Here is a 60,715-nt window from a genome sequence, read left to right as displayed (position 1 = left end):
CACTTTAAGCCTAGTTTGTATAAAATGGTATAATATAAAGTACTGGCAGAAGGTAAAATAAAAAATATATCTGGACGTTGAAACAAGTCTATTTTTATTTTTTTTATTACCCAGGAAAATCTGCATTTTTCAGTAATCCAGGGGCTACAATAAGTTTATATTCATCATTGCCCAAAGAGGCGTTTTTATCATACAGATGTTTAAACAGCAATTGGATATATACCTGCAAAAACATACAGTGATATAATTTCTAATTAGTGGGGTAATAGCTGCTTGATCCAAGGAGACATCTTACTGCTATTTTGGGGTCAAGAATTAATTTTTTCCTAGTTTGCTGCAAAATTGGAAGCGCTTTAGACTGGGTTTTTTGCCTTCTTTTGGATCAACAACAAAAACATATGTGAGGAAGGCTGAACTTGATGGACGCAATTCTCTTTTCAGCTATGTTACTATGTAACTATGTATGTGTGTTTTTCTGGTATTTATTCCATAAATAATCTTACAGCTCTATCCTTTTTCTTCTTGACTTTAGGTTTCAGTTTTGCTTTGCATTATCTGCCATAAAAGTCTTGTAGTAAACTATTCTTTGCTCCTACTCTACACTCCCTCCTTTAGCATATTATGGTGCTTTTCAAATTTTGTAACCCTTTCTACATTCAGCAAAACATTCTTACTTTCTGTCACTCTAAGCTGTTTGCCACAAAATTCAATATAATGAGACAGACAAAATTAAACCTAATGGTTAACTGTGCATTATTGGAAAACAAGAGCCAGACTAAGTGGTTTATGAATATCTGCAGAATCCAGAGACAGCTTTAGTTTCCCCTAATACATACTTCACTATTATGATATATATATATATATATATATATATATATTTACGTTGAGAACATGACCTTGCCACAGGCTCCTAGAGGAGCCTGCTTGCCAGCCTCCTGCCTCAGGTCTACGGGCCATGCTGAAAGGCTTATAAAAGACTTGGTTCGTGGGATTCCCTTGGACTGTTCGGGAACCGAACCAACCCATGAACTGCAGACCACCTCTGAGCTTATTGACCCTTGTTAGCCTCTCCTGACACTTCAATCAGTGTGGGCTCTAATTATGCAGCTGGGTGGGCGTCGTTTGTATGCACAAACGTGTGGGAACTGTATTGGCGGCCATCTTGTTCGCGAGAATGCAGGCAGCGGTGTTTGGGCGTCGATCGCATGGAACTAAAATTGGACAGGTTTACTCCGGAACACCGTTGAACTTTGACGAACGCCTGCTTCTTCCCCATCCATGTCAGGAGAGCGCCATTCTGTAGGTTTGTTCGTATGAACCATACAAACAAACGCTACATATAAGCTAGAATGTGCATTCGATATTTCTTTCGCATTGAACTGTTTTGGGCATAGGACCATGTGTGCGGCCGGTCAGAACTTCCACACAGTGGCGTTTCCCCTACACTGCATGGATCTGTGCGCTATTTTGTCAACTTGGGCGCTCAGATCCAGGCTATCCGAGGGATGTATAGACTGTGGGGGTTCCTATGTTGGGAAATATGTGTTTTTATGTATTTTTATATTTCATATTTTATGCTGAGTCACAGTGACACTGTATTTTTTGGGAATGTTGTGGGTGTGTTTATGGGTGTGTTTTGGGCGTGTCACTGTGCTCAGATTTTGTATATATGTGAGCCATTTGGCTGGAATAAATAGACTACTCCCAGCATTAAGCCTTGGCTCATGTTTGGGGGAACAGCTATACTGCTATAATCACTGTTATACCTTCTATACTCTCTTGGAGGAGAGGTCTTTCCACTGGAAGCTGGATCCAGGTGTCGGCCCAGGGTGGGAAGGGATAGCGAGAACCCAGCCAAGCTGCAGCAGCTAAGAGGGTCAACAGTGCTTATGGTGTCCGGTGCAGTGCTTATGGTACTTGGCGACTACTGAAGGGAAGCGGGGGGCGGGGAAAGCTTGGGTTAATTATAGGACTAGAGCAAGGAATTCTGCTTTAGTGCTAGAGTTAGTGTGGGATGCCATCTTGAAGTAAAAAAGGCTTACTTGAGTTTGTGGCCTGTACAAGCATAGGGCCTCATTCTCTCGCTACATATTTCCACCTTGTGTCTCTCTGCATGTATTCCCCCTAGTCTCCCTTTTCCAGGGCCGTATTAACATAGGGGCTGATGGAGTTTAGAGAAAAGGCAGTGTTTACATTGCCCCTAGGAACATCTCCAAGTGGCCACTCCTCTGATGACCACTGGAGGTGCTTCCTGGCTCAGTGCTGCACAGTAGGCAGCACTGACGTTCAGCATCTCCACGCACTGCATGGGGACACTTAATTTTCCTCATAGAGATACATTGATTCAATGCATCTCTATGAAGAAGTGCTGATTGGCCAAAATGGTGTTTGGCCCCGTCCCCATCCCGCTTCCTTGCCGATTTTAGCTAATCCAATGCTTTCCCAAAAATCGGCAATTCTGATTATGTCACCAAGGATTGGGAGTGGGGCCAGCGCCGGCGGACCTGTGCTGGAAATAAGGTAAGTTGTATTACCTTTTAAGGGCGCTGGGGTGGGGTGGGGGAAGCCACCTAAATGGTGGGTTTAGCACTATAGGGTCAAGAAGAATACATGTGTGTGTTCCTGGCCCTATAGTGTTCCTTTAAGTACATAAATTTGAAAAACAAAAATGAAGTGTAGGTTCACTAAAATCAGAAATGGGTGTGTTGGCAAATGAATTATAGTAGCATTCTGTTATTTACAATAATACTTTTTCTTCAGTATATATCAAGAAGGAAACCTAGAAGAAATATTTTGACTTGATGACTCAAGGCAAGCTGCTGTAGCAACTAAAGGAAGTTCATGTATAAAAAAGCTCAAGGGCTAAATGTTATTCACCCTCAAGTACTTACAGAGCTTAGTGTGAAAATAAGTGAATCTCTGTTTTTAATCTTCATTTCTTACTGGAAGGTTGTTGGAGGATTGGAAACAGAAAGGTTTCTACCTAGATAATATAGACCCGTGAGCTTAACTTTCATGGCCATTGAAATATTTGAAGGGTTAGGAATAAGCTCATTAGCAGGAGTCATCAAGGGTTTATGAATCTTAGATCATGTTAAACTGATATAATTGCATTCTATGAAGAAGTAAGCAAACGTAGAGATCAGAGGAATTTGCAAAGTTGTTTGATACCGTTCCCCATAATAGGCTGGTGTTCAAATTAAAAGAAATTGGTCTAGATGAAGATTCTTGCTCTTGGAAAAAACATTGGCTTAACGATAGAGAACAGAGTTGTCAATAATATTTCAAGCTGAACAAGAGTGGTAAGTGGTGTCCCTAAGGGTCTGTTCTGGTACTACTTCTACACAACCTATTTAAAGTTATATTGAAATAGGCATTGAAAGTTAGGTGTCAGTGTTTGCAAATGACACAAAACTAGGTATTAGATACAATGTGAACAGGATATTACTTTCCTGCAGAAGGATTTAGAAAGATTTGACAGTTATCACTTTAGGTGAAGAATGCAGAAACTTCTTATATTTAGACCCTCGATAGTAGTAAATTAGGGATAACAACACATGAGATGTTGGAATTGTTATAGACAATAAACGAGGCAAAAATGTCCAATATCAATCAGCAGTTGCTAAAGACAGTATGGTATTGTCATATATAAAATGCATTAATTCTCTGGATGAAAATACAATTTTGCCATTTTTTTTTTATAAATCAATGGTAAGACCTTGAATTAAAAAAAAGTTTTTTTGGTATTCTTTATTTTTGTTGTGCAGATGGGTACATACACGCTTGTGATGCAGGACAAGCAAAAGTAAAACATACAGTGCTAGAGTATAACAAGGCGTTCAGAGCAACTGCACACATTTTATTGGATGCTGTTGGGAGGTGCCACTCATCATGATGCCATTCTCTGGACTTTCTTGCCTTGTGAACCAGCGGCCTGTGGTGGCGGCGTGGTTGCACCGGTGTAGGTAAGGGGTCACTCGACTTTGGTATTTCAACCTGTAGCATCTTGAGCTCCAATTTCCTCCAGAAGATAGCAAAGATGTGGTCCAGCTCTGACATGTCGTCAGGCTGCTGATAGCCACGGTCAGGTAAGCACATGGCTTCCGCCATGTTGATTGTCTCACCCCCATCAGTCCAAATGGGCAGGAAACAGGACACTGCTTGTAGTTGCTAGGGCTCAGGATGCACCAGGCCAGGAGATCGGCCGCCTCTCCCATCCAGTTTGCATCCCAGGTCGCACTGCTGAAGGCATCGAGACATCCAAAATTGTAACGGTCAGCGCCTCGACGTTGGAGCAGCTTGGTCAGGGTGAGTGGGGTTTAAGGAAAATTCACTTTTAGAGGGGTGTGTAGTGAATTATCCCATTTCAATTGTGGTCGTACGAGGAGCTCACATAAAACTCGACCAGCTCGCATGGAGGTCAAGCCCAGCCCTGGACCACACCTTTAATATGCTGAGCAATTTTAAACACCTGAAAGAAAAAGTACACAGAAAGACTTCAAAATGAATAAAGGGGAAAGATTTTTAGTTATGATGGAATATTAACACATTTAAATATATTTAGTTTAGAAAAATGGTGCCTCAGAGGGGATATGATAACATTATACTACAAATATATTCTGGGCCAATACAGACCATTGTCTGGAAATCTATTCAAAAATATTATTATGCATCAGACACGAGTTCACCAATTTAGAACAGAAGAAAGGGGTTTCAGTCTAAGGTAGAGTAAAGTGTTCTTTGCATAAAGTAAGTAAGAATAAAGGTGTGGGAATATCTGCATACAAAGGTTTTTTATCAGAGTCTGTACAGATTTTTAAACAGCAACTCTATGAATTATTGAAAAACCTTGAGTTAACAGCTTCTTGATCCAAGGAGAGATCCGTCTGACATTCTGGTGTCAAGGAGTAGTTTACTTGATGGACGAATTGAATTAACTTTTTCAGCCTCTGCTACAATGTACAGTTGCAAGAAAAAGTATGTAAACCCTTTGGGATGATATGGATTTCTGCACAAATTGGTCATAAAATGTGATCTGATCATCATCTAAGTCACAACAATAGACAATCACAGTCTGCTTAAACTAATAACACACAAAGAATGAAATGTTGCCATGTTTTTATTGAACACACCATGTAAACATTCACAGTGCAGGTGGAAAAAGTATGTGAACCCCTAGACTAATGACATCTCCAAGAGCTAATTGGAGTGAGATGTCAGCCAACTGGAGTCCAATCAATGAGATGAGATTGGAGGTGTTGGTTACAGCTGCCCTATAAAAAACACACACCAGTTCTGGGTTTGCTTTTCACAAGAAACATTGCCTGATGTGAATGATGCCTCGCACAAAAGAGCTCTCAGAAGACCTACGAATAAGAATTGTTGACTTGCATAAAGCTGGAAAGGGTTATAAAAGTATCTCCAAAAGCCTTGCTGTTCATCAGTCCACGGTAAGACAAATTGTCTATAAATTGAGAAAGTTCAGCACTGCTGCTACTCTCCCTAGGACTGGCCGTCCTGTAAAGATGACTGCAAGAGCACAGCGTAGACTGCTCAATGAGGTGAAGAAGAATCCTAGAGTGTCAGCTAAAGACTTACAAAAGTCACTGGCAAATGCTAACATCCCTGTTAGCGAATCTACAATACGTAAAACTCGAAACAAGAATGGATTTCATGGGAGGATTCCACAGAGGAAACCACTGCTGTCCAAACAAAACATTGCTGCACGTTTACAGTTTGCACAAGAGCACCTGGATGTTCCACAGCAGTACTGGCAAAATATTCTGTGGACAGATGAAACCAAAGTTGAGTTGTTTGGAAGAAACACACAACACTATGTGTGGTGAAAAAGAGGCACAGCACACCAACATCAAAACCTCATCCCAACTGTGAAGTATGGTGGTGGGGGCATCATGGTTTGGGGCTGCTTTGCTGCGTCAGGGCCTGGACGGATTGCCATCATCGAAGGAAAAATGAAATCCCAAGTTTATCAAGACATTTTGCAGGAGAACTTAAGGCCATCTGTCTACCAGCTGAAGCTCAACAGAAGATTGGTGTTGCAACAGGACAATGACCGAAGGCATAGAAGTAAATCAACAACAGAAGAAAATACGCCTTCTGAAGTGGCCCAGTCAAAGTCCTGACCTCAACCGATTGAGATGCTGTGGCATGACCTCAAGAAAGCGATTCACACCAGAAATCCCAAGAATATTGCTGAACTGAAACAGTTCTGTAAAGAGGAATGGTCAAGAATTACTCCTGACCGTTGTGCACGTCTGATCTGCAACTACAGGAAACGTTTGGTTGAAGTTATTGCTGCCAAAGGAGGTTCAACCAGTTATTAAATCCAAGGGTTCACATACTTTTTCCACCTGCACTGTGAATGTTTACATGGTGTGTTCAATAAATACATGGCAACATTTCATTCTTTGTGTGTTATTAGTTTAAGCAGACTGTGATTGTCTATTGTTGTGACTTAGATGATGATCAGATCATATTTTATGACCAATTTGTGCAGAAATCCATATCATTCCAAAGGGTTCACATACTTTTTCTTGCAACTGTAACTATGCTTTTGATTCTTCAAATGGTTAACAAAATTACCTCTCCCTCACTAAGAAACCATTTCCACCTCTTTCTAAAGAAAGAGATTTGTTCTCATAAGTGTTAGTTGAATGATTCGAGTAATTGTATACTTATTAATGGTATGTATTTAGCAGCTGGGTGTTTTATGAACAAGTAAGGAACAAAATGACACACATCCATTTTCTGACACTGCACATACAAAGACACTTCCACACTCAAACATGCATAGAGACATTGGAAATTGAATGCACTCACTGACTCTGCAAAGGGGCATAGATATGTGCTCAATGACTCTGCATGCAGAGAAACACATGCACTTATACTGTACACAAGAAACACATACAACCACACTGACAATCCGCACACAGAATGTCATGAGCTCACAATGACATACACTAATACTTTACATAAACACAGCCACACAGGCTGAAATTGCACATCAGGAAACATTTCCACTTACAAAGACACTCACATTACTAAGAAGTAATAACATTTTTATGCCTAATTCAGTTTTTTTTTTATAATTCTTTCTTATTGTTGTGCTGAGCAATAACAAGGGTACCATATCATAAAATTTAAGTCAGTATTAAGGATCATATTTAGCAGACAATGTAGCTATAGGGAAACAGCATTAATAAATCAAGACAAAATGAACACAGTGCTAGGCATGAGAACAAGACACAAATCGGTAGACATGTGCAATTCGTTTCGGTCCGAATATGAGTATGGGTACTTCCGAATGTCCGAATTGCCGAGGTCCCGAAGTTCCGAAATTACCGAATTTACGAAGTTGCCGAAGTGTCAAAGTGCCGAAGCACAGTATTGCCTAAGTACTAATATTATATACTTACCCAGTGAAAGAAGAAGAATGTTACATTGTATGCCATTTTAAATAAAAAGAATACAAACATAGCCAGGATTCAGCTGTAAGCATTGCAACACTTACAACAATCAAGTAACATACATTCATATAAAATGCAAGTTACTTAGCCTGTCAATGTAATGACAGGAATGAATAAGTAGATAACTCCCTAATTCCCACGGTTGAAAGACCTAAATTGGTTTACTTAGTATTAATAAATTATGCCCCTACTCGCTATACCGCGTGGCTGCTCACTGTTAAAAAAAAAAAAAAAAGCGAGTGGGGGCCCTAAATACCAATAGGGTATACTTAATCCACCAATCAGAGAGTTATGAGTTAAATTACACAGCATGGGAAAATTCCAAAGAACTTTCCCACGCTGTGTAAAATGACACAGAGCACTCTGATTGGTGGATTTCAAACCAACCAATCAGAGTGCTGTGACAGGTAAATGTAGAGACTTACCTGTCAGTCTCTTCATTTACCTGTCAGAGCACTCTGATTGCATGGCTTAAACCCACCAATCAGAGTGCTCTGAGTCTAATTGCAGGGCGGGGCAAGACTCTATAAGCCTTCCCCCACCCTGCAGAGCTCAGTCTGCGCGGAGCCTTCCATGGGTGAAGATGGATTATTATTTTTTGCGCTCAGTTTTTTTTTTTTTTATTATTGCGTCGGTTATTATGGATTTTTATTTGGCCTTTTTTGGGGCTGAAAAAATAAGATTTTAGAAGAAAGAAAACATCGAATGGTAAGTTTTATTTTATTTACAGGTACTTAGTTAAAGGTCCCCCCTCATTTTTATTAGGGTGAGGGGGGTAGATAGGGGGTTCATTTTTATGGGGGGGAGGGGGTGAATATGGGTTTGGGGACCCCTAGTCACCTGGGGGGATGGATAAAAAATTTTTTAGGGCCCCCACCCGCCACTCAGGGGTGGGGGCCGGGAGGGAGGAGAATAGGTCCCCCCCATTGGTATTTAGAGCCCCCACCCACCACTCAGGGGTGGGCGCCAGGGGGGAGGACATTAGGTTCCCCCCTTATTAGTATTTAGGGCCCCCACCCAACGCTCAGGGGTGGGTGCCAGGGGGGAGGACGTTAGGCCCCCCCCTAATTAGTATTTAGGACCCCCACCCGCCGCTCAGGGGTGGGGGCCAGGGGGGAGGACATTAGGCCCCCCCTTATTATAATTTAGGGCCCCCACCCGCCGCTCAGGGGTGGGGGCCAGGGGGGAGGACATTAGGTCCCCCCCTTATTTTACTGTAGGGCCCCCACCCGCCGCTCAAGGGTGGGGGCCAGTAAGTCCCCCCTTTAGTTTAAAAGCCCCCACTCACGCGGGTAGGTCCTCGGGAGGGGGGGACCCTATTTTTATTTATTTTTTAACAGAAATTCCTAAATTACGAAGTTCCGATGTGTCGAAGTTGCCGAAGTTCCGAAGTGCCAAAGTTCCGAAGTGTTGAAGTGCCGAATTGCGAAAGTCACGAATTTCGGAATGCCTAACCGAACTGAACCAAACTTTTTTCCTATGCACATGCCTACAAATTGGTTAACAGAACTTATGCACTGAGAATGAATGCTGATTATGTAATTTTATAACATGTCAGGTAGCTTAGTCAAAGAGTGAAACCCCCAGGAGGCCCCCATTTAAGCATCAAGTGTATGCCCTGCATGTAGATAAAGAGAAATAAAGCAGTAGCTCAGTGGGTAGTGACACCAGCACTAGGAAAGAGAGAGAGTGTCCCATGCTTTTCAATGATAGCAGTCGAGGCTTGTGGTTTCTCACAGAGTCCACTTTCATGTGGGTCCAGACAATTAAGGGTTTCCCGCCTTCCGCTCAGCCTTGCACCTCGAAATTCTCAGGTACGCTGCTAGATGTTTCACTCGGTGCCATGGGTCCCAGCCAGTTCAGTTGGCACAGAGCTGCAGGACATCTTCTGCAGGGATTGAGAGAGCACACCGCACCCGCCATCTTGAATGTTTCGGCGTGAGTGTTGCCTATGGTGCAGTAGCGCCCTGTGCCCTCAGCTTGTTGGACACACAGGAATAGAGGGGTTGAGGGCCCTGCTCAATGGGCTTACATGCTAGAGGGAGTGGGGTAAAATGACACAAAAGGTAAGGATAGTATTAAACCAATGACAGTTGCAAGAGAGGAATCAGTCGGGAGCTATTAGCAGTTTAATTGATACGCTTTTATGAAGAAGTGGGTTTTTTTTTTTTTTTTTTATTAATTCTTTATTTTTGTAGTGCACATAAAGGGTTACAGGCAGGCATGAGGTGCCCCGAGAGCAGTCCCCAAGCATTCACTCCGCTTAACATGCGGGACAATAGAATAACAGGCACATTTTCATATATATGATTGGTAGAGCTTGACAATAGTGAGACGTGAGTGTAAACTGCAAAGTTTTAAATAGAATTCCATTGCTTATCTAGGGGTTGTTCTAAGTTGTTGCATATGGAAGGTAGGTTACAAGATTAAACGGTTAAAGGTTAAACATGGCAGGGTGGTATATGTCTATTGCCGTGGAGTAAGGCGTAAGAGTATAGAGCCACCGAGTATTAAAGCATAGAAACATAAATCTCTGAGTAGCTTAGTAGAAAAATAGTAACATGACTCAGGAGAAATGAGTGTTCTAAGAGCAGTAAGCATGTGTGCTTTTCTAGATAGGAGCACATTCATTACAGTAGGATGCTAATATGTTGTATAGTGGTGGTGATGGTAGCTAGTGTATAGTGTGGCAATACATTTCATAAAGTCCCAATAGGTAGAAGCAAGCTCATGCATCTGTTTAGTAGTTTAGTCCCACTGAGTAAAGCTCCTTCACCAAACTGCAACTGCATCCCCATCCAGGCTTGTCATCCGATTCCTGAGCGTCGCTGAATGTGGGATCGTTCAGGGGAGTACCGAGGTGCTGCCGCTCCGGCGGGGGTGGGGGTGTCCCTTCTGCCCCAGGCAGGTGAGTAGGCCTGCGTCTTCTGGCCCGAGACTCGGTGGCATATTTTGCCCGAGTGTCTCCCCCTCTTGAGGGTGGCGGGAGGTCCGCATGTTGGCTGCCGCTTGTGTTTCCGCCCATGTGGCCGACGCTTGTGGGTTGTAGCCCTCTTGGCCTTCCGCCCGGGTGGGCTGGGGTAGGTGAGTGTCAACTTTTGGTCCGGTGCTGCGCCCAAGGGAGTTCCCCTCTCGCCCGGCTGCCCATAGTTCTCCCTGCGTTTTGCCTCGTCGCGCTGTGCGCGTTGCTGGAGCTTCTCCCAGAAGTTATGGAACAGGGCATCCAGACGCTGCCCAAGGTCTGTGCCATAGTTGGGACCCTGCTCAGTAGCTGCAGGCTGAGTTTGCAGTTGCCGCAAATATTCCGCCGCCATGTTTGATGGGCCATGTGTCGCCGGACCCGATGCCCTCACGCTGTGTAGAGGCTCGGTCTGGGTTCGCGGCGAGGACCGGGATGACCCCCACCGGTCCCGGAGGGGGGGGGTAGGATGATTGAGCGTCGAGGTGGTCGTGGAGCAGGTAGGAGGAAAGGAGAGCGGCCGTCTCCCCCTTGCCAGCCATTCTGTAGGCCTCGGTCACCGCAACTTGGGGTCTCGGGGGGGTAGGTCGTCGATTAGGGTGTCCAGAGGTGCACCCCGAGAATCCCGGTTCAATTATGCTTCTTTAGAGTGGGTCTGTGCCAGGTTTATGGGGTATTTTGCCCAAAATCAGGCAGAAATTGCAGGAGCTGAGTTTTGGCACGTCCACTCTGCTTAGCAGCTAGGCTCCGCCCCCCTGAAGAAGTGGGTTTTTAATGATTATTTGAAGTAGTGGAGACTGGGTGAGCATCTAACGGAGGAGGGAAGTGAGTTCCACATGAATGGTGCAGCCCTGGAGAAGTCTTGAAGGCGAGCATCAGAGGTGGGAATATGGACAGAAGATAGACGCAAGTCTTCAGCAGAGCGTAAGGGCCTAGATGGGACATACTTGTGTATTAGTGAGGATATATAGATGGGAGCAGCATTATGTAGAGATTAAAAAAAAAAAAAAGCAAGAACCAGAATTTTAAATTGAGCCCTATACCTTATAGGAAACCAATGTAGGGACTGACAGAAAGGTGACTCGTGGGAGGTGCGGGCGCACAGGAAGATGAGCCTTGCTGACGCATTCATTATGGACTGTAACGGCGCAATTTGGGAGCACGTAAGACCACTGAGAAGCAGATTACAGTAGTCAAGGCGAGAAAGGACAATGGAATGGACCAGCACCTTAGTCGCATCTGGCATTAAGTAGGGTTGGATGCGTGCAATGTTTTTGAGATGGAAACGACAGGATTTGGCAATAGACTGAACATGAGGTGTGAAGGAGAGGTCGGAGTCAAAGAGAACACCTAGGCAGCGAGCCTGTGTGGTGGAGCTGATGGTAGCACTGTTGACTTGGAGGGAGACAGACACAGGAGTAGCAACACTTGAGGGAGGAAAGACTAGAATTTCAATTTTGGTCAAGTTGAGTTTAAGGAAGTGGGCAGCCATCCAGTTAGAAATAGCAGAGAGGCAGTCAGAGATACTAATCAAGAGAGACAGGGAGAGATCAGGAGAGGACAGGTAGATGCACTTAGAAGCTTCCTAACATCATGATCTCTATATTACAGGAATCATGGAAACGAACACATTTCTATGCATAATTGTTGATAAGCAAAGGTTTGCCCTCTGGGACTTGACTGGGGTCATGCATATGTTCTGTATATAACAGTGAGAATTTCACCTAATATTGAGTTTTCAATAAACAGATTTTAGAATTAACAAATTCATAATCAGCCAGGCACCAGTACCTTAACTTCTTTACATAACCATTAATGAGATTGTCTAGCCTGGCTAATCAGCCTGCAAAATTTACCTTGGGAAACTAGAACTCAGAAAAAAAAAAGATTACTTTATCACACAAAGCTCAGCTGACTCAAAGTCCTGGCGATCCAAGACCCATATAAAAACATTACTTGAGAAGTTCTACTTAACATAGGCTCCCGTCTCAAGGGACAGGCACATGCCGAAAAGCAAACATCTGCAAAAGGATAACAGTAACTGCACTCATTCAAATAAGCAAGAAAAGCTAACTTCTGACCTTGCCAAACAATGAACCTGGGGCGTTCATGGCTCCTTAAAATTAGATCTTGATTAACGTACTTACTCAGAAACGGAGACAGCCATAATGCCACTTCTGATTTTCTCAGTACTTCACAGACGATGCCTCTCAGAGAATAGACTGTTTCGATAATGGAACAGTTATTTGTTAGTGTGACTTAAAAAAAAATAGTTTTTGCACAGTGTTCCTTTAATTTTTTTTTTTTTTTTTTTTTTACATAGGGAGATGCAGCTTTAAACTTCAGTTACCAAAATATAACAAAAAACACGGCTTCCTTTGAGACAAGTCTATTTTTTATGTCTTGAGGTCCAGTGTTTCCATAGGGTGAATTAAACAGTCAGCTGGAATGTTGGCTCTACTACCAATGTCCCAGTGGGAGTATAAAGTCTGCTACCATGGCATGTGCAGACCACTGTAAGTGCTCCCTTGCTCTGTCAGCACTCCTAAATGAGAGTGCTGCGAAAACAAAAACACTACATTTTAATTACCATAACTCATTTTTTATTATTTTTAGTTGGCATTTTCACTTGTTGGGGGTGGGAGTCCCTTAACGTTTAGGAATACTATCTTTAAGGCCATATTGAATAGGATTAGCAAGCGGAAGATTTCGGTCTTATACGTCGCTAATATCAGGCCTGGATATTTATATGGTGAACAAGGTGAGGGCAGTAGAGCGCAGTCGCTTGGTGTCTCTCCAGCCTTGTGGAATAAAAAGAGTTAATGAAATTCTAACATTAAACAAATAAAGTATATACAGAAACAAATATGATGGCTTGGTCTTACTCGTTGCCAGAGCAACTGGGTGGTGAGCGCCCTCCTTGTAGGGTGAACATGTGGTAACCAGTCAGGGATAGCAAACCACCACTCCAGTCCACTATGTGTCAACGCGTATACCTCATAACAATTCCCTATTGTATTTTTGCTTTCGTACAGCAGAGCATGGTGCATCAGCACTATTGCAAGAGAACTCTTTTCTGCTCCTTGAATTAGCATATTAAAGATGAGAGCACAACCTGTATAAGTCTTATATATTTTGGGAACACTAAGTGCCATCTATGGAAAACAACAGATATGCTGTGTTGAGAATTGTGGGGCTGTGTCGGTTAGGACAGTGCTGCAGAGGATAATTTTTGATGGTGAAGCATGGTAGGACTGCCATTATTGTGAAGCGGGCCCACAGGCCGGAAGATGATAGTCCGAGGCAGAGGGCCCCGGGCGCTCTGTATTTTGCTCTAATTCAAGCGTGCCTCCAGGGCAATAAGACAGATATACAAGAAATTGGGCCTATCCATGAACACCGGTAGCTATAGGCATACATAAAATGATAGATAAAAGGTAACTTTACAATATGAAAGTATAAAAAAGGGCCATGCCTGATCGCTTAATCGGGGTAGTGTATTAAGGAGCTCATTGGGCATCTGGGAGCACTTGCTCTTATTATTTGGGCAAATAGATTCCACCAGGTGGAATAAGGGCCCCATGTGGTTGGCCATTAGTTCCTAACTTAGCATGCGTTTGGGATTAGGATTGGTATCTACTGGACTTCGCGTCTGTTATGGCTACCAGGTACCTATGTGCATACTCATTATAAAGTAAGCCAAAAAGGTAACTATTTACAGGATGAAATTACACGAAAAGAGTGCGTCAAGGAGCCTATCGGGCAGCTGGGAGCATTTGCTCCTGTTATTTTGACACCTGGATACCACCAGGTTGAACAAGGGACCTACGAGTTTGATAGGAAGCCCGGTACTGAGCTAGAATTTGGGTTTAGAATATGTGTCTGCGAGACACTGAGTCTAGTTAGGTACTCAGATAGCTATGTGCATACACACTATATAATAAGCCAAAAAGGTAACTATTTACAGAAGGAAAATATAAGAAAAGGTTGTCTCTAGCTGGGTAATCGGGGTAGTAGCTCTGGGAGCATTCGCCCCATACTATTTGGACCTATAGATACCGCCAGGTTGAACAAGGGCACCAAGTGTTTGGCATTTAACTGAGCATGCCTTTGTGTGCAAGGTAAGTGTCTGCGAGACTTAAGGCTAGAATGGCACCCAGGTAGCTATGCGCATACATGATCTAACAAACAAAAAAGGTAACTATTTACATGATGAAATTATAAGAAAGGATTGCGCCTGGCTGGGTAACCGGAGTAATATTTGAAGGAGCCCATTGGGCATCTGAGAGCTCTTGCCTCTGTTATTTGGGCAGAGATATACTGGTGGGCTGAGTTAACGGGGTGACAGTTTGTTTCTTATACTGTGATTTAGCAGTTCAGTAGAGAGAATGCTTTGTAAAGCTGATTTTCCTGCAGATCTCTTCTTTGAGGTATGTCGATCAGAGGGCTTGTCTGCCTCATACCAAATCTCTGGACAAGGTGGTGAGCGTAGGATGGCTCTGTTGGGGTAAGGCAAAGTCTGACAAGGAGGTTGATGTCTAGGTTGTGGAGGAAAGGCGCTGGATCAGTCCCCGGGAGTAAGGAACAGGCTTTTCCCGCCCTGAAGGCCACGAGTGGGATATTCATGAGGAAGATTTGAAACTGTTTATTCTGTACACGGTTTCATAAAGCAAAGTATGCTAGTATACATAGTAACTTATCCATACTAAAACAAACATGTAACAAACATGCGCCTTGCATTTAAAACCCAAAATATTTGTTTTTTGAATTTTTTTTTTATTCACAATATTATTTCAAAAATGTTAAATTTTAGACAAATCATATAAATGTGTTTTATATAAAGTAATTTCTTCATAATGCTTAGTATAAAGTATTTATGCAAGCTACAAAGAGAATTTACCAGTGGACATAATGTGCAAAAAAAAAATTACAAACAAACAAAGCACATAGAATGACAATATGCAGCAAAATATTTTTTTTAGTAACAGATTCACGCTAATAGGCAAACAAACTGTTTTCTCTTAAGAGGATTTGTATGAAGTGCAGCAGATCTGGTTTACATATATTGTGAAAATAAGGAGATTCCTGCTTCCTCTGTGAGAATTAATCAGTTCCAAATACATAAAGGCAACTAACCCTTAAAATGCATTGATCCCTTCACAGGGTGAGATAGAAAAAGGGTAGATTTTAGTAAGCCATTTATTAAAATTAAGATATTTAGAAGTCAAACATCTTGAGATGACTTTGGCTCATGATACACGATACCAATCTCTCCAGCCTCAGCTCAAAAAGTAACATGTAGAGATTAGTAAATTATTACATTAAGAGCAGGAGGCCAAACATATTACATTTGGATGTCAACAATAAAAAAAAAAATCAGCTAAAGGGGAAACCAACAGTGGAAATGCGTTGCAGCTACACAAAAACTGTTGCTAGATTATTACAGGCGAATTTATGATGTACAGGCATGCCAAAAGGGTTATACACTATAAACCCACTCAGCCACTTACTATGAGAGTTTGGGGTTATAAAACGTAAGATCCCAACACATCTATCCTTTCCTGGAAGCCCATAAGAGCTAATGATTATAACTCCGTCAAAAATGTAGTTTTTAACTCATTATTAACACTGACACTCCACAAAAGCATTTTGGAATAAACAAGCTACTGTCAGCCATGGTCTTCAATTTGTAACCCAGTGAGGAGTCACATGACTTCATAACAGTGCTTACAATATTGTATGGACAGGCTCGCATTTGGTAAAGAGCATCAGGAAAACATATGACACATCAGCAGCGAGAAACCCTTGGTCTCAAATGAAGAAGAAAAAAAAAAAAATCAACCCATCACATCCAGCCCAGGTCTGTAGCCACAAAGCGCCATGGTTTTGGCTTTATGAAGATAATCAAAATGAATGGTGGAATAAAATGAAAAACATAAAAGTAATAAAATGGAGGTTAGTAGGTTACATTTATTACAGCAGATTGTAATATGCTGAGGATATGTTCAAATGTAAAAAAACAAATGTTTTACAGTCATTGTTATTCACTTTATTCTTTGCTCTAAGCATGTCTTATTTTGGACGGCGTGTAGCTTTTATCTATTATCTCATCTTGTAAAAACATGTGCAGGCATCGTTCATTCTGCGCCAATGGGTGCCCAGCAACTCTGTGAATAAAATACATAAGTGTTAGAAATCGTAGGGCTAACCATATTTGAATTTTGTATTTTATTTTTTAAAAGCAAACATCGGATAAAAACGTGCACACAAAATTTGAATGTAATCGGGTAGACAGATTTATTTAAAATTATTTTACAGTGATTCATTTAAAACACAGATACTTCAATGTCATACTTCACATCCAAATTGTCCAGAACAAACTTTTTGTAAAGATAGAAATCAATGTTTCAGCTAGTCAGGTTTATACATGCTCTTATTTTCACAATTCCAGTGCAGACAGACATTCCTTAAAAAGACATAACCAATTCACTGCACTATGCCCTACACCAAGCATAGGCAACCTTTGGCCATCCGGATGTTAAGGACTACATTTCCCCTGATGCTTTGCCAGCATTAGGCTGCGGAGCATTATGGGAGATGAAGCGCACAACACATGGAGTGCGGAAGGCTGGCTACCCCTAGTAGGATAATTTTTAATTTCAGCTCCTGCTCCCCTTTATCCCCCATTTATTAACTCTCATTATTACCAATGTAGCAGCACATGTCAGAAGGCTATCCATAAAAAACTACCTCTCTCAAGCTATTGTCCTTAGAGACAGATGAATTTTGCATTTCAGACTGCAGTGCTAGCCAGGGCCGTTCTGGCTTACCGGGATACTGGGAGATTTCCCGGTAAGCCGCCTGCCCAGGGAACCGCTGTGTGCTGCGATCAGCCTGCGCTCCCGCGGGCTGGGGCCAGTCGTTTGCTTTTGTGACCAGCCACGGCCACAAGAGCATAAGGTATTTGTCCACGCCGGCCACCGGATATGAACAGTGTATGATGTCATACCCATCGGCTGCGGCGCTTTAGTAAGCAGAGTGGCTGGCTATCTGCAGACCAGGCCAGCCACTCACTCACTTCTTCCCTCCTGCTTGAGCAGAGAAGAGATTGTGCGGTCCGGGCTGGAACTTGTGGACAGCTCATCTTGAGGTAAGGGAAGATGAGCTATAGTCCAGTATAATTAATTGTGGGGAGGTTGTGAGGGGGAGCAGTGTATTCGAATAGGGAGGAGGAAGGGCAGTGTATTCGAATAGGGAGGAGGAAGGGCAGTGTATTCAAAAGGGAGGAGGAAGGACAGTGTATTGAATTGGGGGAGGACAGTTTATTAAATTGGGAGGAGGGGGCAGTGTATTATATTTAAATTGTGGGGAGAGAGGTCAGTGTATTGAATAGGGCGGAGGGGGGGCAGGGTGTTGTATAGGGAGGGCAGTGTATTAAATTGTGGGGAGGGAGGACGGGAGAGAGGGACAGCGTATTAAATTGTATGGTGTTGGGCTGGTATGCAATTATTTCCAGGGCTGGTTTTCATTCCCAGTCCAGCCCTGATGCTAATTCAGGTGGAAAGGCTGTAAGTGGGGATGTAATATCACATCACTCATTCTTCCATAAACATCTCTCAAATGGTGCAAAAACTAACACTAAATGGGAAACAATGGTAGACAATCAATGAAGAGAGCTTGGTGGGCCACATCAGACCATTCTGATATTAACTCATTTTAATCACAATAACTTAAGTTCTATTCAGGAATTTTAAAAAAAGCAAATTTTGAAGGGGTTACTTGACAAACTGTTCATTTTTTCTTTTTACACATGTATAAAATGAAGCCAAAACACATGAATATATCAAGACATTTCAGGTGCAACAAAGACCTATTCAGAATCTTCTGTAAAGAAATAAGTTGACTATTAAATATTTGTACAAGCAAGCAGATCGCACAAACTGCAATGATTACGCTTGTGTTGTAAGTTGCCTTGTCTGAGACAAGGCATATGTTGAAACCAGGCAGAATCTGTTATACCATCCATTTCATTCAGTACGATCAATTTCAGCAGCAATCTGCATACATTAACCATGTGAAAAAATAGAAGGTCAACAATAAGAAGGGCTTGTTTAACTGATTCAGTGCATGGAGGGAGCGGAATACCACTTTCTTTCAAGACTGTAAAAAGGTAATTGACAAAAGCAGTTTATACTAGATTGTCACAGCATAATTTACGGACACCTGAGACAACACAAATCATCCACACTCACTTGTTTATAAATTGTTCAAGTCCTTGCTTCCTTTCCTCAATGAACGAGTCATCAAAGATTCCTTCATCTCCTCTGAAAGGAAGCTGACGGAAAATAGCTTTCCCAGGTAAAGGGGGGACCACAACCTATAAGGAACAAACAAAACAGGAGTGATTAAAAAGAAACTATTGCCGCTACCTTTGTTGTACAGAAATTCAAATGTTATGACAAATAAAACTAGCAATTTTGTATTTATTAAGAGGACTGGGTGAACTGTGAATCTAGCTTACATGCTCCTTTCAGAGTTCTTCCATAATTGGCATTAACCAGCTTTAGTAATTCACATATAACAACTCAGGATTTCAACTTCGCAGTTGTAAAAACCGCAACAACTAAGCAGTGAGTTTCAAAACACAAGAGATAAAAATAAATAAAAAATATTTGAATTACAATACAACTTTTTTAAATTAACAGAGATCAATATTTGCACTTGTCCATCAGTGACAAGTAAATATGCATGTGTGCAATACCAGTATATGTGCCAATGCATGTGTGCGGCAACAGCATGTGTGTCCGGGTGAGTTCAGGCATTTTAATCGGAGAAGTAAGAATAATGTGCAACAGCTCAGTGGACCACTTGCTAAAGGGCAGCGAGTAGTCCGTACTGAGGTTGACCTGTTTTGTTAAATGTAACTTTCTTTTTTAAATTTGATACCATTGATGATTCTAGCTTTCCATACAAGGTCTACACTCTGTTTTGATATGTACTCAAATTCAATATGAAGTATAACTATTTGTGCAAGGATTTGGTAGCTCAAGGCAAAATAAAGCAATACAGATCGTTCCCAATAATCAGTAATGGCCAGGAAGTACAAATATTTCTCTTGTGGAGGTTTTACATACCTTGCTTTCCCGTTCAAGCTCGCTTCTTAGCCACTCAAAGTCACTGTATCTTCTTCTGACACAAGACTCTTTTAGTTTAAAAATGGGTAGATTGGTCTGTAAAAAAAATAAAATAAAAAATGAAATATGTTGATTATATATACACTCACATAGGCCAATACAAATATTCACGCACACTTCGACTATAAATACACATACATACACTAGTGAATTGGCATGGATACAGATATAAAACTAATAACCCAGAAGCATGAAGCTGATGAAGCTCAGCAATGGCGCTGGTTTTGTTCATGGCTGGACACTTCTTAACAGCATCAAGTTAAAGGAACACTTTAGTAATAGGAATAAAAATTATATATAAAATAAAAAAAATATATAGACGTATTCCAAACATTATAGTGTCCCTCCAGTGCCAATGTCCCTCAGCACTGGGGCACACTTCTCCTCCATGATCAACTGTTGGTGTGGCACCTAATGAACATGAGCAGCAAGTGCCGCATGCTCAATAAGCCTTCCCCATAGGAAATCATTGATCCTATGGTATTTTGCATGATGTTGGATGTCCTCATGCAAGGCATGACGACGTCCAGCATCGTCTCACAGAGTCAAAGGCTATGAAACTGCAGGAAGAACCTCTAGCGTCTGTCTAACATGTTTTACATTTCATTGATAATGAAACGGACAGTGACCACTTAATAAGATGAAGTGATCTGGGTGCATATACTGTCCCTTTAATTATTAAGTTGTGAGAATACATCTTCCACAATCTGTGTATATAAGAAAACAACAAAAAAAAAAAGTGCAACACACTAAGCTACAAGCCAGGGCGGCTAGTACTAGTTCACGTTAACAAAATCAAATCTTGGGTTCAACAACCGTCCCTTGAAATCCCTTCTAAAAACAAACTAGCATTATTTTACAGATTTTAAATATTTCAACTTCTCTGTCATAATATATCATACGTGCCCCACTTCACACCAGAGGCAAAAAAATAAAATAATACATCTTTGAGATTTCAATACAGCACCAACATGGTGAAATTTAAGAAGAAAATAATCAAATAGAGGCAGTAAATCTGGCTACACAAATTCCCTGTAGTTTCTTTCTGTTGTGCTATGTTCAATAAATCTTCACTGATTGTTCCCATAGCTAGCTCCTAGATTTTACATACATGTACATCTCGAAAGAGTTGAACACTTGGGTTAAATGCTTTAAATAGATGTGATCTAGTGAGATTCTACCTAAAAACTTGCCATTACAAAATGCTCCTATATCCAATGCAAAAAAGTATTCTACTTCTACTTAATTTTGCATGGGTATGTATATACATGTATAAATAGATAAAATACACACACCCTTTTTGTGAGAAGAAGAAGCCAACTGGTTGAAGACTGTGAATCAGAGACTGAAGTATCAGGTCTCTCCTATTAAACATACATTGGCTTTTTACCCGACTTAAACTCTTTACATTCACTGTAGGAGGAGTGCTCAAAACTTATAATTCTTTACAGCTCTGGTTTTCTCTGCAGGTGATATTTTGCATTTTAAATTCCCTCCTCTCAAATTACTTTACAAAAAGGGATTAGCTGCTCTCTTCTGGTGACCTTGTAAAGATCAAGATTGTGAGAAGTGTTTATATACTTCCGTATTCTGTGTATGAAAATTCTTCTAAAGTTAATCTCTGAAATAACATATCAAATTTACAATGCCTAGGCTACATGTGCCAATTTCTCTCCTTTTACCACCCATTCCCATTCTGAACACTTGACCTAATCAGATGAAAAGAATACAGTACTCTAGCCTGTTCTAAAAACCATAAGGAACAATGCCAAAATGCAAATATTCTTAAATGAAACTGGCATAATGCATAGAAACTGCCAGGTTCTTCCTATTTGTTGTCTGAAAGGTTGATTTCATATACCTGAAAATAGATATGATCGTGGAGGCTAAGCACCTAAGCACCAAACAACTTTAGCTTATTAAAGTGGTTTTTGAGTACATGATCCTGCAGTCACACTGCCATTTACGAGTTAATTCCCTTTATACAGCCCTGCATACACACCTGTCCTGACTCGTATAGCCTCCCTAAATAGGCGGTTTAACTTAGAAACTTCCCATATTGCAGTATGTTTTAACCCCTTAAGGACACATGACATGTGTGACATGTCATGATTCCCTTTTATTCCAGCAGTTTGGTCCTTAAGGGGTTTATTTAAATGCATCTCCTGCTTTGGAACTGCTTGCCATTGATTTTATGTGATTAAAGTTCAGTTAACAGACCAGGAGATAAGGGCTTAAAAAGTAAATAAGATGCTCCTGTTGTGCTGAATTCTCTGGGAGGAAGTCTCGCACCCAGTCAGACTTTCTCCATTATAGATTCATATTATGTTCATACAGCGCAGCCTTGCCAAACAGTCATACTTTTCCTCTCTCATTAGTTCATGCTCTCGCAATCCCAGGCGTCTCTTTGACACCTTTAACACTCTTCTTTGCCCTGCTGTGGCCAGCCCTCAAAGTAACAGTCGATGGCTTTGCATGCTACTTTACCGACAAGATTGAACAGCTAAGGAAAGAATTCTCCCCACCCTGCCTCTTTCTCAACCACACGTAGATCATGCCTTTCCTACCCATCAGACTTTCTCCCCGGCTTCTGAACAAGAGGTGGCTGCTCTTCTCCTTTCCTCTCGCCCCACCACTTGACTGCTTGATCCAGTCCCATCTCACCTTATCAGATCTCTCTCCCCCTCTCTTTTGCCTTCCTTATCACACATCTTCAACTGCTCACTCTCCTCTGGCATTGCCCCTGCTGACTTTAAACATGCCACTGTAGTACCCATCCTGAAAAAAAAAAAATTTTTATAGGCCCCTCTAACTATCGTCCCATATCCCTGGTCCCTTTTTCCTCAAAGCTTCTGGAAAGACTTGTCTTCACCTGTATGTCTCACTTCCTCAATTCCAACTCTCTTCTTAACCCTCTTCAGTCTGCATTCCGCCTCCTCCACTCTACTGAGATTACTCTTATAAAAGTTACTAACTACCTAATCGCAGCTAAATCTAAAGGTCACTAGTCCATACTAATTCTTCTTAACCTTCGTGCTACCTTTCACACCATTGATCATGCTCTCCTTCAAACTCTTCAAGCACTCGTTCTCTGTGACTCTGTCCTCTCATGGTTTTCCTCTTTTCTCTCCCAACACTCATTCAGTGTCTCCTTTTCTAATGATACCTCCACCCTTCGTCCTGTCTCGGCTGGAGTCCCCAAGGCGCTGTCCTTGGTCCCCTGCTATTTTCTCTTTATACTGCCTCACTTGGCAAACGTATTGCCTCTTTTGGATTCCACTACGACCTGTGCGCTGATGACACACATAGAAACATAGAATGTGACACCAGATAAGAACCATTCGGCCCATCTAGTCTGCCCAATTTTCTAAATACTTTTATTAGTCCCTTGCCTTATCTTATGGTTAGGATAGTCTTATGCCTTTCCCACGCATGCTTAAACTCCTTTACTGTGTTAACCTCTACCACTTCAGCTGGAAGGCTATGCCATGCATCCACTACCCTCTCAGTAAAGTAATACTTCCTGATATTTTTAAACCTTTGCCCCTCTTAGTTAAGACTATGTCCTCTTGTTGTGGTCGTTTTTCTTCTTTTAAATATGGTCTCCTCCTTTACTGTGTTGATTCCCTTTATGTGTTTAAATGTTTATATCATATTCCCCCGTCTCGTCTTTCCTCCAAGCTATACATGTTAAGATCCTTTAACCTTTCCTAGTAAGTTTTATCCTGCAACCCATGAAACAGTTTAGTAGCCCTTAGATCTCGCTAGGGTATCAATATCCTTATGGAGATTTGGTCTCCAGTACTGCGTACAATACTCCAAGTGAGATCTCACCAGTGTTCTGTACAATAGCATAAACACTTCCCTCTTTCTACTGCTAATACCTCTCCCTATACAAGCAAGCATTCTGCTAGCATTTCCTGCTGCTCTATTACATTGTCTGCCTACCTTTAAGTCATCAGAAATAATCACCCCTAAATCCCTTTTCTCAGATGTTGAGGTTAGGACTATCAAATATTCTGTCCTCTGCCCTTGGGTTTTTACATCCAAGATGCATTATCTTGCACTTATCCACATTAAATGTCAGTTGCCACAACTGACAATTTTTCTAGTTTTCCTAAATCATTTGCCATTTGGCTTATCCCTCCTGGAACATCAGCCCTGTTACATATCTTCGTATCATCAGCAAAAAGACATACCTTACCATCAAGACCTCCTGCAATATCACTAATAAAAAATAATAAAGAGAATGGGTCCAAGTACAGATCCCAGAGGTACCCCACTGGTGACAAGCCCACGCTTTGAATATACTCCATTGACTACAACCCTCTGTTGTCTGTCACTCAGCCACTGCCTTACCCATTCAACAATATTGGAATCCAAACTTAAAAGATTGCAATTTATTGATAAGCCTTCTATGTGCAACAGTGTCAAAAGCCTTACTGAAATCTAGTTAAGCAATGTCTACTGCACCACCCTGATCTATTATTTTAGTTACCCAATCAAAAAAATCAATAAGATTAGTTTGGCATGATCTTCCTGAAGTAAACCCATGTTGTCTCTGATCTTGAAATACATGTGTTTTTAGATGTTCAACAATCCTATCCTTTAACATGGTTTCCATTACTTTCCCCACTACTGAAGTAAGGCTTACTGACCTATAGTTGCCCAAACTCCTCCCTACTACCTTTTTTTGTGAATGGGCACAACATTCACTAACACTCAGATATACCACTCCTCCCCAGACCTCTCCCCTGCCGTCCTGCCACTGCTTGCCTTTCTTCCATCTCTGACTGGATGTCCTCCCGCTTTCTGAAACCAAATCTCTCTAAAACTGAGCTCCTGGTCTTTCCTCCTCCTCTTTCACTCTCCCTTCAAGTTAGTGGTATTCACATCAGTCCATCCTTGCAAGCGTGCGGTCTTGGTGTCATTTTTGATTCTGGTATCACCTTTGAGCCTCACATCCGGCATGTTACCAAGTCCTGTAGATTCCATCTTAAAAAACATAGCCCGCACCCGCCTCTTTCTTACGCAAGATGCTACTAAGGAGCTTATCCATGCTCTAGTAATTTCCTGCATGGATTGTCTTCCCAAAAAACGTATTTGCCCCACTACAGTCTGTAATGAATGCTGCCGCCAGACTAATTTTCCTCTCTAGTCGGTCCTCTCACACCTCACCCCTTATTTGACTGCTATTTCCTGTCCTATTGTGTTTTATACCCCACCTCCTATAGACTGCAAACTCGTTTGAGCAGAGTCCTCTCCAACCTATCGTTCCTGTAAGTTTCCTTGTAATTGTCCTATTTATAGTTAAATCCCCCCGCTTATAATATTGTAAAGAACTACGGAATCTGTTACATAGTTACATAGCTGAAAAGAGACTTGCGTCCATCAAGTTCAGCCTTCCTCACATGTGTTTTTTGCTGTTGATCCAAAAAAAGGCAAAAAAAAAACCAGTTTGAAGCACTTCCAATTTTGCAACAAGCTAGGAAAAAAATTCCTTCTTGACCCCAGAATGGCAGTCAGATTTATCCTTGGATCAAGCAGTTATTACCCTACATTGAAAGATTATATCCTTGAATATTCTGTTTTGCAAGTATGCATCCAGTAGCTGTTTGAACATCTGTATGGACTCTGATAAAACCACTTCTTCAGGCAGAGAATTCCACATCCTGATTGTTCTTACAGTAAAAAAAACCTTTCCTTTGCCTTAGACGAAATCTTCTCTAAGGCATTATGTTGGTGCAACATAAATGGCAATAATAATAATAAGTTGTTACGAAAGCTGTGTGAGTCACAGACAGGAGAAAAGTGATTTAACTCCCAAAACAGCAGAGAATTGACACTGCAAAGACATCTACATCAGCGGTTCTCAGCCTGTGGTATGTGTTGTGTACAAATGGTACAATGTCGCACAGGTTGGGAATCGCAAGCTTAGGGGTCCATCAGTTGGCCAATACACTTAGGGCCACCCGATGTACATGAACCATTAAGGGCCCAGTCACTTCTTATCTGCAGGGAGTGCTGGGAGGAAGTGAGAGCAGGTCACTTCCTCCCAGCTCATTAAATAAGCAAAACACCCAAATCAGATCCACTTAGAAACCTTTTGATGCCAAATTGATTGACAAAGAACTACACATCATGCTCTTAAATATGCACTCTTTGGTGAAATCGTCTTTAGGTTTCAGCCTTAAATTAGAGCAAAGGTTTTAAAATATCAGGAAGTATTACTTTACTGAGAGGGTAGTGGATGCATGGAATAGCCTTCCAGCTTAAGTGGTAGAGGTTAACACAGAAAATGAGTTTAAGCATGCGTGGTATAGGCATAAGGCTATCCTAAGATAAGGTCAGGGACTAATGAAAGTATTTAGAAAATTGGGCAGACTAGATGGGCCGAATGGTTTTTATCTGCCGTCACATTCTATGTTTCTATAAGGTTAAAGGGTTACTCCAAGCACCATGACCCTTTCAGGGATTTGAAATAGTTTGGGTGCTTGGAGTCTGTAAGAGTATTGTTTTACTATAAAGAGCTGCAAATGCAGAGTCGAAGAAATTCACTGTAACTCAAAGGCAGTGTTCTATAGCACATCGGAATGAGAATGAGAGTTTTAGACCGGCTAATGTTAAATCTGTACGTAAGAGGCGTCTGTCGACAATACGCATAGCATTCAGGTGACAGACAACCGATTAGGGCACGCATCAGCCAGGCCATCGCAACGTCCCTCCCCTTTGCAGCAAGTAACTCTTTGGATAGAGTGGATGCCAAACCTTATAGTTCAGTACTGCTGTTATCTGTATGAGAAACATACCATCGACTCCTCTCATAGCAGTCTGATAAGAGGTTATAAGATTTTATTTCTCCCATTGGCAGTCACTTTCTTGTATAGTTTAGTTAACCATGTATAAAAACCATAAAGGTGCATTTGTACAAGTCAAAAAAGAAATAACATGCTGCAGGTTATTAAGCTACTTGGTAGCCGAGCCAAATTTCTGAAGCCCTCTTAAGATTAATAGCAAGGGTATTCTTCGTTGTGTTATAGAGTCACAAGTTCTGCTCCAAATAATATAAACAATAAATAAAAGCTTTATTCAATCGAGTCCTATATTTATTACTTCTACATTCGCAATACATTTGATCATAACAAAAGGAAAAAAATCTGTGGAACATAGTATCTCAATACATTTAGATTTGTGGGAAATCTACTTATTGAGCATTTCACTCAAACCCTCGCCTCCCAACCTCTTTACATAAAGGAAAACAGGGTAAAGACACTGGAAATTAGAAGAGAGTCAAGTGCCACTTTACGTTGTCGCTAGATGCTGTTTAGATGAACATAATGAATAATAGTGCGGGACGTCTTTCATCCTGCCTTACTAGTCATAGACATAGCATAAAGCTGCCCTGTTGCCATGACACCTACTTTTATGCTGCCATTTCAAGTAGGCCAAGGTAGCCTTGATACAGCTGGGTTTACATTTCCATTAAAATAGTTGTTTGAAAGTTTAAAAAGAATCCATTCACTTTGGCTTACTGTTTATTGCTTATGTTAATATCCAATTAACTTTCAAAAGGGCATCTCAATGCTGTGAGCATCAGAAGTGAGCTTTGGAAAACAAACAGAAGAGGTGGAGTATGTGAACCAAGTAGCACACTGTTACACAGCTGCAGTACACCCTAGTAATATTCAGTGGAAATGCACAAAGGTGAAAGAATCTGACCATGTAACCTCTATCGATGCACATTGTTACAACAATGGAACTTACTTTTGGCTCTGAAGCACAAGTTCTATAGAACGGTCAGCATAATATTAAAATGTGTCAATTTAAAAGAAAAGTCATGGAATTTAAGACAGAGAGCTTGTGTGTAAAAATACAATTTGTTTTGCATGTTTCTCATGAATGGTTTTTCTTTTGCAAAATAAATAAGTGAACCATAGTTCCACCTTTTGTTTTCACTCTTCTAAAATTTTAAGATGTACTTTGCTGCAGGGTGGGTTTGATTTGCATGAAGTTGATTTAACTTACAATTTAAATCACTAGTCAGTAAGACTTCAAATCATGTATTTTAAAACGTAAAGACTCATTCTTACCGCTTGTTATAATTTTACAATTTTCAACCGTATGAAGAGTTCATATTTAGAATACGACTTTGATTAGTCTAACAGTTATTTTAGAACCAATTTCGTTATATACCATTAGAAATACATGATAAAATAATTTATTTAAAAAAACTATGATTATAAAAAAACATTAATTTGCTTAAATTTCAAAGTTTGTTAACTGAGAAAATATAAAAAAAAAACAAAAAAAACCCCAACTTAAACTGCAATGGTTTACCCTCTTACCCGTTTCCCCTCGCAAAGCATTTTCTGATGTTGAATGATATGCATTTTGGCTCCTACAGAAGTTGAAGGTCGTTCCCAACAGTCATTCATTGGCTGCGAACGTCAGCTGAGCACTCACAGCCAATCAATGAGCCAGTGTGCAAAGAAAATGCACAGATTCGACATTAGCCAGCCTGGATCTCTTGTTCTGGTGGAGTTACACCTCTGACACCAATATTGTGACAAACTCACTATTTATCCTGTTCTCAGAACATTGCACTCCTAGTTCGTGTTATAACTTTCTCCAAACTATGGTAGCCCAGGAATAAGAATTACCCCATGATGGCATACCATTTGCAAAAGTAGACAACCCAAGGTATGTCCAAAGTTAGCATTCATATTAGTTTTTTGCATTTTGCGCACACACACACGCTAAATTTGGCCAGTGTTTGTGACTAAGTGGCTACTACAAAATACCCCATTTTGAATACCCTGGGCTGTCTACTTTTTCAAATGTTATGCCATGGTGGGGTTTTATTTTCATTACTGGGCTGCCATACCGTCTCAAAGGCAACATAGCCAATCTGGCAAACGGCAATTTACAAAAACAAAAATTGGCAAATCTTATGTTTGACCCTGTAACTTTCTAAATCACCATAAACCCTGTACTTGAGGGGTACTATTGTACTCTCATGAGACATTACTCTACACAAATGAGTTTTAGAGCATTCAAATTTATTATACTGAGATCATCGGTGAAATGGCAGTTTGTGTAAAAAATGCAAAAAACAAATATAAATGCTAATTTTGGCCAGGGTTTGTGACTAAGTGGCTACTAGAAAAAAAAGTGGACATACCCCATTTTGAATACCGTGGGTTGTCTACTTAAAAAAAATAAAAAATAAAAATATGGTTTGATGGGGGTAAATTACATTGGCAAGCTTCAAAAATGTCCCAAATAGGACATGGGTGCATGATGACCAGCTGTGAAAATCCCAAGTTGGAAAACTTGAATGTGCACCCTCCAAACAAGGTATTTTAGCCCCAAAAGACCCCAACACATCTATACATGGGTGGTATCACTGTACTCAGGAAATGTTGCTGAGCACATATTGGGGTGTTCTTTGGCAGTAACCCTTAAAGTGCTCAGTACATGTATTCTTACATTGCTATGTTTGTAAAAAAAAAAAATCACCAATTATTTTATTCTTTTTAAATTTGGCATAGATTGGTGGTAAAATGGTTGCATGAAAAAATACCCAAAGTTTAATACCTTTGGTTGTCTCCTTTTAAGAAGTATATACATGTGAAGGTTTATTCAGGGATTCCTAACCGATATCAGTGTTACAATGTAACTTGCGTTAAAAATGTAAACAGGTTTTTTTTTTTTTAATGGTTTGGAAATAGCAAAGTGATACATGTACTTATTGCCCTATAACTTTCCAAAAAAGCAAATAACATGTTAACATTGGATATTTCTAAACTCAGGACAAAATTTATAAACTATTTAGCATGGGTGTTTTTTTGGCGGTTGTAGATGCGTAACAGATTTTGGGGTCAAAGTTAGAAAAGTGTTTAAACATTTTTCATCTTTTTTATAGTAAATTATATAATATGATGAAAATAATGGTATCTTTAGAAAAAACATTTAATGGCGATACAAACGGTGTATAATACGTGTGGTTACAGTAAATGAGTAAGAGGAAAATTACAGCTAAACACAAACACAGCAGAAATGTAAAAACAGCCCTTGACCCAAACGGTAAGAAAATTATAAAAAGCCGTCTGGTCACTAAGGAGTTAAATATTCTGGTAAATGTGATGTTAAAAAAAAAAAAAGGTTTGAAGACATATTATTCAAATCTCAAATGCATAAAAAAATAAATTTAAAAAAATTTAATTTAAAGAAACTAAAAAAATAAAAAAAATAAAGCCACACCACCACCTACAGGCAATGTAATGAATCTTTATGGGAGTCATTAAATACATGCAAAGAGAAGGGTTAAAACACAAGAAATAAAGGTAGGACAAATAAAGATACATAAATATGCTTGCATATTGTAAAGGGCTAAGGAATCTGTTGGCGCTATATAAATGGCAATAATAATAATCATAGGCATACTAAAATAACCAATGCACCCCAGATTATAAATATTGCTTAATGATAAATGGATACATCCCACTAGGAGAAAACCTAAGGATAATGTTGCAATAATACAATCTACTGTGATCTATGTTTCTATAATAATAAAGTATTTAACCAGGAAAGGCACATTCAAATTGCTCTGGTTTCCAAGTACGTCCTGGGGATGTTACTTTTGCCCAACATCCAGGGGATGTTACTATTACCCAATTTAATTGTACTTGTTTTATCTAGATGAAGAACCGAGTCAACCCCCAAGTGTTGAAAAGATTCAACTGATGATGCATTAGCCCATTGAGCTCTCTCATCTGCATGTTTCTATGACCTGGAAAGCTAAATTTTAATGATTCGAAGGAGGACATCTTGTATTTAGTTGGAATATACAAAGGTCCTGCCTTGTTCAGAATATATTCAATATTAACTGCATTTTTTGGTACAAAATACCTCTATATTTGAAACGAAAAGTAGGAAATATTCTACTTACTACTTGCCTCAAAATGATGACTAACAGAAGAACTAATATTCTTCTTGGAAGTATTCAAACTATGTGCACTATTCACTTTTGACCCAACAACTGGATTTTACATTTTAAGTGCCTAATGAGATAAATGACACACCTATTCCTACAATTAATAAAAATGGGAAGTCTCATAAGGCTTTTTTTTTTGTTGTTCTGTGCAATTCTGGGTTTCTTGCTTCCCCAAATAAAGGAAAGGAATAATTTATTAAGCTTTTCTATGATGGACCCCGGAACTCGAAGTGGAATCATTCTAAACAGATATAGTATCTTAGGGACCAAATAGGCTTTAACCAGATTGCTTCTTCCCATCCACAAGACCTCTACTCCCTTCAGTTTAATCATTTGCTGATTACGTTCTTGCAATAAAAACTCAATTTTCTGGAATAACTTGTTCTAAGTCTAGCATTAACTTAATGCCAAGGTAGTCTAACCGATCTTTGATCCAAATAAATTGGAATTTACATTGTAAGGATTGTTTTTGAAATAATGTTAAATTTCTACTCACAATTTGGGTCTTAGATTCAACTTAGAATTTGAGTAATGTGCAAATTCATTAATAACCGAAATTCCTGCCGGAATAGAAATCCCAGGAGTGATCAGTGTGAGCAGAATGTCGTCTGCGTAGAGTGTTACTTTAAACTTTTGTCTATTTACTTTGATGCCCTTTATCTACTCTGCTGATCTTATCACTGCTAAAGGTTCAATAGATAAAGCATATAGCAGAGGAGATAAAGGGCAGCTCTGCTGTGTACCGTTTTGGATACTGAAAAAAGAACTTAAAAATGGACCAGTTACTTTGGCGCTCGGGTTACTGTAAAGTGCCATAGAGCGCTTCTTAAATAAACCATTGATCCTAAAAGTATCCAATGTCTCAAAAAGAAAGGCCCAATTGACCCTATCAAATGTTTTCTTGGCAACAAGTGCCAAGAAGGCTGTTGGCATAGGCTTTTGTTGGATCTCTGAAATCAGATCTATTAATTTCCAGGTATTATCCTCCCCTGACCTACGTGGAATAAACCCAGCCTGGTCAGGATGTACTAAATCTGACATTACTGTTTTAAGGCTGTCTGACAAAAATGTTTAAAATAATTTCACATCTATATTTATAAGTGAAATGGGCCTGTAGTTTGTTATTAAGCTTGGATCTTTCCCCACTTTTGGAATTGGACAAATAGAGGCTTGGAGCATCTCTTGAGGTATGTTCTTTTCCCCAAAATAATTGAACATTCTGACTAGCAGCAGGAAAATCACAGGGTCTGCTATCTTATAGAACAGTGCTGTAAATCCATCGGGACCCAGCCATTTTTCCCGCTTTCAATCCCAATATTCCCTTTTTCAACTCTCCTATAGTAAAGGGTTGGTTTAACATCTCTTGCTTCTCTTCTGAGATTCTTGGCAAGTTTAAACTAGAAATTTCTCAACGATGTTTTGGATATTTCTTTACTGTTTATATTATAAAGGGATCTATAAAAAATCCTAAATGTCTCAGCTATTTGTGAGGGGTCCAATAAGATTTTATTGTTGACTACCAGTCTTTGAATCCTAGATCTTTCTAGCTTGTTTTAATTTGTTAGTTATTATTCTATTTGCTCTGTTGTTACTGTAGTACAATTTTTGTTTGCAATTAAAAATTGCTTTCTCTAATCTATCATCCAGTCTGGTTTTTATTTCTTTTTGGACTTTATTTGTTCTACAAAAGTCTTATTAGGACTTGACTTATTTTGTCTAAATTAGCTAAAAAAAAATTTATAAATCTGCAAGAGGTTTCCCTTTTATTTTCTGCAGTTACATAATTTTTAATTAAATAACCCTTTATAGTGCATTTCAGAGCATTCCATAGAGTTGGGTACGATACCTCCCGATTATCATTAAAACTTACAAATTGTTGGATTTTATCTACTAATTTTTGCTTAGCTTCTGCAGAACATAAATTGTAATCATTCATTTTCCACTCCGCTCTACCAATAAATTTGCAGGTTGTTCTTCAGTTCACAGTAGACCGGGGCATGGTCAGACCAACTTATGTTACCAATAGAGTAGGAAGTACAAAATTTCAGACAATCAAACTTAAAAAAAAAAATAAAATATTTCTATCCTTGATTACGATAGATGTCAACTAGAGAAAAAAGTGTAATCACTTTCCGGTGGATGCTGCGTTCTCCACAAATCTTAGAGATTATTCTTTATCATACATCTAGTTTTTCTGCGTACTCTTTAGTTTTATAATCCATCTTATTCCCTTTCATTACTTTTTTTTTTATCCAGATTGGCATCCGCAGTGCAATTCATGTCGCCCCCAATTATTAAAACTCCTTTGGAGAATCTACTTTTTCCATTAAGGAATTCAGAAATTTCACGGGGAAATCATTGGGAGCGTAGTAGTTTACAAGAGTATACAATTTTTTATTTACTTTACAAACCAATATTATGCATCTCCCATTACTATCTGCCTCGTGAAAAATATATTCGAATTGTAATTCCTTCAATATTATTATGGCTACTCCTTTTTTCTTCTCATCCCTTAAAGCTGCTTCATAAACTATTGGGAATTTTTTATACCTCCAAAAAGAAGAGCCCTGACAATCCCAGTGCGTCTCTTGTGCAAAGCAGATATCTATCCCTTCTTTATTCAATAAATCATAGAAATATGCTCTTTTCTGGGGAGAGTTTAATCCCTTGGTATTGATTGATACTAATTTAACCTTCATTGACTATGATACCTATCCCCAAAGTGCCCAACTTTTCCCACTTCCTTGCCACCAATTTCTTTATTCCAAACATCCATCCATTCCAAATCCAATTATAGATAATGCCTATACAGATACCCTTGTATCCCACTAGGCTAATCCTCTGAACAACTCCAAAACAGAGTACAATCACGTGCAGGTGTTGAGTTTACCTTATTTTTCTATTTTTACTGAGAGATCATATTCACAAGAAGTATAAACCTCCAAGGGAAAGAAAGGGAAAAAAAAAAAATAAGAAAAAAATAACAGGAACAAATTGGATAAAACCCCCTTAAATCCTTACAGAATATCTATTCCCTTTATTCTATATTAACATAGCAGTATAAACTACTAATATCATGCTCCTTTTAAGCCTTATCAGAAATACATTGTCCCTATTTAATTCCTGGGTATAACCCTACTGAGGCTGTGAAGCGGAGACTAGCTCTACCCTAGAGCTTATGTCCTAAATAAAATTTAGATAATTTAGATATAGTACGTCAAAAATAAATTCCAATCCTTCCTATAACCGTTTGTTCCAAAAATTATCCTACATTATTGTCGAATAGATATGTGCATCTTTAAATCCCTAATCGTAGTGCATATTGCCTATTTTGTGGTTATTTGTTATGCTCAAAAAAAATAAAAAACATAATCAGAGCATTTACCATTATTTCTGATTTTCCAGCTTTCTTATTTCATTATATTAAAGTGATATATACGTTTTTATATTTCAATACTTATTTGTGGTACTTGCTACCTATTTTTTATCTCTTCTTGTGATCTTCTAGAATACCTGCTTATTACCGTACATTGAACAGAGTTAAAAAATAATGTTTCATATCCTTATATAACACATTAGAAGTACCAACTTTTTTATTACTTAATACTAATCAGTGAAATAGAAAATTCCATGTTTCATATCCTTATGTGTAGTGCTTATACTCTACTTTCAATATATTAAACTATGCTTGTGCAGCAAATAATGCGATAGAGGAAAAAAAAAAAAATTTTATATATATATATATAGCCAAAAGTACAAGATAGCACTCCAGGGACTTCCAAGTTGAATGAATAAACAGATCCTGATGAAAGTCTGTAATACAGACTGAAACGTCGATTTTTATTTTGAGCTAATAAAAGCTAAGTTTTATTCATTCAACTTGGAAGTCCCTGGAGTGCTATCTTGTACTTTTGGCTGTATCTGTTTGCTGATAAGCACCGGGCAAGTACATCAAGGAAGGTGGAGTGCATTACTATTTTTGTTTATATATATATATATATATATATCCCTACAGCTGAAACAAAAGATTTCGCCCTTCTTTTCCTGTGCCCCAAGTGCCAGGCTTCTTATTGCCTTATTTTAAAACTATTAAAACTATGCAGCAGTGCATTTAACCTTTCCACATTTCATAACCCTATGTATAATGCTTTAGTTGGTGCTTATTCTTTATGTTACCATTTCAACTCGTGCCGCGGAAAAACCGGAAGTAGATGGATAGAGAGATAGATTTTTGAAAAATATTCTATTTTCTAGTTATAGTATACTCTCCTTATGTACCCTATATTAAAGAGGGGAAAAGATAGAAGGAAGAGAAAAGATAACTAAATTCTCTCCTCCCTCCTTCCCGCCCATCCTCCTCCAGCTTCCTTATACAAAAAAAAGGGGAAAAGGAATAGTTTTCATCCTTGATCCTTCATAAGCTCTATTTTGCCACATCATTTTACTACTAGGCCGATTTTCATCCACTATTTTTTTGCTTTGCTGGGTCTTCAAAGATAAAATGATTGATTGTCCCAATTAAATGTTATTCTTGTCGGGTAAAGCCATCTGTACACAATTTTTGTTTCTCAAACATTGGGTAATTTCACTAAAAATTTTCAGGTTTAGCCTCGTTGCCAACGAAAGGTCTGTGAAGAAAGTGATGTTTATGTCTATTTCTGGAGAGGTTGTTGTCTTGAATTCTCTTGTATCTCGTGGTTTATCTGCAAATGCCGATGATTTTGGTTTTGGAGAGTCTATGAATACCCCTTAATCTCAGATTTCTTCTTTTAGACCGATCTTCAAGGTCTGCTAATTTAGATTCGGTTTTCGACCATATTTTTTTTGTTGTAACTTTTCTTTATCTTTTTTTTTGGGAGCCATATGGTCTTTCCGTATGAAAATGACAATTCCTTCCCCTGTGTTTGCACACTTTTATATTGCTTACATTTATTTTTTTTATTGCTTAACAAAAAGGGCTTAAACCTTATTACAGACTGAATGGAGTATTGGGGGGGGGGGGGGAGAACGCAGAAGAGAAGAAGAGAAAAAAAATTTAAAAAAAATTATGTTCTTCCATCTTTATTTGTTAACGTCCAATTTTTCTTTCCCTTTATTCAGGTTTGCAGCTTAATTGCCTTTCATCTTCTTTTTACTTATGAAGTTAAAGATCTTGGTCTAGCAGAAGGACTTATTATGGAGGCAGGTTGCTTTACCTTTCTTAACTGTGGTGCAGCATTAAAAATAAGTGCAATTTTAAGCCTGTGCAGAAATTTGGGATTTTTTTCTTCTTTTCCCCATCTCTCCCCTCAGTGGCCAGGGAGCCTTCCTCTCGCGTTACATAGTTACATAGATGAAAAGAGACTTGCGTCCATCAAGTTCAGTCTTCCTTTTGCTCTTGATCCAAAAGAAGGCAAAAAACCCAGTCTGAAGCGCTTCCAATTTTGCAACAAACTAGGAAAAAATTCCTTCTTGACCCCAAAATAGCAGCCAGATGTCTCCTTGGATCAAGCAGCTATTACCCCACTAATTAGAAATTATATCCCTGTATGTTATGTTTTTGCAAGTATTTATCCAATTGCAATTTAAACATCTGTATAGACTCCTCTTCAGGCAAAGAATTCCATATCCTTATTGCTCTTACTGTAAAAAAAAACTTTTCTTTGCCTTAGATGAAATCTCCTTTCTTTAAGCCTAAATGTGTGACCTCGTGTCCTATGTATAGCCCTGTTTATGAATAGATTAAAAATGCCCGCCCTTCAGCACTTTCACTGTAGCAGCTATGTTTGCGTTCCACTCTGTTGTATCCGCTCAAATAATGCACTCTTTGCCCTAACAATTAATGGTTATGTTGCGGCAGAGTTTGGGAGTGCCACCTTACAGCAAAGGGGGCTGGTATTCTGTAACAGCACAGCTCCCTGCTCTCCCCACTCCGATACCTCTCCCTCCAGGTCTTCTTGTGACCACTATCTGTGCCCTCAGGCTTGCTCCCTGCTCCTTAACATGGCTGCCCCCATCTTCCTCCCAGTCTCTTACTTTATTGCGGTTTCACCGCACCGTATCCAGATCACCAACGTCTTTATTCCTTCCAGCTTGCAAAAGCTCGCAGTCTCCCTGCTCAGCTACGTCTGCAACCTCCTCCCCTCATTCAGTCATCACGCCGACACTCCCACCTCATGTCATGAAATTTAAACTATTTAGGTCCCTGGACCCTTTCGCGTCGCTTGGAAAATGTGATTTTATTCACCTTATTTTCACACGCCACTAGCTCCGTCTCAATAGCTGAGATTATTAAACTTGACGACCTCAGCCAATCCAACATTTTCCCATAGAAAAGCATTAAGAGGCAATTGCATGGCAAATTGCTGCGCTGCACCATTCAGCATCTCCTCATTGAATCAGTGCATCTCTATAGGGGGATTCAGAGTCTACATGCAGAGAGGTGAGAAGTTGAACCTAGGTGCTGCACACATATAGAAAGTACCTCTAGTGGCTGTCTGAGTTTACACTGAAAAGCCTGCAGGCACAAGTTAAGACACCAGAACCACTACATAAGCTGAAGTGGTTCTGGTGACTATAGTGTCACTTTCATTCATAAATAGTGGTCTTCATAGGGCCAAGATTGCAGTCAGTTCAAGTATCAAGCTATGTAAAAATAAATCCTGGATTAGGTCTAGTTTACAAAAATATTTTGATATCCTGTTCGCACATTATTTCTTTTAAATCACATAAGGGTTGGTTATATAATATGTATATTTTCAGATTGGCTAATAAAACACGTAAGAGAAGTTATTTAGGTACTTTTGGAATGGCTTGTGGAAGTTTGTGAGGAGGAAACTATAAATAATTAAGAGAAAGCCTGGGATGAGAAAAAGAACAGGCAAATACTACTCATTTCATGAGTTAAGAGATATATCCAAAGGCAATTTTTCTTTGTTTAGGTTTAGATTTTTTATTTTTATTTTATTTTTAAATAATGCATAAAACACAGACAAGCAGGTTCCAGCATTCAGGAGTCTCTTGGTCTTGGCTAGAGGGTCTTATCTATTCTGATAATTTAAAGGCCCAGCAGTGGTTTATGGTATAAAGTCTACCATCTGCAGCATTTACACTTATCACGAGTGGTAATGCTCCATATATTGATAGCCATATTTTGGCTGCACTAGACTGATCAGCCACAACATTAAAACCACCTGCCCAATAACGTGTAGGTCTCCCTTGTGCTGCCATAACAGCTCAGATGCGTCGAATCATGGACTCTGCAAGACCTCTGAATGTGTTCTGTAGTATATGGCACCAAGACATTAGCAGCAGATCCTGCAAGTTGTGAGATGGCGCCTCCATGGATCAGATCTGTTGTTCCAGCACATCTCACAGGTGCTTAAATCAGATTGAGATCTGGAGAATTTGGAGGCCAAGGCAAAACCTTCAACTCTTTATCACGTTCCTCAAACCATTCCTGAACAATTGTTTGCAGTGTAGCAGGATGCATAACACCATTGCCACAAAGGGTGTACGTGGGAAGCAACAATCGTTAGGTAGATGGTACATGTCAAAGTAACATCTACATGAAAGTCGGGTGCCAAGGTTTCCCAGCAGAATATTGCCCAGAGCATAACACTGCCTCCGCTGACCTGCCTTCTTGCAATAGTGCATCCTACTGGAATCATTTTTCGAAGTAATCAATGCATGTGCACCTGGACATCCACCTGATCTAAATGAAAATGTGATTCATCAGATGAGGCAACCATCTTAAATGCTCCAGTTCTGATGCTCACTTCCCCCACGGAAGGCGCTTTTAGCAGTGGACAAGTGTCGTCATGGGCTATGACTGGTCTGCAGCAAATTGAGATGCACTAGGACACCTTTCTATCATGGCTACCATTAGATATTACAGCAATTTGAGATACAGTAGCTACTCTGTGTAATCGGACTAGACAGGCTAGCCTTTGCTCTCCATGTGCATCAATGAGCCCACAAGACTTGCCATTTTGGAGATGCCCTAACCCGTCATCTAACCATCCTATTTGTCCCTTGTCAAAGTCACTCAAGATCTTTTCTCTTTCCCACTTTTCCTGCTTTGAACAGATGAAATTTGAGAACTTGCTGCCTCATATATTCCACCCTTTGACAGGTGCTATTGTAACAATATAATCACTTCACCTGTCAGTGATTATAATGTGGCTCATCAGTGTGTTTACTCCAAGCCTCAACTCAAAATAACTTACACAGCTTAAATTGCTTGAGTAACATCTTATGGGCATGCCTATAGCTGCAGTAATTTATACAGATTGCTTAAGTTCGAAAACACTCTAAGCGAGAGTGGATGCCAAAGTTCTCTCTAGTCTAAACCATCAAGTAGTAGTATTGTAAAGTTGTTTTAAAGCTTATTTGGATTACTAATCACACAAAGCGCGATCCACACCTATAGAGCACTTTAGCTTGCTTAAGTGCTTTATATGTGATTAGTATTCTATCTAAATTGCACATTATAAAAGTACCCATGTACTTTTATAAAACCATTAAGTGACGCTTCTCTGGCTGTCAGACAGCAAGGAAGGTTCTCATCCTCTGTTAGCTCCAGCAATCTAATGGAAGTGGCAAGCACGCATTTGTCACGGATTGGGATTTTTTTAAACTTCTGCTGGCACCACAAATTATTACAATGTAGTGTTATGGAACTCCTGCAATCTACTGTTAGTTGCTAGGACATGCACAACCGTTGAGTTGAGCATAGATAGGTTTCGGAAAGTCAAAGCATTTTACATTAAAAGGGACACCATAGTCACCAGAACAACTACAGCTTATTGTATTTCTTCTGAAGAGTTTGATCATTCCCTTCAGGCTTTTTGCAATAAACACTGTTTTCAAAGAAAAGGCAGTGTTTACATTACAGGCTTTGATTTTCCTCTACTGACCACTCCTCATATCGCTACTACGGGTGCTTCCTGGGGCAGTCACTGCCATTCAGCGTCTCCACCCTCTGCATGGAGACACTGAACTTGATTCAATGCATCTCTATGAGGATATGCTGATTGGCCAGGGCTATGTTTGATTTGTGCTGGCTCTGCCCCTGATCTGTCTCCTTCCTATGTGAAAGTATTGTGATTGGCTTTGAATAACACTTCTGATTATGTCAGCCAAACAGGCAGATCAGGGGCAGCGCCAGCAGCAGTAGACTGGAATAAAATTAGGATTTTTATATATTTATGGGGACAAGAGGGATAGGGGCAGAGGGGCTGGATGGTGGTTTTAACACAAAAGAGAAGAAATGGTAACATTGGGGATGTAATAAACGCTATATGAAAATAACATTAAAACAAAATTTCCCTTTTAAAAAAAAAATAAAATAAATAAATAATCAATATACAATTCAGCAAGCATGTTAGGTGGTAACGTGTTCCACATTGAGCCAATAACCTTTTAATGGTTAATTTATTAAATTTTAATAAGTTGTGAAATATGTAGTAAGGTATTAGACTTAAGGGACACTCCACTGCCCAAATACAAAATAACTAAAAACAACTGTTTAGTAGATATACCCCAAATGAAACCTTGCGTACATTTGATTATGTATTTTTTCCATTCAGGGTATATCTAAGCTTGCAAAACCTGCATTTCTCTTGTCTGCTGCCTTTGCAAGCTCTCCCCTTCTAACCCTGCCCAATCACAGACTTCCCAATGCAGCTCAATTAAATTCTTTGTAAGTCAGGTGCTCTGGTTAATTGCTGCCTCTTATGGTAAGCTGTATTGAGCTAATGAAACCAGGAAGTAGCATTAACAACTGTTTGCTTGAAAGCCAAAGGGTTAATTTAGAAAAGTGTCAATTTCCATTGAAATCTGCACTTTTTGCACAATGAAAAAAAAAAAACACTCTTCACACAAAGCTTTTCAGCAAGTTAAAGTTGTTTAGGGATCTGGAGTGCTTAACATGAAATAAAAGTAAGCGACAAAGGAGAGGCCAAAGTTTGCAAAAACTTTTTTTATTTTTAATGTTAAAACTCACAGCAATAAAGTGTGAAATGTGGTCAATAAAATGTGGAGGAACAGAACATTGTACAATGGCAATTTTGACAAATAACAAATGTCTAATAATCGACAAAAAATTTCAGTGAAAGAGCTCAATAGTAATTGCATTAATAGCAGTTTGGCTGACATAAGACTGGTTAAAATGTGAAAATTATTATTCAAACAACTGTACAATGACTTCAGCAGATAGAACACACTGGAAAAATTGGTAAGGATATAAAGAGTAACAAAGATCTATGACACAGACACTAACATCATTTGCATTATGGCAACCAATGATATATTGTACTGCAGTGATCAGTTTTGGGGAATACTCAAATTAAGTTATACAAGGTTTATCTAGATCATACATATTCCACCCTACCCAATACATATCCACATGTTTCTTTACTTGATAATGCACACTGCTGCAACAAAACCACAAAATAAATTTGCTGCAAGTTGTACCAAGAGAGACACTTCAGGCTAGCGTTGGGAGCTTAGGGGAAAAGGGGAAATTTAAATTATGATTATTATTATTTTAACTAATTAAATTCATATTGGGCGCACTACAGATATAATGCATTAAAGTTAATCTGTCAACTTTGGCCTTGAGAAACCAATTAACACCACAGATTATAATAACTCACCTTTATTGTGACAATACTGCTTACATTTTCCTTTATACTGTTAAACTTTTTTGCTGCAATTTAGATGATATAAGATATAGTATAATTTATACTAATCAAACTAACTCATAATCAGTACAGTATACAGGATTTAGTTGGCATGTACACCTATAAAAGGATCTATAAAGTATTCACAGTATAGCTGATTATTTATGCATAGGTCACAGTCAGCGAGTGACATCACAAAGAAGCGGTCACACATTGGCAGTTGAAAGGTGAAGCCTTTTGATGTTAGATGTAACCTGGGAAAAGTATCCAAATTGCAAAACATAAGAATTAATTTGGCAAGGAGGGAGGAAGGGGAGTAATAGTTCAAACTGAAAATGCAATATTACAGTAAGGACATTTGATAGAAAAACATCCTGCAAGGTAGGTTCACATCTCATTTTGTTCCATGGTATTACAGTTAATTGTAAGTTAAAAACGACCCTGCAGAAGGAAATTAAGTTTGTATGGAAACTTGGATACATAGCAATGATTATTCGATAAACCGGATAAACCGGTAGTAGCCACTTAGTCACAAACACTGGCCAAAGTTAGCATTTATATTTGTGTGTTAAAAATGCAAAACACGGGGGCGGAGCCTGACTGCCAAGCAGAGCAGACGCACACTTCATGAGCTCCTGCTATAACTCGACGAAAACGCAATAAAAAAGCCTAAATTCAGGGCTCATTTACCGATACATGGAAGCACTGGCACCCAGGGGACTCCCGGCAAGCGATATCAAACGCACTACAAGCACCGTTACCGACAACCCGAGAGCCCTGCTGCGGCCTACTGGCACCTGGACGGGGGAGAGGCGGCCGACCTCCCGACGTTCCCGCTCGACCGCGAACCCACAGCACTGAGTAAAACATATCACAGTGATGATATTGTCATTGAAAGTGACATTTGTTGCATTTTTCTCACACAAACTGCACTTTCACTGATATAATTGTTGTGATAAGTTTTACTGTTTTGAAACACTAATATTTGTGTTCAGCGAAGTCTTCTGAGTAAAATAGTACCCCCCATGTACAGGTTTTAGGGTGTCATGTAAAGTTACAGGGTTAAATACAGTGCAAGCAAATTACATTCTCTGGACTTTCGGGCTGGGTTGTCAGGCAGGTCCCTCAAATTGCAAACAATAAAATGACTTAATTATGTAAAAATATTACATAAATATGCACGTAGAATTTAAATATATATATACACATATTTATATATTTGAAGTCTACATGTATATTTATGAAATTATGTAATTTTTGTATATGGATAGATATATATATATATATACACACACACACACAGATATATATATAGATATAGATATATACAGTGGGACCTCGGTTTACGAATTTAATGCGTTCTCCGGGATGTTTCGTATTGCGAAAAATTCGTAAACCGAAACACGGTTTCCCATAGGAATGCATTGAAAACCAATTAATTCGTTCCGGAGGTGAGAAAAAAGTCAAATAAAGTATTTCATCTGTTCAAAACTCTTTATAAAGTGCACTTTAACCCCTTAAGGACACATGACATGTGTGACATGTCAAGATTCCCTTTTATTCCAGAAGTTTGGTCCTTAAGGGGTTAAAGGCATAAATACTGTACAGGGACATGATTAATCAAACAATAACATTTCAAACATCCAACTTTATGTTTTAAAACATCACACATCAACACAGTAAAAAGCATGCAAACAACTAAGCTCAGCTCCCTACCTTTCCACTTCTTGAGATGCACCAAAAAGGCTCCACAATTTGCTGCAAATGGCTCCAAAAGGCTCCACAACTTGCTGCAAATGGCTCCACAACTTGCTGCAAATGGCTCCACAACTTGCTGCAAATGGCTCCACAACTTGCTGCAAATGGCTCCACAACTTGCTGCAAATGGCTCCACAACTTGCTGCAAATGGCTCCACAACTTGCTGCAAATGGCTCCACAACTTGCTGCAAATGGCTCCACAACTTGCTGCAAATGGCTCCACAACTTGCTGCAAATGGCTCCACAACTTGCTGCAAATGGCTCCACAACTTGCTGCAAATGGCTCCACAACTTGCTGCAAATGGCTCCACAACTTGCTGCAAATGGCTCCACAACTTGCTGCAAATGGCTCCAAAAGGCTCCACAACTTGCTGCAAGTGGCTTCAAAAGCCTCCACAACTTGCTGAAAATGGCTCCAAAAGGCTCCACAACTTGCTGCAAGTGGCTTCAAAAGCCTCCACAACTTGCTGAAAATGGCTCCAAAAGGCTCCACAACTTGCTGAAAATGGCTCCAAAAGGCTCCACAACTTGCTGCATATGGCTCCAAAACCTCTCCAACACCTCCACACTACACACTCATGTGCTACCCACACTTCAGTATGCAGGGGGCGGAGCTATAAACTGGGACACTTGCTTCGTATTGTGAAAAAAATACGTAAACCGAGGCATTTTTTTAAATGAATTTTTATACGTAAACCGAATTTTTCGTTTACCGAGGCATTCGTTAACCGAGGTTCCACTGTATGTATATATATATATATATATATATATATATATATATATATATATATATATATATATATATATATATATATATATATATATATATATATATATATATATAATGCACCGAAATCTTGGTTGCCAAGAAAAAGCCGGTTGCCGAAAATTACACCCACCCCCTTATGAGAGGGCACAATGTCCGGTTAGTAGCCATCACTATGAGAGGGCACAAAGCCAGTTGCAGCTTACATTCAGGGTGCTGGTCAGATAGCTGAGTGATCTCCGCCAGCAGTTCCTCCAGCTCATTCCAGGGCAGATCCAACACCCGCAAGGTCTTCGGCTTGCTGAGAGCCATGGGGATGCTCTGCAGCTGATTGCGGCACAGCACCAGGCTCTGCACGTGGGAAAGGAGGCCCAGAATGTCTAACAGCTCCCGCAGCTCCGAATACCCGCTCACATCCAGGTAGTTGAGGGAGAGGGTGAAGAGAGCCGGGGGGAGCTGGCCACCACATGCTCGCAGCTTGTCATCCACAGCCGGACCCTGGAGCACTTGCTCCAGGCGCTTCTTTTCGATCTCCGGTCTCGCCACTGCTCGCTGACTGCCGCCATCTGTTTCCGAACAGACCCGGAAATACTACAACGGCCAATCAGAATCTAGCACTCTGGAACTGCTCCGCCTGGAGATAGGAGTGGGCAAAACTAGCAGCACGTTCATTGCGGCACCGCAGGGATTGACGGCTGACTCGCAACAAGACAATCCTAACAGTTGGAGGATATTGGATGAGGCAAACATTATGCCAAATAGGAACTCTCCAGCCTTCTGCCTCCATAACATTGACTCTATGTAGTACCTTCAGCCTTATTACATGTGAAACGCATTAACCATCAATTGGGATACTGGTAGTTGACCAACTGCGGTGGGGGTCCTGGGGCGTTCACACACAATAAGCAGACATTCATACATAGCATCTCAGCATTTATATTATCGTACTGCCTAAGCTAGACATATATCTTTTACCCTTTACCCTCTGGGCGGTCTTTATATAAGACATCCCTTTTTGGGTTTTTTTCTTCCTTTTTTAAGCTAGACATATATCCTCAGCCTGTGAAGCGCAACACATAGTTAGAAACGTTTTATCTTGTATAAATAGACTACTCAGCGACATTTGTTTTTTCTGCATGTATAATCTTACTTGTACACCATACAAAAAAAAAAAGCGCACAACATCTTGACCTTTTCAGCATATACCTGTGACTATACTTCTTGTGAAATGCATATGTTATATTTTGAGCTTGTACTTAACATTGCGCTTCCAAAAATAAAGAATTATAAAAAATAAAAAATAAAATTACATATTTTTTTATAAACAAAATATGAAATATAAATGATATAAATAAGAAAGAAAAAAAAAAATATATATATATATATATATATATATATATATAAATATAAAATGGAATGAGGCAAAAATGTGATTCTTTGTTAAACTAATTTGCATATGCCCACCCAGAATCCTTTGCGGTTGTAACATCACTGCAGAGTTGGGATTTCTGTGGGAAAAGCAAGTCTTATGGCTTGACTGGTGTGCAGATTTTTGTTTAGCATTGTAATGTAATGCAATGCCTAATTTGCAGAGGGGGGACTGTCTGGGCTGTCAGGCAGTCCCCCCAGACCGCCAGCGGGGGAACGACGGCGACCAGGTATGTAAATATTTCCGTTATGACGGACCATCAACGGTCCTGAAGGGGTTAAAGGAGCACTATAGTACCAGGAAAACAAACTTGCTTTCCTGGCACTATAGGGCCCCACTCCCGCTGGGCGGAAGGAGTTAAAACCAGTTCAACGCTGGGCTCCCTTGGCACTGGTGACATCTCCTCCCCCTGCTGTCTTTTTTCTCTGAAACTGCTATGTTTACAGGTGCAGGGTTAATACTAAGGGGGACCTTACACCCAGACCACTTAATTGAGCTGAAGTGATCTGGGTGCCTATAGTGGTTCTTCAAGAAAAAAAAAAAAAAAAAAACCTACTTTCAGATTACGGAGGTGTTTTTTTTATGTTTTTAAAAACACCTTCCTTAATCTTTACTACTTCCAGGTAAGAATTTAAAATTCAACCCCTTAAAGGGATTCTATAGTGCCAGGAAAATAAAGCTGTTTTCCTGGCACTATAGGGTTATTAGGTCCCCCCCTCTCCTGCAGGGCTGAAGTAGTTAAAACCCCTTCAACCACTTACCTAAATCTAGCGTCGATGTCCCTCGAGCTGGGTCAGGCTCCGCCCATGCCCCTATCCTTCAAGTAACGACTGTGTGGATACGCAACTCTGGAGGATAAATGTAGGAGAATCACCTCGAAATTAGAGGCGTACTAAACACCATCAATGTGGAGAAGCTTAAACATATGGCACCCTACGGTATTAATCCTACCTAAATTTCCCAGGGCTCCACCCTCTATTGTTCATCCTCACAAAACAAGAGGCATATCATCTCTGCACTAAAGAGCAAGTCACCATACTCTTTTAAAGAGTCCAACCTCACTTTTTATCAAGACTTGACACAGTCCACACTACAGTGGCAACAGTCTCAACTTTGTAACATAGAAACATAGAAAGTGACGGCAGATAAGAACCATTCGGCCCATCTAGTCTGCCTAATTTTCTAAATACTTTCATTAGTTCCTGGCCTTGTCTTATAGTTAGGATAGGCTTATGCGTATCCCACGCATGCTTAAACTCCTTTACTGTGTTAACCTCTACTACTTCAGGCTTTGGGACTTTCAGCAGCTGTAATTGTTTCAGCAAAACAACCTTAAACCCACGTCTTAAACGCAACCAACTCATTCCCCTTTGCTCCTAGAGAAGATGTTGGGGCACAAGGGACAAAACTAGGGTTAGAGATGCTATGAAAATGGGAATTATTAGTTTGCATGTTTGTTTGTCTTTTGGTACTTTATTCCAATTATATATTTCACTTTCTGACACAGGCTTAAATTTTAGCCCCATAGTGCTAGGTTTCTTCTGGCTCAGATCACCATATTTGGTGAATCATCTCACCACCCCCTCCCCCCCCCCCTACACCCATCTTGGTAAGAGGCATCAAATGCAGGGAGCCTAATTTGTTACTTATCTGAATACATCTTTATCTCCTGTTTATTCTTGTTCTCAATTATACTATTGAACCTCTGTTTTAAGGATATCTTGGCTCCTTGCCTTACTCAGTATACCATTTCTAATGTCATACAATTAAAAGAAAACTTGGGGTAAGGCTCATAGCATATGTTAGATCTGTAATATGCTGTGTTTCACTCACTTTGTGGAACTAATGCGCCTTGACCAAGTTTTGCATAGTCAGTGCCACAGAATCGCCATTAGGGCAGGGGTGCCCAAAATTTAGATCCCAGATGTTTTAAAACTGCAGCTTCCATGATGCGTTGTCATTCTAAAGACATGCATAGCATCAGGGGAGTTTTAATTCTACATCTGGGGATGAACCCTTTTGGCATCCCTGCTATGGGGCAGTCATACTGGCAGCCACTAGAGACGGACTTAACCATGCAATGTAAACATTGCAAGTTATAACAAACTACAATATTTCACATTGCAGGAATAAAGTGGCACTGTCACCAAAGACCCCCAACGATGACATCGCCATCTTCCTCCGGAGGGTCCTATTCAGCATCATGAGCAAAAGTATAGCATTGAGGTCAATGGAGGACAGAGCCAATTCTCTCCAGCCGCCACTGATAACGGCTGGGGCACTGACACTTTTAGACAGCAGCAGCTCCACCCAGTGTATTTTTAAAAGGTGGTTTATCTATACAATTGCCAGCAGAACTGCTAGGACAATGCATTTATTAAATGTCATGCTCTTCCCAAAGAGCACGAGTTTAGGTTTGGGGGAGTGACATGTCCCTTTAACCCCTTAAGGACCAAACTTCTGGAATAAAAGGGAATCATGACATGTCACACATGTCATGTGTCCTTAAGGGGTTAAACTCACCTGGTAATGAATGCCACCACATCCATTGTCTTGCATTGCTACAGTGTAAGCCTCCCTGCAACTATACTATAATGCATTACTAGCTCCATGTGACTCAGTAGCCACAAGGGATGAGATTCCCACCTGTTGTCAAATATTTACAAACAGGAAGGGGCCTCATAAAAACTTATCCAAAAAAGGACAATCCGAGGAAGGGACAATGACAGTTAAAGGAAGGGGCAGTGACATTTGAAAAAAAGAAAAAAAAAAAAAAAGGAGTCAGTGACATGTCACTGACCCCATTCTTAGATAAGTCATATTCCATTAGAAGAAACCAGTGACATGGCTAGAGGGAAATCTGAAAAAAATTTCACTGGAAATTACTTCTGTGCAGTGCTGAGTGATTATTACTACAACAACATTACTGAAATTGTTTGCAGATACTCCATTCACAGTCTGCATAAATTGAACTACAGATAGCATTGTGAATCACACTTTTTGCCCAACAAACAGTAGCACCAGGGAAGGAACACATTAAAAGAGGGGTTTTGAAATATTCAATAACAATTACCCTTTCCTCTTTACGATGTAGATATATCAAAGACTCCTCTAAGTCTTCATAAAGCATAGAACACACATCAATATCAACAATTAAACCCCCCTCCCCCTAAAAAAAGCGTAATACAGTTCGGTATAAATCTCAGGATGAAAATTCTATATTGCACTCACAAACACAAAGATTTAAATACAGAATGAGCATATCACCATATCCACTGGATCTCCATTCAGAAAGATTCTCTGGGAGTTGGAGCAGCGATCATCAATCAATAAAATTTGATAATTAAATAGCACTACACGTTTCTACCATCTGCATGGACTTCCTCAGGTGCAACAGTAAATAAATCTGTGTGTAGTCATCAATCACAAATCTCCACAGTGTAAACATACAGTTTAAATATGCTGGTCAAGTCCTCCCTCTGAGTGCCATCAGCCAATCCCAGAGCGAGTTGCATTTCTACTCGCCAAGCCTTGATCAAATCCAACTTGCGGTTTCCATATTCTACGTCCATCTATCATCAACGCGTGCGTTCCATAGTCACGTTGTGCTTTCCTTTCGTGCCGATAGGGACAGGACTCCTGTCTTTAATGTCCGTTTTTACGCATTTCATTCTGTATTATTAAAACAGTTAGGGCCAGTGATCATAGAAGTCCATTATCATAAAAGACAAAAACAAATGTGTATTAATAGAGGGCAACAAACCCTAATAAAAGAAACAAACTCTTAAGTGGAAAACAAAAATGATAGACTGACGTAGAATGCAGAAAACAGAAGTAGAATTAGATCGAGGCTTGGAACGCATAATGATGAACGGTGGAGTAGAAACGAAACTCATGGCGCCCAGAAGGAGGACTTGACCGGGATATTTAAACTGTATGTTTACACTATGGATATTTGTGATTGATGACTGCACACAGATTTACGGCTTACCCTGAGGAAGTCCATGCAGATGGAAGAAACGCGTAGAGCCATTATTTAATTATCAATTTTTATTGTTTTACTGACGATTGCTGCTCCAACCCCAAGAGAATCTTTCAGAGTGGAGATCCAGTGGATATGGTGATATGCTCATTCTGTTTTTAAACCTTGTGAGTGTAACCAATAAATGTAGGTTGTTTTTTTTTTTAAAACCAGTTAAGATCTACTCTCTGTGTCCAATTCTCTCTCCACATATATATGTTTTGGATGTGAGAACAACCAAAAAACAAACAAAAGTCCTGCGCATCCAGTATAGGTGTGCACACCCAGGTGCTACCACAATTTGAGGACAAAGTTAAAGCAGCAAATGTTTCGAGCAGCACTCCTTCCTCAATGCTAATGCCCTGCCTTACTGTAAACTATGCAAGAAGCCTTAAACTGCCCTGGTACTTGGAATGCCCCCTTTAATATCTCACTCAACCTCAAACTGACTCACGCCATCTCAACTACCCCATTTCAGGAAATTTAGTTATTAACGATTTAATAAACATTGGTGGATCAAGTTCCGTTGTCAACTTTTGTCCAATCTCAGCAGCCATGAAAAATGACAGCTGTGAGATTCAGGCTGTCTATAAACAATCATGTATGATCGTACCATAGGCGTCCATTGAGCACAGTGTTGTACTCTAGTGCATAGGCGAGAATATAACACTGACATGGCTGCTGGCAACTAAAGCTGGACAAAGATAGCGGTGGTCATGAGGGATAGCTTGAGGTAAGTAAAACTTAACTTCCACTGCACCACACAGCCACAGGACCCACACTTAATTTATCAATTTGGGGGGTCTTTGCTTTAAATATGCTCTAAAGGAACACTCAAATTTTTTTAGCTTTAGCCTCCAAAACCCATTTTTAATTTAAACAAAATTAACAAATCTAGAATACAGCACCAGGATGACCTGTACACCCAGAACTCTGTTTCACTCCCATGAGATCAACAATACTGATAATCTCAAACCAATCAAATTGGGGAACTACAGCGTATGCACAGCAATAGTCACACTCCGCCAATTGAATGCTTCATTCAAAATAAGAGAGCTGGGAACCTTCTCACCTATTTGATAGATAGCCTTTGGTTATTAATGCCATTTATAAAAGTGCCAATTTCTTTTGAAATCAGCATTTTTTTTAAATAGGTCTGTTATTCTCTAAAACAGATCAGCAAACTGTAGCATTCCTTTAAAGGTTGCTGAGTTTACAGAATCATTAACTCTGCAATTCTGAACAATTTATTAAGAAAACATGCACAATAATCACACCCTTGCAATGGTCACATGCCTTTTGCTTCTCAAGAAACACTAAATGAACCTATTCCTTCTACAAATTTTCACACTATGATCCTGGCAGTGTTATTCACTGTAGTACAAATTGTTTGGAATCCAAAATATGCCAGACCAAAATAGCTTAAGAAATAAAACTCAAAAAAACAAAAGCATAGGTGACTTGCATATTAACACACTGTACATAACAATAATATGAACATGGCCTCCTGTGTATAGTGCCAGCGCGGTGCCCTGTGCACACAGCCAGGCTGCCAGTATTAACCCCTGTGTATAGACTTTTGTGTAAGTATTTTCCCCTGTGTCAGTATAGAGCCCTGTGTTATTATTACCCCTCTATAAAGAGCCAGGATGTGAGAATTACCCCCTGTATAGAGAGCCCTGTGTCAGTATTGCAACCCCCCCCCATGTAAGTATTGCAACCCCCCTCCTCCCAGTGTCAGTATTGCAACCCCCCCCTCCCAGTGTCAGTATTGCAACCCCCCCTCCCAGTGTCAGTATTGCAACCCCCCCTCCCAGTGTCAGTATTGCAACCCCCCCTCCCAGTGTCAGTATTGCAACCCCCCCTCCCAGTGTCAGTATTGCAACCCCCCCCCTCCCAGTGTCAGTATTGCAACCCCCCCCCTCCCAGTGTCAGTATTGCAACCCCCCCCTCCCAGTGTCAGTATTGCAACCCCCCCCTCCCAGTGTCAGTATTGCAGCCCCCCCCTCCCAGTGTCAGTATTGCAGCCCCCCCCTCCCAGTGTCAGTATTGCAGCCCCCCCCTCCCAGTGTCAGTATTGCAGCCCCCCTTCCCAGTGTCAGTATTGCAGCCCCCCCCCCTCCCAGTGTCAGTATTGCAGCCCCCCCCCCTCCCAGTGTCAGTATTGCAGCCCCCCCCTCCCAGTGTCAGTATTGCAGCCCCCCCCTCCCAGTGTCAGTATTGCAACCCCCCCCCCCTCCCAGTGTCAGTATTGCAACCCCCCCCCTCCCAGTGTCAGTATTGCAACCCCCCCTCCCAGTGCCAGTATTGCAACCCCCCCCCCTCCCAGTGTCAGTATTGCAACCCCCCCCTCCCAGTGCCAGTATTGCAACCCCCCCTCCCAGTGCCAGTATTGCAACCCCCCCTCCCAGTGTCAGTATTGCAACCCCCCCTCCTCCCGGTGTGTCCAGGCTGTGATCGTGGCGGTCACACACAGCCCAGACCCTCCTGTCACAGTCCGCTCCCCGCCCGGTGCCGAGCTCACCTTCAGCCGGATCTCGTACGTGGTGTATCGGGTCCGGCCCACTCCGACCGTCTGCGGGTTGGACACGTCGATCTCCAGGAAGTTGCTAGGCGGCCCGTAGGCATCGTTGAGGTTTTGCGGTTTGCTCATGAGGCGGCGGGTGTCAACCACGGTGTCGGCCATGACGGGCGGGGAGGGGTCCGTTACTCCTATAGCCGTGCCCCCGGTGGTCGCCGGAAGTGGCGGGTGCGCGCAGTGTGTCAGGTGACCCGGCAGCTGCTGGGAGGGACCGACCGGCCGGCGCGCGCCCGTCACATGACCCGAGCGGAGGCTGGCGGGCCGGCTGTGGTACTGACCTGCGGAAACGCGCTCCCATGATGGGGCGATAAACACGGCGTGCTACCTCTCATTCCGCCCTGTCTGTCAGCCTGCACCGCTATTTACTAACTCACAGCACGAAAGGGCTCAGCTGGCAGCTTAACATGTAACATAGTGTGACAGTGTTTCCAATAAGGATAACTTGGGCAAATGTGAAACATAAACACCATAACCACTTCAGCCAATGTAGTAGTTATGGTACCAGAAGTTCCCAGGTTTGTGTTCTTAAAGCTGTAGTGTTCCTTTAATATTGCTATCTACAGTACTGCACAAATTCTCATACACATTAAAAAAATATATACATATTTAATGTTTTATACATTCTTTTATGCACATCATACTTATACACAGGGGCAACAACAATATAGAGAAGGAAGAAACACAGAGTTTAAAGTGATTGTTTGCCTAGCAACCAGAATGGCAAGGACCGGCCCTGTCTGTACTTGGTAAACTCTGCCATGAATAGTGAGTATAGCCATCACAGAGTTCATAGAAAGAACAACTAGTACTAAAGCACTTTAAACACAAATATGAATGTGGGGTGTATGATTAATTGTTGGATAAAGTGAGTGAGTTAATTAATGGGTGGGAACAGGTGGCAAAATTGAAGGGTTCCATACTTTCTTTATTTTAGGACTTGTCACTGAACATATGACATACAGATGATTAATACACAGCAAATCTAAGATATCTTAACCTTAAAAATGCAGAATTATCCTATATGAAGGCATAACAACAACTTCAGAAAATAAATAATATTCATCATGTAAACCGTACATTGCTTACAAATATCATAGAACATATGCATTCTGAAAAATAAATGGTGGCGTAAAAACAATAGTTCAAATGAACAGTTAGCCATCATAATTTAAACACTTTCCTCCATTATAAGAAGATTACCTTGCTGGTGACCCCTTCCCCCTCCAAAAAAGAAAAACAATGAACAAAAAAAGGAAAACACCATGATCGCCTTGATGCAGGTTAGGGATGTGAGGGAGGTTTGGCAGTGGGAAGACTTGGGTGGGGGGGGGCATGGAGCAAGGGCCATTCTGCCATTTGTCATCAGTAGACAACATATTATGCGTGTAGAGGAGAAGCCAAATGAGGCGCAGTAGCACAGAGGACTCCTCTTTAAAAATTCATTCATGTTTGAAAGGAATTGGGACCATCTGAGAATCAAAATATCATTTAGAGACTTGAACTTTTAGCACTGTGGAATAGCAATCCACCATTTATAAGGTCTACATTATTGCCTGTATTTTTTACTATAAACGTATATATATTATTTGTCTGACTATATATTTTAAGCGCAGACTTTTTGTATGTTATTAACATTCTGTGTGTGCTGACGGCAGCCGCAATATATGCCCAGATTTCACATTAGCTAGCCCAGAGCTCTCATATGCTGGCTAATGACGCTGCCAGAGGTGATTAAACCTACACCAGCAATGGGCTTTCACTCTGTATGTACTGTGTTTCAGACTGAAATGCTAAACATCCAGCACGCCGGACGTTTACCTCAGTACTTGATAACTATATACGAGGCTCCAGCATTCAGCGGGACTTACCTCCAGCGTTCCTCCGAGTTCAGATCGTGGACGGTCTGCTTCAGTGCACGAGGCAGACGCTGTCTCTTCTGGAGGATCTGGTATCCCTTCTGCATACCTGGTTGAAGTTATTGTATATCAAGCTGAGAGAGTGGTTATTAGAGATAAGTACAACATTTGTATCCTGTAAGAGTTTCTGATGTGGGGTATTTTTTGTACTAGGGTATTAAATTTACATTGTTACACTATATTCTGTTTCCTTATTTTTAAGGTATACCCAGTACACTACGTGGGTCAAAACAGATACGGACAAGATTTTGACCATTCCCCTTGTGACTATTATTATTTTTTTCACTTTTTTAATATTACTATATATTATTTGCTTTATTTTTAAGGGACCTATAGACTCTATATTAGGATCTCTTACTATATAGAACTGTTCTTATATATCCCTGGCAATATCTTAGAGGGATACTGACACTGGTAAATGTTTAACAGTTTTGAGATGGTGGGGCCAGGCTCCTTCCCCAGAATTTAACACTATCCTTTAACTCTGGTAAAAGCTTCTTTCAGGCAACACAACCATGCAGCTCATTTTGGGAGCCCTACAGACGTGTAAGTGGTTGTGGTGGCAGTCCCCTAATGGGCAGGGGGCTCCCAGTGCCAGGACTGCCACCACAACCACTTACACATCTGTAGGGCTCCCAGAGCCTGGACTGCCACCACTACCACTTACACATCTATAGGGCTCCCAGTGCCCAGACTGCCACCACAACCACTTACACGTTTATAGGGCTCCCAGTGCCTGGACTGCCACCACAATCACACATCTATAGGGCTCCTGCCTCCTAGTGCCCGGACTGCCACCATAACCACTTGCACATCTATAGGGCTCCCGCCTCCTAGTGCCAGGACTGCCACCACAACCACTTACACATCTATATAGCTCCCACTGCCCGGACTACCACCACAACCACATCTATAGGGCCCCCGCCTCCCAGTGTCAGGATTGCCACCACAACCACTTACACATCTATAGGGCTCCCAGTGCCCGGACTGCCAACACAACCACTTACTAGACATGTGCAATTCGGATGCTTACGAAGTGTGGAAGTGCCAAAATGAACTGAATGCCATTGGTCCGAATTGCCGAAGCAGACTATTTTTTTTTCTGAACCAAAACAATTTTTTTGCCCATGCACATCCCTATTGTTTTCTGCTCTCAAATGTAAATATTTCACAATTTCTGCCAGGGTATGCAAACTTTTAAGCACAACTGTAAATCTAACAAAGTCTTGAGTAATTAATGTGTGTCTCTTTTTCATAGTCTCAAATCTCACAACCCCCTCATTCTCCCACGTCTGTAAGTATCGCTGTACCCCCACGTCTTCAAGTTTACCAAACTGCTGTGGGTACATACCTAAGGGAAAGTCCATGTTTTGCAAAATCAGGGTCATGGGTGATGGACAGAAGCTTAACTGAAATTTATCTTTAATTTTGTCCCATATTGAGAGAGAGATTACAACACAGGGGCAGTCTCTGCAGAGAATAGCTTGTTGCCATTTTGTGAGCCACATGTAAAACATTTGCAAGTCCGATCACATTGATATAGTAATCTTTTAAGCAAACCAATAAGTTTGAATGACTATCTGTTCCTGTCCAAATTAAAGATAACAAAGTTGCATGCACGCAGAAGTAATTTCACACTGAGACACAGGGTTCAGGTTAGATGAAAGAACTTCAGAAAATTTAATGGCATCTGTTAAAAAGTGGGTGCGCAGACCCTTATAAAGGCATTATTACATCATTGAAGAAAATCAAGATATCAACAAGTAAACATTATTAATTGGCTTAGGTGTTAAGTGGTTAGTTAAAATGCCCTCCCCACTGGGTGGTATATCTAGTGTCACAACTGTCGTCATGATTTTCTCCTCCAGGTTTTAGCGCCATCTTGCTAGCACGAGGAGTTCACTCGATGGGAGGGGGGCTTTGGCAGCTATTCATTTTGAGTAATTGGCACGTTAGTCTCTCAAGGTTAGTTCTCAAGGCCTTTTTAGTAACTTACACATTTTATGAATACTATCTGCTACAATATTTCACTCAGCAGGATTCTAGCATTTCCTGCTGACACACTATTTCTATGAACAAAGCATTCTTGTAAGACTTTAAGCTTATGAAGCCTGAGGGAGAAATATAAGGATATAGATTTAAAGGGGCCTAATAATTCTACAACAACATCATCTGGGCCTCTAGCTCCACCCACCAGACTGTGTCACATAACTACCTGAGCAAATTGCGCTGTGTAGTAGTATATTAAGAGATTGGGTCTAGCCGACCCCTCATTTGGGTCTAAACAGCAACGTGGTACGCGCTAATCTAGATCTCTTATTGTTCCTATATAAATCATCTATCATACTCTGTGTGTCTTCAAGATCCCCTCTCGACAGCACCAGTGGTAGGGCCTGAAATAAGAAGAGCAATCTTGGAAGCACATTCATTTTGACATTATGCATATGCTCTGTGACGGACCGCCTGGCCCCCGACTGGGTACCTCTGTCAATCGCTGCTTCCTAGTAATCCTTGAGTACCATAAGCACTGCACTTGAACACTATAGCCACCGTAAACCCCACAAACTGCTGCAGCTTGGTTGGGGTCTTGCTGTCCTTCACCCACCCTGGACCCAAGACCAGGATCCAGCTTCCAGTGGGTAAACCTCTGCTAGTCCAGGGAGCAAAGCAGGCTGCTCTTATAAGAGCAAGTGTTGTATAAGAACAAGGGAGCATAGCGATTATAGCAATCCCCAGAGTGAATATAGCTCTCTAACCCCCCAAACATGAACCTAGGCTTCATGAAGGGTAAAACAAATCTGTTTAATGGCAACTACAACTGGCCTTATATGCAGGTCTCAATGCAAGGGGTACTCTCCCCTGGACCTGAGAGTAGACTACAGTATAAACATACACACAATTACATTGGCTCTCAGGTCCAGGACACTCCCATACAAAATAGGTCAATCCCTCCCCTATGCCTGGGAGATAATTGAGTCAGCACTGTATTAATCTCAATTATCTCCAGGCACAGAAAAATACCTTAAAACACACAAAATCCCCACAAATGTTACATCCCCTGATAGCCTGATGATCTGGGTGACCAACATATCCAAAAATCACCCAGATATGTTCAGGGGTTCAGGACTTTCCTGGAAGTCATCAGTTGACCAACCGCCCGCATGGTCCCATGCCCAAAACAGTTCCAGAGAATCAGGGCTTGCGGTCGGTCTAGTTCGGTAGTTTAAAAATGAACAAACTACTGAACAGAGTCAATAGTCTTACCCTGGAGCTTGATCCCCTTGTTCGTGGGAACATTTCCACCGAACAGCGCCTTTCTAAGTGTTGTAGAACCGAATCCAGGCGATGCTGGAAGTCCAGCTGTGTTTGGGAGTTTCTGTGTCCGTTTTCAGTTCCATGAGATTCATGGCCAAACACCGCTGCCTGCGTTCGAGGGAACAAGATGGACGCCAACGTTGTGGTTCTCCATAGGAATTGCGGCCACCCAGACGAATACTTAGAACACTGCGGTGGAAATTGCTACAAAGTAGCAATTAGGCTTAACAAGCTCCAGGGTGATCTCCTGTTCGTGCGCCTGTTCGGTTCCCAAACCAAATGTAAAATTCCATGAACCAAGTCTGTTCACATAGTTTTTTTAAGGGCCCATAGTCTTTTGGTAAGAGTCTGGCCAGCAGGCCCCTCCAAGAACACGGGACGAGGCTCAGTTCGTCACACGACCCATCCAGGAAAATGGATTATCACCCCATTTTTCCAGATCTTTCCTTGCTTGGAACAGCGCATGATAGTTTGCTTGATAGAGTGCAGTCCTCTCTTTAGTGATTGTAATTTCCAGATACCCTATCACTGTACTTATTTGCAAGTGGAATTCGGTGCGCACCCTCTGCAAGTCAGCAGCTGACAGGTGTATTGGCATTGCACTTGACTTCTCTACATTTACCTTATATCCTGATACTAAACCAAAGGTGTGTATCTCCTCAAATAATGGTGGTAGTTACTGGTCATGGTCGGTAATCGTAAGAATGACATCGGCATATGCTGTGACATTAAAGGTCTCCATCCCACGCACTTGAGCCTGAGTGCCAGCACATTTGCAAGCACCCCTTCTTCTTCAGTAAAATAATATTGGCCAATGTCATTTCCTTTAATAATGGGTCACCCTTCATAGCTGTATTAAACAGAGTGACAATGTGGGGTAATAAACACCACTGAAGCCATAGGACTTTTTATCCTGGAAATCTGATATCGTGGCCGCTACCTCATCCTGTGTGATATGCCAACGGAAGGTGTCTACAGTGGTGCTTGATATGGTGGGTGTGAAAAACTCCCCTTTTCCTGTGAGTTTGCCACAAATTTTTGGAGGGGCCTGTTTGCCAGCCTCCTGCCCTGTGACTATGACCTTGTGGGGATCTTTGGGCTAAAGACACGGTTCGTGCCTTTTTCCCTGCTATGGTGCATTATATGGGGCTTACCGAATGGATTAGGCTTATGGTGTTCATTTACCGAACATACTGTCGAGCAGCCAGATCACCCACAAGTGGAGTGTGCAGCCTGTTAACCTCCCAGAAGCTGTGGTTAACCGCAGCTTAATTGACGAACGGCTGGGTGGTCGCCGTTCGTATAGTCGAACACGTGGCGGCAACCATTTGTTTAATCGAAAGCAGTCAGCAGTGTTTTGCCATTGAGTTCATGGAACTGAAATCAGACACTCGACGGCACGAACATGTTGGTACTTCCACCTCCATCTATGTTCGGCTAAATATGCACGAACAGAGCGCCGTTCGGTAGAAATAATCTACCAAACACACTTCAACACTGACTTAGTGCACACACGGTCCCGTTAGACTATTTGAAGTGCACTTTAACCATTGGAAATAGCCGCACAGCCTAATTCTCTGAAACTATATTGGGCATGAAGACATGCTTGCAGCCGGTCAAGAAGAGACTTCCATGAAACTTTTGAACCCCTGCTCTGATCTTGGTGTGCCTTAGGGCTCATGGTAAATCTGTCACTGCATGTGTTTTGAGCTTTTTATGTGTGGCTATTCTAATCAAGTGCCATCTAAGTACTGATTTGTGGATGAACCACACCGTGAAGGGGCGAACCGCTGGGATGAAATTGATTTCAAAGTACTCATGCAGTGTTTTAGTCAACTCCTCTACTACAAGCTTATCTTTCAGTAGAGAGGAGTTCAACCTTCGTGACCATTGCGTTTAGACCCAGCAGCTCTTAAGGGATAACGCTATGTCCGTGTGATCGGACCAGAAAATGTTGATGTCTGTCTGTTTCACGAGTGGAACCATTTTTTGTGAGGCGAGAAACATTTCAATGAGTATGTTTCTAATAACATTTATCGTCAGTCATGTTAGTGGGCTATGAATTTCCACAGGAGCTTGCCCTGCCCTCCCTCTTCATTGGACCTGCTGACCCCTGAGTCCGACTCCTGTCAGCTGTCCATTATCAATAGACCCTCTCTAAGAGGATTGATCATTTCCAAGAGCCTTTTTCCAGAACCCTCTGCCGTGTTGGGTGCGTATATGTTAACAAGGTTTAATTCCCTCAAGCCCAAGGCCCTTGTAATACGAATGTATCTTCCATCTGTGTCTGCCTGGGAATCCGTGACCTGAAAACCAAATCTCCTGTGAATGAAAATCTCTACTTCATTGTGCTTGCAAAATTATCTAGAGGCTTATACTCTATCATAATTGCGGTCTTTAAGGGCGATGTTAGAGTGACATTTTATGGGGGGACCTGAGACACTTCACATTCAATGATATTATTTTAAACGCCATGATGACCTGGGGTAGTGACGGTGCTCCATTAGATATATGAATCTACTTGTCTGCCACTTGTTAGTCCCTCTGCGCACACCACCAGAGCATCTCCCGTCACGGTGGTGGAGTGGAAGAGTGGGGGGAAAGGAATGTACAAGTAAACCAAAATGAAACAACAACCAACACAGTGTGAGGATATTTATGGGGTGATAAATATTAAAAATAATATTTTTATAAAAATCAAAAATTAATTTAATCAATTTTATTATATCAAAATTGATATATTGGATTGAGCCCCTAAACAAATCCTCCAGATGGGAGCCTAGCCACGGAGCCAAGCGGTCGCACATGCGAGGAGCTCCGGCCAAAGCGACATAAAAACAGCGAGAAAACAAAACTAAACGAGCCCACATACCTCTGAAACCCAGCGGGCAGATCGGGAGAACACAGCAGACACCCGACCGATGCTCTTTACAGTCCAGCAGACGGGTCGGAAAGTCAAGGCCTACACAGACTATAGGGCCCTCGAAACGGCGCTATACAACTCGGCTCTCTTCATACCCGTACAGCCCGCAGAGAGCAAACATACCGACCAGGACACTATGGGAAGAAAATCCCAGCGGACGGCGGCAGGGGCGTGTAAAGATACCCACGACATCAGTGCCATGCTTCAGCGCCCGACGGGCCCAAAAATGGCGGCCACGCCTGACCCAGACTAACTCCACATGCTCGGACTATACCGAGGGATACACAATGGACCAGGAACCACCTCCTGACACACATGCTGACCCAGATGCGCTAACACCAGCAACCAAACTGGACATTAAAAACTTACTACTGGAACTAAAACGAATGGCAGCGGCAGACATGGCCATGATTAAAACGGAGATCCATGCAGTCACGGACCGCGTAAAAGCCTCAGAGGAGGATATAATTGACATGCAACAAGAAATAAAAGGCCTTAAAGACACGGTATCACAAATTACGTCCTCTCACTCAATTCTCCTTAACAAACTGGAGGCAAATGAGGAGAGAAGCCGCAAATGCAATATAAAAATTAGGGGAATCCCTGACGACGTCAGCCCGACAGAGTTGCCGCATTATATAAGGCGACTATTAACCACCATATTGCCTCACGCACGGGCCAAAACGCTGGCCATCTCGGAGATGT

At 40.9% G+C, this 60,715-nt stretch overlaps 1 protein-coding gene across 1 annotated transcript; it reads right to left on the bottom strand.

Annotated features, from left to right (window-relative positions):
• Positions 1-16,396: 16,396 nt before the first annotated feature.
• Positions 16,397-52,108, bottom strand: SNX3 (sorting nexin 3). Its single transcript, XM_063441300.1, has 4 exons — positions 51,800-52,108; positions 19,581-19,676; positions 18,699-18,823; positions 16,397-16,613 (listed from the first exon to the last, which is right to left on the bottom strand). The coding sequence occupies exons 1-4, from the start codon at positions 51,959-51,961 to the stop codon at positions 16,508-16,510; spliced, it is 489 nt and encodes a 162-aa protein (XP_063297370.1). The 5' UTR covers positions 51,962-52,108; the 3' UTR covers positions 16,397-16,507.
• Between the last annotated feature and the right edge of the window lie 8,607 nt (positions 52,109-60,715).

Source organism: Pelobates fuscus, chromosome 2 (genome assembly GCF_036172605.1).
Source record: "Pelobates fuscus isolate aPelFus1 chromosome 2, aPelFus1.pri, whole genome shotgun sequence".
In the NCBI taxonomy this organism is placed as follows: domain Eukaryota; kingdom Metazoa; phylum Chordata; class Amphibia; order Anura; family Pelobatidae; genus Pelobates; species Pelobates fuscus.
This window is presented reverse-complemented; position numbering and strand designations above follow the sequence as displayed.

Excerpts from the sequence above, each read along its gene's own strand:
- SNX3 (XM_063441300.1), bottom strand. The coding sequence starts at position 51,961 with ATGGCCGACACCGTGGTTGACACCCGCCGCCTCATGAGCAAACCGCAA. Across the intron at positions 19,677-51,799 it reads CGTACGAGATCCGGCTGAAG|ACCAATCTACCCATTTTTAA; the intron begins GTGAGCTCGGCA and ends TTTTTTTTACAG. Across the intron at positions 16,614-18,698 it reads CTTGAACAATTTATAAACAA|AGTTGCTGGGCACCCATTGG; the intron begins GTGAGTGTGGAT and ends TTTTATTCACAG.